Raw genomic sequence first — 72,089 nt, 5'->3', positions numbered from 1 at the left:
AAACAAGCTATGAAAACAAATATTAAAAGTATCATCAAATTTTTGGATTAACTCTTTTAACGGGCTGTGCCAGTCGGTCATATTTGGAAGTTTGACCTTGAGAGAAGCAAAAAACACTTGATTTTGGAGTGAAATTTAATTTTTTAAATTTTCGAATGGAACCTGTCATGCACGATTTTCTCGCGATAACTGAAAATCAGAAAAGAGAAGTCAGAACAATCGAGTGACGATCGCGGGAAAGTTGCTAGAAAAATCAGTGGGAAATTGCTATTCGCAATTTCAGTAGCGATAATAATCTAGAGTAGAGCTGTCCCATCTAGAACAGAGACGAGCGCAACCCCACGAACTGGATTGTTGTGATTGGAGTATTATTCTAAACTGGACTAGAGTGAACCTTCGGTGGATTGGTGGACAGCTAGAGTGTCCCAATGGTTCACGAGAACTGACATTCTAGAGTACAAACTTGTTCTTGTTATTAAAACTGACAAACATTAAACTCATTTTAGTTACTTTATTGATTCTTGAGTTGCACACCGACTTATTTACTTCCTGATTCTTGAGCGTGCTACAATGTGAGTACTAATTTAAATTTCTAGAGTGTGTTTTATAATTGTTATGTTGAGGTAAGGCGAGTTTTAGGTTGATCCATCTGAAATGGATCAAAGTTCCACTGTCTAATAAAAAGTAACTTAACGGATTGTTCCGACCCGGTTTTTAACGGCGTTCATGTATTTTGGGTATCTAGAGACCTGAGTATGGGGACGTTATTAATTCTAGAGTGGGGGGATATTTTAGTAGTAGCCTTTAAGCTGTAACGGGTCGTGGTCTCGTGTCACAAGCGAACCGAATTGGCTCCGACTGATTTGAGGTGGAAAAACACAAGAGATAGTGTCCCTGACTCTTGAGCCAATAGTTATAGGGCCTATTTTTCTTAAGCCTCATGTGTGACTGCAGTAGACGAATGTTACATAGTGTTTTTATGGCGCTCCTGGGTGTTTACGACATCAAGACTACGGAGTCGAACCCACTTGAGACAGCTTCGGGCTGAATGCCCATTCTAGAGTACCGGCGGTACGGTTCGGCAGGAACGTGCAAACCTTCCGGTTGTACCGTGATAGCTTTTTAAGAAAACTCGATAAAACTTCCTGGTACGCTTTCCGAACGAGGCTTAGCTAACCGAGTAAAGGGGGCAACTAGGGGGACAAAAACACGAGCAAAAAGACAAAAAGCAAAACAAAAACCAAAAAAGAATAGAAAAAGGATCAAAAAACCATAAAACGAAAAAAAAACAGTGACTTTGACACCAGATTAGTTGGATCAAACCTTTATATTAATTAAAAAGTATACCCATACTGTTTTACAAGTTCGATCGTTTCGATCAACCTAGTAATTTAACCCAGTAACCTTAATAAAGAGCCCGAGTGTGGGGCGTTGTCAAGGGTTTTCAGATAGCTTGGAACTTAGCTGGACAACAAGGAGACTTGACTGGAAGAGGTGACCAGCCGAGTGGGAAAGTGGTTCAGGAGCACTTGAGCTGAACCAATAGGAGACTCGACTGGAAGAGGTGACCGGCCGAGTGGGAAAGTGGTTCAGCAACACTTGAGCTGAACCATTAGGAGACTGGACTGGAACAGGTGACCAGTCGAGTGGGAAAGCAGCCAAGAAGGATTTGGCAAATCTCGAGTTCGCAAGTTGGGCAGAACGGGTATCGTTAAAATCCAAATTACATTATAGGAGATAAGTGTAAAATTGGATAAGCGAAATCCCCCGGTTTTGAGGAACGTTTTTACTTGAGCAGGCCTGGAGACAGGTCTACGGTTTTCTCTTGAGAGGTTTAGCACCCGGCGCTTAAGGTGATTTTAGGCTTAAGAAGGGGGGCTAAAAAGGGGGGAGGTTAGAAGGGGGGCTGGTTAAGTTAGAGGTTGGCGGTTGTAAATTGTAAAAAGGGGAGAAATTAGAGTAACTAATTGGTCGACATCGTTGATTTAGTTACATTAGTCATTTACACGCGTTGGTCATAGGAAACGGATATCCAAAATTGGAATTAGGTTAATATAGGTACCCTGGTCGGATCGGTAGGGGGGAACGGACATAGACAGTTTTTGTGATACCCCATAAGATCGCTAGCAGGGGGGAAGGAAACGCGTGGCAATTAGGTACCAGACATTTTTTTTTCGACGAAAGGTAGACATTGGTCACCTTTGAAATTTAGGTGGGCTCATTTTTCAGTTTTTATTACTTTTTCTGGCTTGGATTTTTTGTTGCATTTTGGGGAGGATTTGTGTTTAGTTTTTATACGAACAGGTGATCACAAGATACCTGCGCACAGGTTTTGGTCTCAAGTTGCTTGGAACATTGAAATAGAGGTAACTAAAAAGAAATAAGAAAAAAGGGGGGTCAGCATTTGGCTTTTAAGAGAGGGTTTTTGGGGAAATTTTACTAGAGCTTGAGTGGTGGTACAAGGTACAGTGAATCAAGAATTCCCCATAACGAAGAAGAGAGAGGTCCCACCGCTCAGACACTTGTCAACAGTCTTGGGACAGTGCCAAAGAAGTCCTGGGACAGTGTTGGACCAGAACAGTCTTGATACAGTCTTGGGACAGTGGTCTAGGGACAGGGTCTTGGGACAGTGGTCTTGGGACAGTGGTCTTGGGACAGGGTCTTGGAACAGTGGTCTTGGGACAGTGGTCTTGGGGCAAGGGTCTTGGGACAGTGGTCTTGAGACAGTGGTCTTGGGACAAGGGTCTTGGGACAGGGTCTTGGGACAGTTGTCTTGGGACAGTGGTCTTGGGACAAGGGTCTTGGGACAGTGGTCTTGGGACAAGGGTCTTGGGACAAGGGTCTTGGGACAGGGTCTTGGGACAAGGGTCTTGGGACAGTGGTCATGGGACAGTAGTCTTGGGACACTAGCCTTGGGATAGTAGTCTTGGGACAGTAGTCTTGGGACACTAGCCTTGGGACAGTGGTCTTGGGACACTAGCCTTGGGACACTAGCCTTGGGACAGTAGTCTTGGGACACTAGCCTTGGGACACTAGCCTTGGGACAGTAGTCTTGGGACACTAGCCTTGGGACAGTAGTCTTGGGACACTAGCCTTGGGACACTAGCCTTGGGACAGTAGCCTTGGGACACTAGCCTTGGGACAGTAGTCTTGGGACACTAGCCTTGGGACAGTAGTCTTGGGACACTAGCCTTGGGACACTAGCCTTGGGACAGTGGTCTTGGGACACTAGCCTTGGGACACTAGCCTTGGGACACTACTCTCAGGTCAGGGGTCTTGGGACACTGACGGAGTACTGGGACATTACCGAACAGTCTTGGGACAGTAAAAGGAAGCCTGGGACGGTACGAAGAAGAGTAGGGACGGTAACTGGAAGTCTTAGGACAGTATAAAAATTGAAGTAAAATTACAACAAGCTGTTTTAAGACAGGATTAAGACAGAACAAGACTAATTGGAACCCGGTACAGTTGGGACCACGAATAAAGAAAATTACTCGAAGATTTTAGAGAACTGGAACAAGGTTTTTATCACGTTGTATATTTTCTTTTAAGAATTTGTTTCCACAAAATTTTTTATTCTTAGAATAGAATTGTGTATAAAATAATATTGTAAATAAGAGCAATTGTAAATAGAAATAATGAGACGGAGTAGGGTACCGGTGCTTGAAAAAAGGTCAAGTGGATCAAACACGAAATATAACTCGTCGCTGCGTGGAACGACATCAAGGGGCCCAGGCAAAACAAAAAATAACTTTTCAGTTAGCATGGTCAGCACGAGAAGTGGCACCGAGAGCAAGACGCGAGAAGATGCGAGGGAAAAACAGGTGGAGCCCACAATCGAAATCGACCTAGAGACACCAGATCAGAGCGTAGATGAAGTGGAGAAAAAGACAACGGAATCCACACCGATGCCCCATATGGAAGATCAAAATCCAAAAACCGTGGAGTTTTCGCCGATAGACGCGTTGGAAGACACAACAGGCAATAACCGAGAAACGGTGAAAGATGACTCTCAAGTAAAGAAGACATCTTTTACAGAAAAGTTGGCGATGATGGTCGGAATGAAATCGAAAGACAACACGGCCGAGGAATCACAGACTGGAAGAGCACGAACATTTATGACAGTGAGCACGAAGGCGACAGAAGCCGACCCAAAGGAAGAACAAGCCAGAAAGGAAGCGACAGCTGGAAACAAGACAACGGCTGATCATGAAACAGCTACCCTTGAGCTTGGAGACCTGATGACAAAACTAAATCAGATCGACAAGAGACTGAAGTACAGTGAGGAAGATAGAGACTTAATAAGGAAAGAGTTGAAATACAACAAACACGAGTATCTGGATAGTTATTTTAACCTGGCTAAGGCGACAGACGAGAGATTCCAGCAGATGTCGGACAAGGTAGATGCCACCAATGAAGAACGAGAAAAGAACATCAAAAAAGATATGCAACAGTTGAAAAACCGATATGATGATGTCAACAGCCAATTAGGTAGCCTGGAAAAGAGAATGGACATAATGAACAGGAATCAGGCCGAAAGTTCGTGTGCAATACAGGCGAAGTTGGATGCAATCTTGAGAAATTCTACCTCACAAGAAAGACCGGCAGCGGATCGCACGCAAGGCACCAGAGTTGACTTTGTGGAACCACAAAGGGGCAAACGGCAATCGACACCGTTGCCCTTAACCCGGGACACGGTGAGCATAGCACCAACAGCTGCTAAAACAATCATGAAGAATGGAACGTCAAGTACAACGACTGGCCCGGGGGACTCAACAGCTAACAGCAACGCAGGTCCGGATGCTATGACATGGGCAAGCACTTGGGAGATGATGAACAGGACTCTAGAGGCCTTCGCCACGAGGAACACTGACTCGAGCGATAGGAGGGACGGAAAATCAAGAAAAACTTTCAAGAAGCCAAAGGAATTCAAAGACGACTCCGATGGATGCATCGACACTTGGGTGGAAGTGATGAGATTACACCTAGAGCAAGATAACTTAAATGATGAAAGGCAAGCATGCACGGCCATACTCAGCAACTTAGAAGGCACGGCATTAAAATGCGTGGTCGCAAAGAAGGAAGAAGAACGCGACACCGCGGACAAGATCTTCGAGATTTTACTGAATCGATTCGGGTCAGGCATGAAGGGTCACCAAGCGATGATGCGATTTGAAAAGAGAAGGCAGAGGGACGACGAGTCAATAGATCGGTTCCTAGATGATCTCGAGAGCTTGAGAAGAAGGAGTGACCCAGAGGAGTCGACAAACAGAAGAAACTTCAGCATTGCCTCGAAGTTCATTGATGGGGTAAAAAGTGATGACTTAAGGACAATGTTAGCTACATACTACACAACCCCAGAAGAAATGAGACAGAAATCAAGGGAATACATGCTGATGAAGCCCAAGAAATACTCATATTCGGAAAACAGGAACACACAGGGGGGAAGCCAACCCCAGAGGTCATCATGGTACAAACCTAGAGATGATATGGACAAGCGCAGATCATGCGCGAACTGCGGGTCAGCGGACCACCACGTGGCTGACTGCACAACATACAAACAAGGCATGAAGAGCCTAGGATACGCACCGGATGAGGAGGACATGAGCCAGATGGAGGAACACGAGTACTATAATGGCTTAATCATCAAGATAGGCGCTAGATGCTTCTTCTGTAACCAGGAGGGGCACTTCAGAATGGATTGTCCCTTGTTCTGGGAAGCGGTCAAGGACCAGAGTCACCCCAAACATAAGTTGGCATTAGCGGCGGTGCAGAATCAGCGGAACAGGCAAAACGAGTTTGAATCGAGGAACTTAGGAACACCAAGCACGGAATTGCCAACGAAGACAGTGAAAGCTGTAACACATGTTAATGGTGCGATAGAATCCGCGGCAGGGAATTCTCTAGAGATAAATTATGAGAAAGCGGCGACGGAAGCAATTGCCAAAGTGAAACAGGATCTGGCTGCGAAAGAAATAGAGCAACGACTAAAGCTGGAGATCGAAAAACTGAATTTTAACGAAGCATTAACCGGATCGAACCCAACACCAGAGGCTGTACCAGGCTCAACAAAGACCGGGAATTGTAACACTGTAAAAATGGTGACAGGTAAGCCTTTTGGCATATCGAAAATCGGGGCAAGAATAATGTCGATAATCACAGTGGGCGGCCACGAGGTAACCAGAAACTTGAGCGAGCCGAGCGACCAGACAATAATGCACATTGACGTGTATGCAGACTATTTGAGTGGTATAAGCCCACAAACGACTTCTAGAGCACTGAGAGCACTACTCATGAGAGGGGGCAGCAAGTCGGTACGTGTTGATAGCAGATATACTGAAGCTTATGGTCCACACGAGGTGATGCTAAATATAGATGGGATTAACATCTATACCAAGACGATGATAACATGTGACGAAGACCTAATTGGACAAATCTACGTAGGGAAAGAAGAATTGAAAGTGAGATCGATTGGACACTGCGCCATGCTTGAAGAAGATGCAATGCACATCGGGACGGAGGCAGATGTGACAGGGCACGTGCTGGATATAAGTGGCAAAAAGTCTCAGTTGCGTGGGTTGCTTGACACGGGAGCAGTCTTGAGCGTCATACCAATCGAAACCTGGGAGAGGATGGGCTTTGACAAAGGTGACTTGATAGACTCGAGAATACGGCTGTCAGCTGCAAACAAAGGGGCCCTTCGGCTGCTGGGCAGGACGCCGATAATAGCCCTCAATTTGGGGGAACGTAACCTGTGGATGAGCTTTATCGTGGTAGAAAACCTAGATGAATCTGACCAATTCATTTTGGGCAGAGACTTCATCAGGAATTTCGACGTAACGATTGATCTAAATAACGCAATGTTCAGGATATGGAACCCGGATAGGAGGTACGCAATCAAACCGGTAAATTTAATAATGGCAAATGAAAACAAAGCACCGGTATTCTTGAGTAGGAGGGTGAGGCTAAAAGCTAATGAAGCGGCAATCGTAAGCTTGAGGATGAAAAATTACAATGAACTAAGTGACAACAAGCAAGTGTGTATAGTTCCAAATCCTAATAGTCAAAGTGCTGCTGTTTTAGGAAGATCATTCTCGATAACGAAGAGCGGCCTCTGCGTCAGTGTCTTGTTGAATACCCTTGATATACCGATCACGATACAGAGAGGGAGGAAACTGGGTTATGCTTTACCGGTTAAAACTCGATATGAAACGATTGAGAACTCAAAACAAAATGAAGTTGTTGATTGTCCCAATCACAGGGACAAAATTTGTATCTTGAGACGATTGCAGAAAATAAAAGATTCTTCAGGTCTTATTAAATCACTTAAGTCAGAAACGGACGATGGGCTGTCGAGCTGTTCGAACTTTCCAGAGCGACCCACACTAGATGAAATGCAAACTGATAAACCGGTTCTGCCGGAGATTGAACATTTGAGGGGCAAACTGAAAGATGAACAGCTCGAAGCCATCAAGGACGTACTAGAGCGGAACGAGGAAGTTTTTTCGAGGCATAAGGCGGATATCGGGTGTTGTAATTTCGTTGAGCATGAGATAGAACTTGAGGAAAACGCGGTACCACACAGGGAGGGGGCGAGGCGAATGACCCCACACAAATCGGACGCGTGTAGAAAATAAATCGAGACGTTACTAGAGTATGACATGATAGAACCATCCAAGTCACCGTGGGCGTGTGGAGTAGTGATGGCCAAAAAGAAAGGCGACCAGTTGAGGTTTTGTTGTGACTTTCGATACCTGAGCTCCGTCACGGTGAAGGATGCCTATCCCATACCTAGGATTGATGAGAGCCTCTCGAAGTTAGGTGATGCAAAATTTTTTACGACTCTTGATTTAGGCTCGGCCTTTTGGCAGGTACCACTACGGAAGCAGGACAGGGACAAGACAGGGTTTGCCTGCGAGTTGGGTCTGTTTCAGTGGAAACGGATGCGGTTTGGACTTTGCAATGCCACATCCACGTTTCAGCGATTGATGGCACACGCGCTGATAGGCGTGACAAAGAAGTATGGCAATCTGGTAATGTGCTACGTGGATGACGTGGTAATAGCAACGCCAACACTAGAAGACCACATTGAGAGACTGGACGAGGTGTTCGCGTGCATGAAAAGATTGGGGCTAAAGTGTAAACCATCAAAGTGCGAGATACTCAAGGACTCAATAAAATACTTGGGCAGGATGGTAGACAAGCACGGCATCAGACCTGATCCAGACGCCGTGGAAGCAGTCCTAACCTGGAAGTCACCGAAGACGGAACACCAGTTGATGAGCTTCCTGGGCTTCGCTAACTACTACAGAGAGTTCATCAAAGGCTATGCGGACAAGGTGTACCCGATGCAACAATTGATGAGGCACAAGGGCAAGAAGTTCACATGGAACAACGCAGCAGAAGAGTCATTCCAGAGAATAAAGAAAGAGCTATGTGAGGCACCAGTACTGGGTATGCCGACTGAGAAAGGGATGTACGTGCTGGACACGGATGCGTCGGTAGTCGCGATTTCTGGGATTCTCCACCAAGAACAAGAATGGAATGGGAAGACAGTCTTGAGACCAATAGCGTACGGGAGCAAAGTCCTGAGTGACACGGAAATGAAGTACGGAGCAACAAAAGCAGAGATGTTTGCGGTGGTTACCTTTGTCGAGAAATACAGGGCATACCTGGGCAGTGAGCCATTCAAGTTGCGAGTCGACAATCGAGCACTGAGCTGGCTGAAAACGTACTCAAACGACCAAAGTTACATTGGGAGGTGGATAGTTCGCCTGGATGGATACAACATGATAATTGAGCATAGAACACGAGATAAACATCAGAATGCCGACAGCTTGAGTAAGAAGACGGAGTTCTATGAGAGACAAGAGCAAAGAGAGGCAGACAGACCTGAAATCAAAGATGGCTTCTCCTTCATGGACAAGGAAACATACGACAGTCTTCCACTCACGAGATGGCTGGACAAGTCAGGCAAACCGACAGAAGATCATCCTGAATTGCCTAAAAAGCTTCAAGAGAAGACCATCTTGAAGAGGAGCAAGAGAATTCCGACTGAGATTATACTCAAGTCGAAGATCGTGAAGGAGACGCTCAAGGCAAAAGGCTATGATCTTAATCAGGTGGAAGCAGGAACTGCACAGATAGATGATGACTTAATGAGGTTGCTCGAGAAACTATCAGATGATAAGCCCGTGATCCAAGAGAAGGGTAAAGAGGAACCGGAAGTCACTATACTTCGGAGAAAAGAGACAGTGAACGATACTAACTCATCAAGAGGAAGCGTCACTGACAGCAAAGATGTCGTGCGGTCACTAGTTGACAAAATCCCCGAAGACATTCTGGAGCAGACCAAGGTTAGGAAAAAGAAAGTGACGTTCAAAGAAGATACTGAACACCTGGGACTAGGTCAAGAGTCCGGGGAGTGTTCCAGGTTCACGGAAGAAGGAGCCGGAGAAGGAAAATGTAGGATGGGATGAAGACTCGGATGAGAGCAGCGAAAACCAAGACAGTCTGTGCATGATATTGGCGGAAGAGAAGACAAGGCACCACGACAGGGAGTTACAGACGGATCCATCTTCAGGAACATACAACATGGACATACAGGAGATGCGAGGTGGTGAGGAACTTGAGAAAATTGCGGTTGCAAGGAGACCATTCAGGGAACTATCATGCAACTCAAACATCAGAACGAATCTGGTGCCAGAAGATGATATGAAAATCGTGAAAAGGATGATATGCGTGAAACTGAGTGATGACATCCACAACCCTGGTGAGATGAATGGACAAATCATGGCGCTAAAGGAGCATGTCAAGGCGAGATATAGGCTGTCAGACCTATTAAGAGCCCAGAAGAATGACAAAATGACAAGTAACCTCTCCAAATGGATCCAGTCGGGGGTCAAGGAGAAGGGGGAACTTGAGGAAGGCAGCTACAAGATCTTGAGCCAGTTCTACAAAGAAAAGAAAGACTTACTTTATCACACAGCTGATGGGGTGGTAGCGTGCAAGAGGAGAGATGAGGAAAAGATATTACACAAACACAACCTCATCATACTACCACAATTGTACCAGACGGAGGTGCTTTTCAGATCACACGACCAGATGGGCCACCAGGGGATAGACAAAGTACAACAAAGGATACTTCACAGGTTTGATTGGCCAGGAATGAGAAAAGCTTGCGAGAGATGGGCGAATGCCTGCCTGGCATGTCTCCAGGTAAAAGACCCAAGGAAGATGAAATTTCCACTCAAGTCAGTTGAGAGCTCAGAGTTCAATGAAGTGGTGCAGATAGACCATCAAAAAATTTGCATGACAGAGTCGGGATATAATCAGATACTGGTTATAATAGATCACTTCACAAAGTTGGCGGAAGCGGTTCCGTGCCAGACAGCCTCGGCCGAAGAGACATGTGATCATCTGATAACGCATTGGATATCGCGGTATGGTTGTCCAATGACTTTCCAGTCGGACAACGGCAAAGCTTTCGTGGGGGACTTGACAAAAGAATTGATGAAGAGATCGCACATTGCTCAAGCACACTCGACGACCTATCATCCACAGACCAATGGGTTGGTAGAGAGACAAAACAGGACACTGGTCAACATGTTAAGGGTGTACTGCTCAAGATACATGACGGACTGGGACAAATACCTGCCACAGGTAGTAGGAGCCTACAACAGTACACAGCACTCAACTACGGGAATCAGTCCTTTCATGATGTTGATGGGCAGGGAGAGAGCAATGCCTCTGACATTCTTTTACCCGGAATACGAGGGGAAAAGGACGTCGCCTCAGGCATACGTGAAAGAAGCGATCAAAAGACAACAGGAGTTGAACGAGCTATGCAGGAGGAACACGGCGCAAGCGCAAATGAGGCAACGCAGGAAATATGACGAAAAAATATTACGAGCAAAGCCATATGAAGTGGGCCAATACGTCTGGGTCTTCCAAAATGTCATACCGCCCAAGGGAACAAAGAAACTACTCAAGAAGTGGAGGGGACCATTCATGATAACGGAGGTTCATCAACAAGGACGGTTCTATCACTTGAGTACTGGGCGAGCGGCACATTATGAAAATCTGAAGCCTCACGTCCCGTCCCCAGAGGATTGGTGCATACCGAAGGACATGGAGGGTATTGAGTACCTGGTGGTAGAGCCAGCGTGTGAAGTGAATGAAAAAGGCACCAGAGAGAAAAATGATGGTAATGAGAACCTGAGTTTGGACGACAACGAAAGGATAGGAGGGGAGTCAGATGCAGGATCATTTGTAGAAGAAGACTGGAACGACCCGGAGCAAGATGAGGTGCCGAAATGGATGGAGCCGGATCGACCGACACCACCGGAAACCAGGACTGGCAATCGTAAACGCACCGGCATGAGGTACAACAGGTATGGGGATGACTTCTTGATCGATAAGATACAGCCAGACAAATTGGGCGAGGAACTACTGAACGCAGGCGAACTGGAAGCCGGAGAGGAATGGCAGGTCATTGACGATGGTGGACACTATCCGCAGGAAGACCACTCGACGCCGGAATTAGAGACGGATCTTGAGCAGAGTGAGATAGAGAGGAGGGAGAACACGAACTTGAGGATACTAGAGTGGATGCGCGATGTCAAGGACGAGAGCCACGAAGGACAAAGCATTCGACAAGTCGATGTATCAGCGGCAAATTACATGAAGACAGAGGACCCTCTTTTCGGATGGACGGCAACAGACAGGCCACTGGACATTCCTCAGGACAATTCAGACCCGACAACATCGACGGGGACGTCGATAAATATTTTTGTCCGGGGAGTGGGGGTAGGACTTACCCACACCGAAAATTTGATGATAAAGAAGCTCAAGGAAGTGAGAGAAACAAGCGAATTGGAACTGGAAGAAGAAGAGCCGGAGCCAGGAAGAAGAAGAGCCGAAACGAAATTTGAAATACCCAATGAGTACTCGGAGAACATCATGATAACGGATAGTGACTTCATCCTGTCAAACAGGACTAGCGCGATCTGCATCACGGCGGACATGAGTTTCAAATCAAGATTGGAAGCTGACTTCAGAAGAGAGTACCAGAACGTGGAGTTTCTGTTCAGACAGAGACCAGGACTAGGAGGGATGGCAGCGCTTCCACCATCAGTAGCACAAGTCCCGGGCAAATATCTGTGCTTCCTAGTGACGAGGGTCAATGACAGGAACACAATTGATCCCGAACACGTGATGTTGGCACTAACAAGACTACGAGACTTCATGATTGAAAGAGGAATAACGGAGGTCTCAATGCCGGTGTATGACCCAAACAGGGGCAAACTGAGCTCGAGGGAATTGTACGCTATCCTACATGTAGTCTTTGCGGAAACTGAGATAATGGTGTATCTGCACAAAAAATACTACTTGAGCATCGCCTGAGTTGGGGACACAGGGTCTCGAGTTGGGTGTGAGGGAGGAGTCTTGAGTTAGGTACTGGGGTGCGACACAGGTAAAGGGATCTTAAGACGTGATTGGCATGACAATTAAATTTTAAAAAAAAAGAATTAACAAGATGAGCTGCCTTCTTGAGGAGCTGAGGATCCAGATGGACCCCATCCTGCTGACGGTATGTACGGTCCCCTACAACATGATGTTTGATCAGCACGCCTTGGAGATGAACGAGAAGGTGCGGAACCTAAACAAGGTGATCCGAGACATACACCGGAAGAGTGTGCTTCCTGTCAGACTGTTGGACGTAGCGGAGCGCATGGAGAAAAAGGGATTCCTGGAGACACCTCCAATGATGGAATCCATTTCGATAGGCCAAGGGGAGCGGAGTGGCTGAACGACGTCTTTCAGGAACACATAAACACGCTAGAGTCGGATCTGCTAGAGACAGCCCAATTCACATTAGGACCACCTCCGAACCCACCATTCCTTGCCTCAAGGGCCTTGTCAGGTCGCTTGGGAACGAGAGTTGACACTAGAGACGGTTCGAGGAGCAACCAGACCCGATTGCAGAGTGCCACGCCAATGGAGTCTGAGGAGGTGACGTCATCAACACCTCCAGGCTCGGCGATATCCTCAGTGGTAGTGGCAGAGAGCAAGCGGGAAAAGAGGTCTATAGAGACCGCTCGCTTGAGATATCCTGAGAAGGTGAAAGAACTGGACCTAGAGAGTTTGGAATGCAGGCGAGAATTGGCGGAAACCCTGGGGATTGAACGAGTGTCGCACGAGGATTTGAATAGACATCATTGCGTGGACTGGTTGAAAGCTCATGAGGCGCACTTCTCGAGAACGAAATTGATGGAGACCACAGACCTGACTGGAATTCCCACAAAATCGATCATGGGACCCATTAACTACCGACCTCTCAAGCTGCTGGGGAGTCCTGGACCTATAGCAGAACCTCCCAAGCACCGAACGAGCATCGCCAGGATCAGGTTGGCGACCCCGGCACAGTTGAAAGTGGTAGACAAACTACTCAATCCAGGGTCGATTGAATTGCCGGATGCCGCTTACGAAGGCTCGAAATTGGCGGAAGATCCCAGGTACGGGAATCCCTGTGGCAGCACCCAGCTGGCCAAAACCCTGGCAGTTTATGATAGAGCAGATCCAGCTGCTGCGAGAGTAGTCATTGTGGCGGGGTCGGACTTCGAAGGAACGTCTCCCAAGTTGTTCTGGCCGGAGACTCTGATATACTCTTTGCCAGGAGCTGAATTAAATCAGATGTTAACTCTGGTGGTGGCAATAAAGTCGGAGATGCCCTGTGAACCTGAGCTGCTATTGTTTGCAGGAATGAATGATCACCTGCACGCGATGGGACTTCTTGAGCAACTGAAGGGCGATGAAAATCCGACATCGAGGAAGATATGGGAAGCCATTCAGGCGTTGTTTGCGGCGATGAATGAAGTGCAAGAGAATGTTGTCTCGAGATTTGGGTCCAAGACGAAGGTGGTGTTTACCACATCCCCTGGATACGCGAATATGCGACCCGCCCTACAATTCGTGTACGCGGTCATGATCCTGATAGCAGAAGGGAATGAATGGCGGATTCTAATGGCAGCCCCCGATCGGGAGTTGGAGCCATCGAACCTGAGGCTTCGCAAGTCAGAATTGGCCGCGGCATGGGCGGACATATCTCATGCACTGAGGGGCTTTTATGGACTAGCCGACATCCTGATCGTATTAGATGAGGTGCTCTTGCTAGAGCTATCGAACTTTGCCAGGCAACTCAAGTTCAGCCCAGTCATCGGGGACGATCACCCGGCGATAAGCCAATTGACGGCCAGCTTATGGTTTCGGAGTATGGATGTGAAGATCACAAACTCCACCAGCAAGTCTAGAGGTCCCAGTAACGAGAGAAGAAATGTGGCCGAGACGGAAAAGCAATTAGAATCGATGAAATATCGATTGACTCAAGAGAATGGCTGGTGGCCATTTTTGACACCAAGGCTGGAGAACGCCACGAACAAAACGAGGGAGGAAGCACCATCCCTCGTGAAACAAGTCTGGAGTTTTCTGGAGAAACAACTGGAGCTGGCCGAAACAAGAGACATGACGGTGGCTAGATTTGTCTCGGCCGCCAATGAAGTGACGATTGGAGGGTTCTGGAGAGAGCACGCCAAGGGTGAATTGAGGACTAGGAGGGATTATGAGATTCTCAAGTTCTTGAGTCCTTGCTGGGAGAAGGAATTCATGGCAGGAATGTTCGGCACCACGGCGACTATCTTTGGAGCCTTCGTGCAGGAGATACTGGGCATGCCCATCAGCCTGCTCTTGGCTTTGTATTTGGTTTACCCCAGATACTTGTTCAACATGGGCCCAGCATACATGTTTAGTCGAGGAGTGGAGACACTTCGAGTTGATGGGTACCTGGCACTATTACTCTTAACCCATGGGGAATTGGTGTCGTTTCATCGATTAATGGAATATGGAGAGCCTCTGTCTATGGGGAGAGTCCACTCGAGCATTGAAACCAGCTCCTACAAGTGTGCCGCAGGGTTGAAGACGTTGTTAGTGCAATACCTCATGATGCAGAATCGGCACATGACGGGTGAAGATGAGAATCCAACCTCGAGAGAAGAATGGAAGAAGACGAATAGAGGGATGCCTCTGCTGACGGACCTATGCCTGGCAATGAGGTCGGACCCAATGGGGATAATCCGGGGCCTAGAGGAGGTGGTGACCTGCATTTATGGTCCAGCGGTGACGTACGCGTTCCCAGATCCCCTGGTGACAACGTATCGTCACTCTGTAACGCACTTGAGTCTTATCAGTATACTGGATGGGACGGCGTTAAATTGGTGTCAGCAGGAGGTGCTCAGAGCGCGAATGAGCAACACGGTACTCTTTGGAAAGGTGAAAGATGCCGAGCTAATAGTGTACAGCTTCAGGGGGCAAATGCAATGTAGAATGGGAGGCAAGCGAGAGGGTCCCATCGAAATGTATCCCAAGTTCTGGAACTTGAACCCATTGACGGCAGACGGACGAGGGATCTTGAGAATTCCTGCCTGGAAGGAGTGCTTTGCACTGGTGAAGAGGGAGCTGGAGACCATAATGGAGAAAGAAATCCTCCCAGCCACCATGCCTGAGTTCCCAATAGTCAGGAGGATGACCTTAGGAATGAACAGTCCCTTGGTAGTTCCCTCCATAATGGCGAGGATGACGACGGAAGAAATGCAGAAGTATTTCACTGATGGCTGGGACCCCCTGTTCATCGGCTACACGGCGGCGGTCTACTTCCATACTAGCGAGGCGAAGGTAAATTCGTGGACGACGCAAGCGAAAAAGAGGAGAGGTTCGCAACCCCCCGGATATGAGGTGCGAAAGGTCTTGAGAACTCTTGAGCAGGAGGGACTTGAGAACATGCTACCCGTATGGGATGATGGCAGCATGATCATGATGGAGGGGCACGTCGCATTGGTGGACGATATGAAATTTGCAACGAGAAAATATAAGGCACCCTATGGCTTAGAACAGGTAGAAATGAGATAGGAGGGAAAAGAACTAGATGCCGCAGGTCAACTGCATGTAGCTCTGACGGAATACAAGAAACTGGACCCTACGACACCATCACCACTGTCAGTGGACACGCCTGGAGACAAGAGGAGTGGACCCGTTGAGGACCGATTCAAAAGAATTCTCGAGAGAAGGAGAAATGAATCAGAAGAAGAGAGTATGGATGAAACTCTCAGTGAAGCCGGTGAAGACATGGAAGTGGGGAATACGCCTGAACCAGGGCCATCAGGGGAGGAGCACACCACTCAAGAGCTGTTGAAAGACTTGAGCGAGGAGAATTGGGCAGATACTGCCACCCCACCTCTGAATCCGTCCCCCCGGAAGAACCTGGAATTGCCATTGGCAGGTGAGACTTTCAATATGGGGATGTTACTCTTGAGCTCGGAGGAGAGGGAAAGGAACACGTTCGAAGGGAACAGGGACATGTTCCTGGGATCTCTGAAGGACGATGCTTGGCAGGAGTTCTTGGAAGAATTCAATCAAGAAGTGGGCAGCGAGACGACGCTGGACAAATTCAAGGAGGAACTGTGGGACACAGTCGTAAGATTTGGAGAACCGCTTCTGATAGGAACGGGCCTGGATGAGAAGGCGAGAAAAGAGCTGCTGAGCAAGCTGGTAGAGCTGAGGAATTCACGCTCGAAGACTAGAGAAGAAAAATGTGAGGACAGCTCTACTCTGAAACAAAAAACTGTAGATAAAATAGTTGATGATATAAAAGGGGATAAGGTTGGGACTAGTAATATGATTAAAAGTACTAATATCCTTAAGGCTCGAGCAGGGGGGAGGCAAGAGTTGGAAGGGTTGGAGGTAGACAGAGAGGTCGAATCAGTGATGATAGCCACAACACCCTCAAGCAGAGATGTGAAGACTCGCAAGAGGAAGAGAGAAGTAGAGGGATTGGGTAGTCCTTCAGTGGATGCTGTTTCGGAAGGAAACTTGAGAGAGACGGCGCCCATGGTTTTGGCTCGATGCAAGACGGCGGCATACAAGAACAGCTCAGAGCTCAGAAGACCACTTGAAGTAGAAAGGGAAATAGAGACTTCCACCAGTTCGACATCGGAGGAAGACTTCAAGCCTCAGAAGATAAACGTAAAGAGAGGTTCAACGAACGGACAGACATGGGAAGTGGATATCGGCAAAGAATGGATCTCGAAGGCACATCAGGACATGGGCAAGCAAGTGACGAGTGATCCATTGGAGAGGAACAAGACGAGGAACACTTCCCGGACGTGGTGGGTGGCCCTTGAAACATTGAAAGAAATGGAGGACTGCTGGAAGAAGTTGGACAGTGGAGTAGCTCGCAAGCGACGCAATTGGGCCACCCAGCAAAAGGCCGAGGTTAATAAAATAGAAATGGCAAATCATCTGAAGAGGTCCTGGCAGAGTTTGTTGAAGGATCATTTTGAAGAAGCAATGAGGACACCCTCATCAGCACCACCATTAATGGCGAATCCCTTCGTTAGAACTGCAGGACAATTAATGTTCACCTGGAGTCTGGTGGGAATAGAGTTGGAAACACTGACCTCGTATGACAGGCTGAAGTTGGGAAGCAAGAAGCTAGATGTGTATCAGGCACTGATGCAACACGTAGCCAGGGACAATTCAGGCTTGAGCCTGGCTAGAAGAAAGGATGCCACGTGTTTCTTGAGATGGATAATGTCGATGATGTCTGATAGCACCATCCTGGCATGCCAACAGAGAGCAAGCGGAAGTAAAACCATGGAAAAAAGAGTCTCAACGATCATCTTGAACGTGTATCAGAGTACAGGAATAGAAAAGGAAGATGGTTCCAGACAATCCCTAGAGAACCACAGAAAGCTAGACGAGGTGCGGAGGTTTTATAATAAGAAGTTCGAATAAGAACATGATGTTCACCGTAACCTGGCCTCGTCAGAGCAGTACTCGAGACTCAGCGAGAAGGGGGAATACCAATATGTGTCGGGAGTAATGGGAATAGCCTACAACCCCTTCTTAGACTCGGAAACTGGAGGCGCCCACAGAAACCATGAGGTAGCGGAGCTACTGAAGTTTTGGACAGAAAGAATAATGGAAATAGACGCGGTGGAAAAAGAGGGGCCGAGCTTGGGCCTGATTCTTGAGAAAACACCAGAGGTGGTAAGCATACCGCGCTCAAACAAGAGAGTTGAAGTGAACATGGGCGATGGAAATGGCTTGTTAACCACGAACTTGGGAGTGGTATGGAAGCTACTAAGACCCTCCTGGTGTCCACATCCCCACGCGAGTCTGATCGAGGAAACCACCGAGCGAGTGAGGTTAGCACCAACGGAAGATGAAGAACTGGCAAAGTTGAGTGTGCTGCATAAGCTAATCTCACCTCAGATGCAAGAGCCAAGCGAAAAGACAAACAATCCCGGGTCAGCGAAGAAATTGGAGCCGGGTAGCTGTCTGGATTCGACGTGTGGAAACGGAGAGCACACCTGCGATGGACGGTCATGTGTCAGAATACTGTCCTTTCAAAAAGAAGACCTGGTCACTTGGTTCGAAGACATCACAGAAAGGGAGAGAAGTGAAGTGCAAATAGTAGCGGAGTGTTACGCGAGAACCACGGTGAATATAGCGACAGCTCTCGGATTCTTCTCGAGAATGTGTAGTTTGCAGTCATTGGAAAGACTAGAGTCTGAACACCATTGGGTGACGGCGTTGAGCGTAGAATCATGGCCTGGGGTGTTGCAGGTGACTCAAAAACACATCTGGAGCTGGAAAGTTGGTCTTGAGGCAGAAATGGGGTTTCCCATGAGCGAAGCTTATGGCCTGCCATTGAACGCAAAATCCCTGATAGGGTCAATGATGGCCAACTTGTGCGGAAGTCACTACCCACTGCACATGGCGATGGTGGAAGCATCCAGCCAGAGAGTACTGGTGGACAAGGCCTTCTCGGTGCCCAAGTGCGTGAGGTTGGCTAGGATATCGCATCACTCGCACAAGTTGTTGAGAAAAATCAGAGGGACAGTACCAAAAGAATTGAGAGATGACTTGAGTGAAATCTGGGGAGAAGAACTTTTGAAGTTGGAGAGAGAGAACACAAGCGATCACGAGAGACAAAACGTGATCGGAAAACCTGTGGGAAGTGCTCCAAACCTGGAAGATAACGACACGATGCATGAGAAAATGATGGAGCTTGAGCCTCTCTTGGAAGCCTCGGGGGAGCGTAACCTCAGGAGCATTGAGATCACCCATGGAGAATGCCCATGCCACTGTTTGGCGCAAACGGTGTGGTATCCAGATCACAAGAACCTTTGCCTGGTGTGGGATATGCAAGAAATCCGGTCGATCGGACTACCGGATCACCGACAGAAGGTGACGCTCTTGGTAGGGAGTACGATGTTGGCTCTGAGATGGATAGAAGAGAATATAACGAAGTATCGGGAAGCGGGGACGCCAACGGCTGAGTCAATATACGCGATAGACTACAGTAGGAGACTCGAGTTGTTTGAGACTGCGTGCAAGGTATTCGCCATACCAACGGAAGTCAGACATGTCTGGAGCCGTTTGAGGTACTTCCCATGGTTTCGGGCGACGCTGACGTCTTGGTTGTACATGACAACGAAAGATCACATGAGAAAACATCAAAAGGAGTATCGACAGTTCCAGGCCGCGATTGGGCCGGAAGCTTTCAAGAGACCCCTTTTAACCCATCGTAATGCAATCACGACAGGATGGAAGAGAGTGGGTAAAATGTCTAGAGACAATACCAAGGCGAGGGAATCGATACTGGAGGAGGACCTGGCGAAGAACGTGAGCTTGAGCCTGCACAACTCCTTTTGTTTGAACCGGGAATCTAGGGTGAAGGCACTACCCAACCAGGCAAAGAGGTTGCAAGAGCAAAGAGAATGAATGCGATCCTACGAACAGCTGAAGGCTTGGGAGGAGATTGTGATTAGCTCCGATGATGAAGAGGAACTGTTGAGACAGTTTGCCGTATCTAGTACTTCAGGGTGCAGTACCTCCAAGGCGAAGAGTGCGAGATGAGTAGGTGGCTCGAATGGATCTTGAGTCTTGAGAGGGAAAGGGGGCTTGAGCGTGGATCCGGGTGAAACTTGGATTCACGAAAAAGAAATTTTAACAAAGCAAATATTGTTATTAATATACTATATTTACTATATAAATCAAAATGCTGCATGACAATTTCCTGATTGAATAGGACAAAAGAAATTTTAAATGATTGGCTTGGAAAGCGAGAATTCAAGGGTGCAGGTGTGTGCAGATTTTGATTGCTGTTTAGCGATAGTGTGAAAATTTTACATGGCTGTGAATTTTGGGGTGTAGATAAGCTTAAGTCTGCTGCAAACTTCTGTAAATGACCACTGGCACTGTATCTTGAGTAACACTCGGTTTTCTGGGACTCACTGGCAGAAGACAGCACGCGATGAGGACATCGATCTCGAGTCCGGGGAGTATGTGCCAGTCGGTCATATTTGGAAGTTTGACCTTGAGAGAAGCAAAAAACACTTGATTTTGGAGTGAAATTTTCGAATGGAACCTGTCATGCACGATTTTCTCGCGATAACTGAAAATCAGAAAAGAGAAGTCAGAACAATCGAGTGACGATCGCGGGAAAGTTGCTAGAAAAATCAGTGGGAAATTGCTATTCGCAATTTCAGTAGCGATAATAATCTAGAGTAGAGCTGTCCCATCTAGAACAGAGACGAGCGCATCCCCACGAACTGGATTGTTGTGATTGGAGTATTAATCTAAACTGGACTAGAGTGAACCTTCGGTGGAAAGGTGGACAGCTAGAGTGTCCCAATGGTTCACGAGAACTGACATTCTAGAGTACAAACTTGTTCTTGTTATTAAAACTGACAAACATTAAACTCATTTTAGTTACTTTATTGATTCTTGAGTTGCACACCGACTTATTTACTTCCTGATTCTTGAGCGTGCTACAATGTGAGTACTAATTTAAATTTCTAGAGTGTGTTTTATAATTGTTATGTTGAGGTAAGGCGAGTTTTAGGTTGATCCATCTGAAATGGATCAAAGTTCCACTGTCTAATAAAAAGTAACTTAACGGATTGTTCCGACCCGGTTTTTAACGGCGTTCATGTATTTTGGGTATCTAGAGACCTGAGTATAGGGACGTTATTATTTCTAGAGTGGGGGGGATATTTTAGTAGTAGCCTTTAAGATGTAACGGGTCGTGGTCTCGTGTCACAAGCGAACCGAATTGGCTCCGACTGATTTGAGGTGGAAAAACACAAGAGATAGTGTCCCTGACTCTTGAGCCAATAGTTATAGGGCCTATTTTTCTTAAGCCTCATGTGTGACTGCAGTAGACGAATGTTACAGGCACTTAACACTATGCCACGGTGAAAATTACTAAAATACGCAAAGAAGATACGGCTTTGTATTAAAATGTTATTTGCTAAGTAATGCGCTTTCGGTAAAATAGAGTTTGCTAAGTTAATGATAAGCTAAAATACGAAGCCTCGTTCGTAGGGGACTTGAAACACAAAAAACTCTCTGAAAACGCGATGTATTACTGCCATGCCCCACAGTTATCAAATTCTGGCTTGTTTCTCAAAAAATACATTTTCCTGATTTCAATCAATATTTGAACATTAAATTTTTGAGATGATTGATGTTGACGCCAATGTTTTTAACAAAAAGAACATGTGAGTGCTAAACCAAGGCTCAAATAAAAAAAATTTTGAGAAGGATATCGAAACCGGTCTCAGAATAGTCGGACTATGTGAAATGTTATAGAAGAACTTTGGAAAAGTTACTATTAGCATGAAAATTTCTAGGCGAGTTTCTCTGAAGAAATAGGTGTCAGCTGGGTCTAGGACTAAATCTCCCGGGATAAAATCCCCCAGGATAAAATCCCACCGGATATAATCCCCCAGGACTAAATCTCCCGTAGGACCAAATCCCCCAAAGACAAAGTCCCCCAGGTTTTAGTTTAAAATCCCTAACATTCGAAGTAAAAAAAACAGCGACACTAAAACTTAACTTGAATGATGATAGATAATTAACAGAAAAGAAGTAGATAGATTAAAGACTAAAAACTAAAAGGACAAGTTAACAGCTATGGCTTTAATATAATCCAACTCTTTGTAGTTAGCGGCAGAGCATACAATTCTCTTTATCCTCCCAAAATTATCCTTTTTCCTTTTATGAACTTTTTTGCCGAGCTGCATTTGAGCGAAACTAAAAGTTTGCATTGACTGCTGCCTCTGAATTGCCTCAATAAATTTCCATATATCAGGATTGGACATTTGGAGCATGGATTCGAATCCACGGTGGAAGGAAACCTTCAAGGGCATTGTTTGTCCTGGGGAGGTCGTCAATGTTCCTGAAGTAAACGTTCAACATATCCATGTCGAAACACGATTTCCGTCTTGTCGAGTTTAGCGTTGCTTTGCCTACAAAAGTGTCCTCAAAATAATTCTTGATTTCGTCAGGAATGTGACAATTTACTAGTATTTGTTTATACCAGGCTTCTACATGTAAGGGCGGGGCAAACGCAAGAGCAGCTAAAAGACGTATAGCTAGGTTGAGTTCTTTGTCCTCGCGATACTGCACAGCATAACCAAATTTGAGTATCTTTCTGTAAATGGCTTGCGAGAAGTGAAAGAAACAACCTTTGATTTCTGTCTCTAGGGGATTATATCCGATGGGATTTTATCCTGGGGGATGTAGTCTGCGAGCGTGTCAGCTTAAAAAGCTGTGGGAAAACAAAAACGAGAAAAAAAACCTAAAATGAACTACAACTTTTGGTCAGAAAAAAAATATCTCTCATTTTTTTGTGGAATTCTCTCTTTTTTTAACCAATTAACACAAGGCTATAGTAGTACAAACAAAAAAACTTTCCACTTGCTATCAACACTAACAGTTTTTAGCAAATTATCACACAAGTTTGGAAAAGTTTTCTATTTGGGTTTTCTGATGATTTCTTGAAATTTTGTGCAGCTAAAAAACGTCAAAGCTCGAGTTTTGATACTGTTTTAGAATCGAAAAATTTCAAGCGTGTAAAGGTATGTAAAATCATTTTTTGCGTTCTTTTTTTAAGCTTTAGTTATATTTCTGAATCGCAGCCAAAATATTTATTCTATCCAAAACTGCTAAAGACATTTTGTACTACAGTTGCAACAAGTCTACTCGTATCAGATTGGAACCCTAAAATTTTGACTGCCTGTTAAGGTCTACGGTGTAGTGTGTAGTGTTTCTTTCGAAAAACGGATGGAATTTACTAAAAAGAAAAAAATTCAAAAAAAAATTGAGTTTTTTCAAAAACTATCCCTCAACACGCTCTCTAAAAAACTAAGTGATATATTTGCAGATTCCCAGGACCAAAAATATCTGCTTACGCGTTAATAGCTAGAATTACATCGCTCTTTTTTGGTCCCAAATTAGCAATCCTTAAACCACCATATCTTTACAAAACATGATCACAGATAAAAGATATTTTTAAATTTGAGCCATACATAACAAAGAATTTTTAACAATATTTAAAAGTTCATTCAAAAATTGCTAGTTGAAATATTAAATTTTGTCTGGAGAAAAAAACAACGAGCAAAAGTAATCTATCTTTTTCTATAAAAGACGGAACAGTAACGACGGCTACAACTAGAACCGACTACTAATATTGATGATGACTAAAAACCATAACAAATTTATTCCTATGATAGTTTATCCAGGATTTATTGGCATTGGCATGAAGTGGTTAATTGAAATTTTCAATGACTGCTTTGTTTTCATTTTTTTAAACAAATTAATCATGTGCTGATACGCGCTGGAAATTTTAAATAAAATCTAGGCAAGAAAATTAGCCCACAAAAGGCGCTATTAGAATCAGATTTTACGACAAATTTCTTGAAAATGCACTTTTTTCTCATCAAGGGCAGTCGAAACGTACAGCTTTGCGCCCTAATGCATGCAATCTTGTTTTTAATCGTTTTTTAGTATTTAGTATCGCTTAATGTCGGCCAAAAACTTGAGCGATAACGTAAGATTCCCGCGATCCAGTAGCTGTGCAGGTAAGCAAAGTTTTCCGACCACAAGGATTCAGGAAACAGAACTCAAACAGATAATCAAGTTTTTCGTTCAATTTTTTTTTTCGTTCATTTTAGTGAAGAGCAACTGAAGTAAGTGAGACACTGCAAAAATAAGAGGAAATAAACTATGGTAAAATTAACAAAACTGGATGAATTATGTGAGGAAGTCAGCCTTTCATCAACAGCTAAATGTCTAGAACAGCAATTTGGTCTAATCTAACACTGAAAACCGAAAATAATCTGACTAAATTTTGACAAAATTTTTTTTCCGAATCCTTTTTTGACTAACGGGGTTTTAATTTGATACCTCATTTCACCGCACCGGCGAACTTTACTTGAGGTAGTCAAAAGACTCCACAGTTCAGATTTTATTTTTCAAGAAACATGAAAAGAGCGAGTAATTACCTCATGGATCCTGCAATAGCTGAAATTTTTGAATGTCGAGCCGTTTTCTTCCGGCGCTTTATTTTTATCGTAATTTCAGGATTGCGAAAAAAAAACATGTGTTCAATTTGTTTCCGTGTTTTTTAGTATTTATCTGTCCTAGTATTTATCTTTCTCTGAATATAACTAGTAATTGTTTCAGAAGTAAGGATAGCTTTCTCAGATTTGAATTTAAGTCTCATCATATATACTTTTTGCTTGTTATGGAATGAAAAAAAAAAACAGTTTGAACAATTTATTTTCATCAATATAAACACAACTTCATTTTGTGAATTCAAATTAGGCACCCGAATAGCTTAGCGGTAAAGTAACAGAAAACTGATCTTTTTAACTACCCCCCCCCCCCCCCATAGATAATGATGGAATTTGTTTCTAGGAACAGCATTTGCGTTGTTTAACCGCGGAGATAGTCTTATATTGGGCTGTAATATATACCCTAGTTATTTCAGGAGGAAGTAGTTAGAGATCTCTGAAAAATTTGGTTTATAATGACATTTATGATAGAGTTGGGTTGCTTTCATTTGAGAAAAATCATCACTGGCTGTAGCCAAGTAAGAGAAACATCTGCCCTTCTCCTTCGGAAATTTGACACCTAGCCACCCAAATAATACCCATTTAAAATTATCAAACGATATTTTTAATCAACACATGCCCAAGTTTTTCCTAAAAACCCATCCGCTCGTATATGTTCTAAATTGTGTAAACTCAACAATGAAAGCAGTAATTTTGTCAAAAAAAAATTTTTTTAGGAGAATTTAAAAATCAATTTGTAGGGCTAAAGGCAGCAAAATTGTTTTTAAATGACTTAGTGTAAGCTTAAAAGCATTAGCAAACATAGGCGAAAACAGTTATAGAGAGGCGGCTTTGAAATTATGGACTAATTATTAATCTTAAGAGAAATTTGGCTGGCTAGGTACAGAGTAACTTTTCAGGTAGCACTTTTTCCTATAAAATAATAAATCATGAGCGCACTTTCTGATAGAATAACATAGCTATCAATTGTTTATGCATTGTTTTAACATTTTGTCTCACCACTAAACAATTAACTCAAGATATGCGTTCATCTAGAAGGCCACACCAATTGTAGCAGGATGCTTGGCAGAAATTTCCACGAAAGCCGTCTTGAGCTCCATGCCATTTACAGCTTCCAGATACTGTCCTTTGCCCAGTCTCGCCAATTCCCTCATTTTTTCGAAGCTGACTCGACCGAAGCCAACTGTGTACACCTCAAGACCATTTGCAACTCTGTACTTCATCGCAAGCGCCTCCATCTCAACTTCACCGTTGTGCCAGACCCCGTCTGACATGAACACCAGTACGGGTTTGATGTTCTTGTCCAGATGGCGCCCAATGATTCCATCCGAGATTCTCAGAGCCTGGCTGAAGTCATTACCGCCACTATTAAATGTCAACCAATTTGAAGCAAAGCTTGTTATCGGCTGATATTCGGCTGTAATTCTGGTAGTGTGATTATGAATCGCAATCGTTATCATGTCTGAAGAGGATGACGCCTTTCTTTGAGCAACGAATGCGTTCACCGCTGTAACAAGTTCTTTCCATGGAGTACCGGACATGGATCCAGAATCGTCGAGGCATAACACAAAATGATAAATTCCTGATGGATGGCTACATGGGAACACATGACCATCCTTCGTGAGGAATCCCGACGTCCGGCAAACTTCTGCCAAAGACTTCACAGGATTATGCCAAATGGACATTTCGCAAAAGGAGTGCTCATCTTCTTTTTCGTGGACTTCGGCAGCGCAGTAGGCAGGGCACTTCTCGAAAGTTTCTGAATCAATCTCCTGACATGGATCCTGGAACCCTATAGACGCCCAATATGCCTCGTGAGTGATCTCATCTTTGGGGATTTCTGGGTTCGGTTGGTATCTCGTAGACTCGTGTCTTCTTCGGTCGTCTTTTGCACTGTACACGCAGGCAGTCGGGTCCTCGCTATCGCACTCCACAATGTGAATATGTCCTCTTCCTAGTGAGTTGCAGAAAATGTGACACATCTCGGCCACCGCTGGCTCCCCGACTTTATACTTGTGGGTTCCCACTTGAATGTCGTCTTCATTGGCGACAAAGAAACACTTGCGCATATTTCCATGCCTAGCATGATGCAATACGTCACCGTCACTTTCGTGATTGACAGCTTTGTTACAAATATTTTCACACGTTGGACAAGTGGTCATGCAAAAATGCACTTCAGTCGAGCAGGAGTGACCTCCCTCATGCATTTTGGTAAATGGTTTCAGTTTCTGGCGGCACAACAGCTTTTCTCCCATCTCTGCAAATTTGACACTGTATGTGAAAGTGTCTCTTTTACCCTCGAATGTCTCATCTTTGAGCTGTTTTTCAGTCCAAACATGGCAAAAGCCATCATGCTCGCAATCCTTATCACATTGATGCTCTTTCCCGCAGAAATGATCTTCACAGTCAAATCTTGTCTGTTTATCCTCAAGAAGAAAAGCAAATTCGTCGGCTATGCATTGCTCTTCCTTAAATTTCCCAGTTAAACTTGTTCCATGGAAATGATCCAGGGCTGCACACTTATTTGTACAAGTGGTCACGCAACACTTGCTGATGCACTGCTCTTTAGTGCACTTGTGAACTGAGTGCTCTATATCACAGTCAATGATGCAACGTCCTTCACACCCGTCTAAGGTGCATGTCTCCTTACAAGGATGTCTTTTTTCCGAGCACTCGTGGTCGTCCTTGTGTCCAGTCATTTTTTGACACTCGCCCTCACAGCTGTTTACTTCATTGAACTTGCACGGCTCGCTACACACATGATTGATCTCTCTGCAGACATGTTTACCTTCGTGTCCGAATGGAACTTTGCATTTGTTCCCGTCATTTTCACAATACTCACATTGTGCCGTGCAGCGGTGACTAGTTGAACACTTGTGATCACCTTTGTGATTGACTATTTGAGTGCATTTCAAGAAACATTCAGAGCACTTTTCATCGCAAAACTTGTACGTCTGTTCAAAACAGGCTTTTTGATTTTCCAGATTCTCCATTACTACGTTTATGATGTCATCGTATTCTGCATTTTCACTCAACTTCCATTTTTGAAGATTGGCTTCCAGCCATTGCTTGACCCGCTCAAACCGGAATTGAATAGCCTCAGAGACAAAACTTTGCAGACCTTCTCGCCAATCATGAAAGTTCTCTGCATTGGGTTCTAATATCGCTAAGAACTGCATCACAGAGTCGTCAAGTTGGTTTTCTTTGAATATGGTCTCAAAATCATTCAATGTTACTGTTCCCATTGAATTCAGCACGATTTCTTTCTGAAGAGAAATTCTGAAGGTCGAGTCGTCGAAACTTCTCAAATCCAGTTCTTTTTTCTTAGGGTTGTCGCCGGAAATCTGTCCAAAATGAATTGCGAAGGGAAGAATTGACCGGATGAATCGAACTCTTTCGTCTATTTGCTGTCTATCCAAGGGGGAAAAGTCATTAATTGCCAGCTTAGCCATTAGAAGTTTAACAGTTCCAAGAAACTCAGGGCCCGATGTGAACACCGGTTCAATTTCTTCTTGGACTATAGAGAGGAGGTTGGCGGTACTCTCATAATAATCGCGGCTTTCAAAAGCAGGGAAGGCCATTATCTCGAAATCACTGTTGTACAGCTTCTTGATGAAGTTGTTTTCGCTTCTGCTGACAATGTTGCTGATTTTTTCCTCAAACTCTTTCGGAGTGTCCTTGACGTCTTGCTCGGCGACATCGTTGATCACAATGATGAACTTTCCTTTGAACACTTTGTCGTTTCCTTTTAGTTGATCACTCCCCATGTTGATCTTGTTGAACATTTTGTCCACGTCTCTATCGAGTCTTTTTTCGGTTTTGAAAATAGTAGTAGTCGAAATGGCACTGTTGAACAGTGATAACAACATGTCGTCTTGTTCTGTCCTTTCAAAGCTACCGAGTCCTTCGAAGTCTAGGATGACATAGAGGCAGTCTTCATGCTCCTTCACTGTCATCCAGCACCCGTCGGTACACCTGGTTCCTGCGATGTTGAACGAAGATCCAGTCAAATGATTCAGCGTGTAGCTCTTTCCAGTTGTTTGTTTGCCCATAGACGATATGACTTTGATGTTTCCATTCCAAGCGTTGAAGATGCTCTCATAGAACCCGAGATTGATTTTTTCCATCAGATCAAAGGCAACATTCACAGAATCCAATGAAACTGTCTGTCCATTTTCTAGGATGGAGAACTCATTTGACTGACATCGAGCAATTTGAATAGGAACAAAAGTGATCAGACGCTTCAAGAAAGACCCCATGGGCGTCCCAGTGAGTTCCATGGTTTTGATTTTCGATACTGAATCCTCAATGTGATCATCTTGAACCGACAAATAGTTTGTTGGTTTTCTTGTTTTCTGAATTTTTCCCAAAATACTGTTTACCTCGTGTAAAATTTTACTTCTGGTGTCAAGGCCAGAGTTAGGTATAGTTATCCAGAAATTAGTCACGGCTTGTTTTGTTGCCAAAAGATCGTCAGATGGAAATTTGGTGTACAGCCAGTAGATGTAGTTGATCCAATGTTCTTCGTTTATCACCAAGTCACCCGCAGAGTTTTCAGTTTTGGGGCGTTCAGACATCGATTTGCTCAGCTTGGTTTCATGCTGAGCTCCAGTGACAACAATTTGCTGGATACAAATAGAGGATGACATATGCTTGACAGCAAGAACCTGGTTGCATAACGAGAAAACAGCGGTATCTTTGGACACTCCTTCGACTTTATCTAGTTTGTTTCCTGTTTCCGTCATTACAGGCCAGATTTCATCATCGTTGCAAATTGCAAGAATGCAGGAGCCATCCGCACTGCTCCTTAGAGTAATTTCATCTCCTGTATCTTCCAACTTGGCCGCTTTGATCATTGCTCCGTTTTTGTAATCCATCTTGCGAAGCCTTCCGTCACTCACAAACCAGAAAAACTTGCTGTTTGGTTGTAGACACATTTCCACCGTTTTTTCAATGCCGAACATTCTGTTCAGATCAACAGGTTTCAGACTTTGCCGAGATCTGAAGTCTTCTCCGAACTTAAACAGCTGAACAATCCCCGGATCTGAATCAGATTGAACTGCCAAGACCCTCGCTTTGCAGTCAAAGGACGCTGATGACACGTTTTTGCCGAAAGCCATATCCAGAATTGGTTTGCCGACGTTCGACAGGTTGTAAACTACAGTTTTGGATACCTTTTCAAAATTGCAAACCAACAACAAATGGTTGTGTTCAAGTGGGAAAGCTTTAAGGAGTTCCTCAGAATCGGGAATTTCAACATCGGCCGCTTTCAGGAATTCCAACTCGCGGACGTTCAAAGTGCCCTCGGTGATTGAAAGACGTTGATGCTCGTCGCGACTGGCAGCAAGTCGGTGTATTTCAATCTTGGTTTTTGCTGGATCCAGCGTTGTCTTCTCATACAAACAATCATACTTGGTGACAATCGAATAACTCTTTGAAATTCGTATTTCTTGAATCAAAGCGGGCGTCTGAACATCATTCAGCAGTTTTTCCTTCTTCTTCAAATAAACCTCGTCGAACAGCTGTTGAACGCGGCTGTCCAGCTTTTGTTTTTTGATTTTATCAAATTCATCTGACACATGCTTCCGACAGTACAGGACGAACTTAGATTTGTCACTGTATGGTTTGACAAGACTGCAGATGTGATCCAGAAAAGTATCTATGCACGTTTTAAGAAGTTCGGATGCTTCAGAGTAGTTCAGCTTTTTTTCCGCGTTTTCCATTTCACTCTCGATTTTTGATTGCGTCCTGTACGGCACGTAGCTCCCAAATCGTTCCTTGGCACACTCTTTTAGGTCTTTCCACGTTGCGTCTGTAAATCCTTTGGCCAGTAAACCCTCTGGTAAACCCTCGGCGCTGTCGCCCAAGGCTTTCCAAAGAAGAAACTTATCTAGAGCCATTTTGCCTTTATGTTTTGATTCCTCTATTTGTTTCTTCAATGTAATTTCATCGCCTATGGAAATTGGTCCATTTATTGAAGATAAATTGAAAACAATTCGGTTCTTCCACAAATCTCCGCTTTCAATTGGATTTGATTTGAAGTACTTTTCAACCACTTTGAATGACACCTTGAGCCCACAATCATTGACGAAGTAAATAGCAGCCGATATCAGTACGTTTTCTTTGGCTTTCGACTCTGATTCTAAACGAATAGTTTCAACTTCGGAACTTACTTCGGATTCCACCTCTTTGAATTCCTTGGAAGAGAATTTTTTAAGGTACTCATTTTTGAACTCATCGCATACCTTTGAAGCATCTTTAAGCAACATGGAATCCAAAAATTTCGCAACCTCGTTTACATCTCCGGTCTTTTTGGTTGGTTTTACTTTTTCTTTAGCCGCAACTTTTTCAAACTTTGCAGCTATCAACCCATTTTCAGAAGAGAAAAAACGGGAAAGACTAAATGCGCTGTTAGATAGAAAACCCAAGTTTTTAAGAGTGAAACTTTCCTGTTGCAGTTCGTGCTTTTTCAGATTATACTTGGATCGACGATCACTTTTCACTACAATTTTTTCGCCTTTGTTTGCCAATCTGTCCTGGTAATTTTCGTCCAAACACATGACAACATTATTCGTGAGTTGACTCATATAACGCAGAAAATGGACTGCGCGAGAGTCCTTCTTCACAGAAGCGAAATCGGCATCCTTCTCAGAATAGAAAAGAAGAAATTTTTTCCTGTTATTTGAGATTTCCAGCAAATAGAGACCTGATTTCTGAAGCTGAAAACTGTTTTCTAAATCTTGCAATTTCGACCCAGGAATATAATCTAACAGATTTCGGAGGACGGCTTTGAAGGGACCGAAAAGACCCACACATTCGAAATTTAAATGATCCAAGGTTGCAAAATTAATGACAGGGGTTCCTGAAATTGACGTATATAAAACTGGAGTCTCATCCGTCTCGCTTTCTGGGACCAAGTGGCAAATGTATTTCACTCCTTCTTCGCAGAGAGAAAACTTCTCAATTGAAAAATTTTCTTGCATTTCCGTATGAAACAAAATCAATGGCGTGAGAGACAATTCAGGGTCAGAGCCATCAATTTCCATGATTTCAACGTCCGGTTCATCAGAACTTCCGGCAACTTCACGGCTCATCTTAGTTTCTCGGGAATCCACTATTTCACAAGCTTTCTTCTCTGTTTCTTCCAAAAAATTGGCACAAGAAGTTTCAGTTTGTTTGGTACTGCGCTTGTACGTCTCGAAAGGTTCCTGCAGAACAGTGATCAACGTTCGAACCTGTTTTTTGGTCAAATCTTCGCACTCATTCAAAGAGTCGAGACTCTCAAAATTCGGCGCCATTTCCAGCAACCACTTTTGAACAGAGCCGTTGATGTCATTAGCGATCAAAATCTTGGACAGTTCCTCGATGAATTTTTGTCGCGGGTCAATGAGTTCTTGTTTTTTGTCTATATTTTGACCTTCTTCAAAAAACTGACTGAGTCGTTTCTTCAGAATTGCCGACTGACGCTTAGTCAAGTCTTCGCAGTTTTCTATGTCGCTCACGTTCGGGCGCACTATTTCAACTCCGGAAAGCCATTTGAGGATCCAAGCGGTTGCTTCTAAAGAAAGCTGCAGACCTTGAGTTACGGACTCTACCACAACTTCAGGATCAATTTTCAAATCACCAGAGGAGTTTTTCAGCTCACTGAAAACAACTTCAAGTTTATCAGTCAAGATGTTTTGTTGCTTTTTTGTTATTTCATCACAATTTTCAAGACAAGTTTTCAGGTTATCGAACAAGGCGAGTTTGTCAAGAATTTCATTACGCGCAACTTCGGTTAACTCTAAGCTTTTTAGAATTTGTTCAACTTTTTGCATCGGTTCCAGATTTTGGGCTCCTAATTGGTGCTCGGACGTGTTCGAAGTTATTGATGTCGCGAGCAATTTTCGTATCTTTTGGGCGTTCACCGCTCCAGCAACTGTCATTAAGCGTTCAGAACACAAAAAGTCTTGAAAGACTTCGTTTCCATTGACGAAAGGTTTTAAAATTGTTGATAGCAAAGTCTGATTCAGAAGCAACTTATCGGATTGCAGAAGAGTCAAAAGCGACTTCTTGTCAGCCGAGTACAATGCAAACGGTTCCTCAAGTAATGTCGTCAAGATTCGAATTTGCTTCGGAGTCAGATCCTCACACGATTGTAGCTGATTCAAATGATCCCAAGTGTAGAAGTTAGTCAGAATCCACTCTATGGCATCCGGCGCAGTTTTGTTGTCTTCCAAAACCTTCTTCATCTCTAGCAACCAATTCTGTGTCGGAAGAATTGGCGGAATGTTTTCCATTTCGGGTACCATAACGAAATTAGAATGGAAATCACCGCATCCGAGTACCATTGTTTTCGGACTACTGTCGTCTGAATCCATGGAGTCACTCGAGTCCCCCATTGATCGTTCCTAGACAGGGTTAAATCAAAGTTATTTCTTACCAGACTCAACTATCCTTGTCAAGACCCGACCACTTTTCACACAAAGGCTTTTGTTGTTCAGTGTGAAGTATCTATAAATCACGATGGCATTAACTTACCATTTTACAGTACTTCTATACAACCATTAAATGATACAGCTGCTATGACGTAGTAATTAAGTACCCGCCAAAAGCAATGCAGCTTTTGGACGACCATTGCTCATTTTGTTAGCATTGTTTAGACCTTGTTAATTTAACTTATCTCTTAACTCCGTTTTAGTATAATTTTTACAATTATAATAGCGTAGTTAGTATCTTTTTAACACACACCTCTACTGTATCCATCGTTCCCTAATTGTCTAACTAGGACCTGTCAAGGGATTTTTTTTACATTGCGCAGTCAACCGATTCGAGTCTACGAAGATTGGACTTAGTCTGGAACCATTCAACAAACGAAATACCCCACAATTGAGAAAAATGGGCAGAAAAGCTTTCAATTATAGCAAAAGATGCCGTAGACATGGACGATATCATTAGCCCACCAAAACGCGAACCAATACACGCCCTATTCCTGAACAGCCTGTTGAGAATAAAGATGCTAGACAGCGTCAAAATAGAGAGGTGAGAAATACAGCTGTTAAATAACTATACGGAAGAAGTAAAATAACACAGACAAGAACTAATTATTAAATTGAATAGACTACAAATCGGAGACATCGACAAAAACTCAAATCCCAGTTTTACCTAGCATTGGGCAAAGAGGGTCAAAAATGATTTGCTCACAAAAACCCAGGAAAAAAATCCTTAATATAAACTTTGCGGAATCTTGGCAGCTGCTTCAAAAAACTTTCGCAACGGGAACAAATCTTACATACGAGCGTTTCAAACTTTCTAGTAGACGTCAAAAAAGATAACGAAAGTTTATAAAAGTTCCTTAAAATCCCGACGGAACTGGCAAATAATTGTAGATTGGGAGAATTAGATGCCGAAATGGCGAGGGATTTCTTATTAAACTCATGAGAAACATATTACACACATTTTTTGTATCGAATAGTTAACATCTGAAAATGTGCCAGCTTACGTACTCGTCCATGAAAAATGAAACCAAATTCACCAGCAGTATGTAAAAAACCCAGCTCCATATTTCTCGAACAGAAACACGAATGTCAAAAATGATACCACCCTTAACAAATCGGAATAAGCTACAGGTAGTTCAGAACACTGCTCTCCGCACAGCTACAGACTCCCTCCGTCTTTCCATTGTCCAACATCTGCACAAGGAATGCAAGCTCCTCACAGTCAACAACCACCATCATCTGCTCAACAGTCATTACTATGCTCTCTGCTACGACCCTTAACATCCGTATCACCGGATCTGGCAACATCGACCGAGCAATAGCGACAGACAGATGAAGCAGACGCTTCAGGCCAGCGTCGAAGAAACTTTAGAAAGAAACCTGAAAGAACACTTCAAATACACACTGAAAGCCTTGCATACCGACATCGTACGTAACGCAACCGCTAGAACCGCTCACAACAGAGTTCTCGGCAGACCTCTTACAAAATCAGTCCAAAAGAAAAGAAGAACTCACTCGAAGCCAACGCCGAGTCCTCAGCCAGCTCAGATCTGGCTTCAGCTGGAAGCTCTCAGAAACCAGATATAGACTTCATCCAAACGAACATCAAAATCTCTGCCATAAATGCAACATACACATCGAAAACACTTTCCATTTATTCAACTGCCCCAAGAACGTCATAAACTGTACCGTAGAAGACCTCTGGACTAACCCCGACAAAGTGGTCGAAAGACTTCCCGAAATCTTCGACTAACATAGAGCAAATAACAACAACAACAACATGATAAAAGAAAAGTATTCTCTCAGGCAGGCCAAGAAATAAAGAAAACACCAAAGATATCCTTTGGAGACAATAACCCATTTGAGACTGAAATTCAGTTTGGCTCAGGTAGCCTAATATCATTTATAAAAAAGTACCTTTTACACAAACCTAAAATCAGAGATCGCTTCCTGACGATAGAGTCAGCGGACCAATCTACTAAGGGAGCATACCAAGGGTTCGGTAGCATCATAAATGTGATAGGAAGTTATCGAAAAAAATCAGACCAATGGATGGAAGGCAAACGACCAGAAGCTATTCAATGCCAAGAGAGCTGAAAAAATTTATTGAAAAAGGATATCCTTCCAAATGGAAAGCTGAAAAAGGAAATCCTTCCAAATGGAAACTCATCGGACGAGTTTTCAAATGCAACTGAATATGTACCTACGAGTGCGGCATTGCCAATTAGAGTCTTGGTAAAATCTCAAAAACGAGCAGCGGAAGGACTTACAAAAACTCCAAAAACAATACCGGGAACGACCTTAATATTCCATAAAGTTCACGACCGAAATAAAAACGAACCATTCTACAAAACTTACGGACGAGATTGTTAGAAAATCTAACTATACGCTAACTCTTACAAAAGGAAAAATCTTATGTAAATATGATTTAGCTTTAAAGACAGACAAAATCTCCACGCCTAGAAGACCAGTGAGCCTGAGAAGTAAAGGACAGATAGTAAAGTTTCATGCAATCAAGGGCCGGAAAACTAAATCAAGAACAACCGCATACAAGACCTCTAGATATCACTCGCCGAAATGCTGCAGAGGCCCGGTATAGTAGACCTTACATCTCCTTCAGAATCAGATTCACTGAGCGACCCTGCTACTCGTCAAGGCTCTCCTAGGAGAACAACATTTAGCGCATACGTAGCTACGGTTTCTTGAAGCCCTAACGACGCTCCATCCCAACATTCTGAAGTGAATTTGTCCCCTATGGAACAGTGGATTCACCTCAATTCAATTGCCGATACTATAGATGTTTTGGGCCGACCAACGGTCAGAAACGAGTTGAGGGTATGGTCAAACCAAAACGCTAAGATAATTCAACTCGCGAAGTATCCCGTGAATCAGAAAATTTCTCAACCGAAAACCTTTAAAACCAAAACTTTCTGCTAAATTTTGTTCTATTAAAACAACCCAGATATCTTGAAGTTATAAGTGCTTTTACCTGCATGTAGTTATAACAACTTGTTTTTTAATGAATCTTGGTGTACCATTACGCACAATCGATGCTGATTAATTTTGACATTCAGTCGAAAACCCGTCCTACTTACTGGTCCTTTTATCATTAACAATGTTGCTTGTTACAGGTTTTGCGTGTTACAATTCAACAATGTTTCTTGTAGGCGCTAGTTATGAAGTTAATTTAGTTCCTTCTATCACCATCTTTGGTCCTGAACCTATTTCTTTTGACTTATAACATTCACGAAACTTTTTTTTGTTCTTACCCACCAATGAAAATGAATTATTTAGGTAATCAGTATTGAGGTAATTTTTAAAGGAATGTAAATATCTAAAAATCATGATCGTTTTAACTTACCCTTTTACAGTACTGCTATAAAACCATCAAGTGATACAGCTGTTATGACATAGTAATTAAGTAACCGCCAAAAGCGATGTAGCGTTTGACAGACCATCGTTTTCTTCGTTAGCGTTTTTTCGAACGATCAGACCTTGTTATTTCAATTTATCTTTTAACTCCGTTTTAGATTAACGTTAACTATTCGGATAGCATGGCGGAATTCGAAGAATAAGATATCGCTCGCCGAAGTGCTGCAATGTATAGCTCGAGGGAGACGCTTCAGAGTGAAGAAGAGGGGGGACAGAAGAGGTCAAACTGTTTTTCAATATCAAGAAAACGGATGGAAAACTTTGCGAAAATTAAACCAGCTTAGAGGAAGTTTGTCTCTTGACTTAAAGGATGTGTTTGTAACTTTTCCAGCTTTAAGAGACAAAAACTTTTATGAGACTAACGCCAATCACACTGTTATTGAAGCTTCTGAAAGCGCCTCCGGAGCACAAAAAAATCAATGAATCAAAACAAAGGAAAAAAATTTAAAAATTTTATTTTTAAAATAATTTTTTTTGTGGAACAAGTTGTCGGAACTTTTTGTGCTAATTAAGAAGCCACTAGCTGTTCTTGTCATTTAGCCTATCAGATTGAGATTCTAAATAAAAATGCATTTCTTATTCGCAAAAAGTTTTCGTTTATGCTCTAAGCAGTTTAATGTTTCTCAGCACAAACTATAAAAGTTAAGCACCAAAATCAGCACTTTTGATGGAATTTAATCATTTTTGCAACAAAAAAAAAGAAATTACCATTTTTCACTTCGTTTCCACTAAAGTTTTTGATTTTGTATTTGCTTTTTTGAGGCAAACTTTAAAAACTTTTTGAATGACAAAGTAACAGCAATTTGCAAAAAACGATGGCAATTGTTCATTTCTTACAACCTGTCTCATTATAAACGTTCTATATCAGAAAGTTTTGCTCAACGATGTTTTTGAAAAATACAAAGGAAAGCTCGCGCAACAATTCAAAACTTTTTATTACAAACTATGGATGAAATTCGAAATAGAGTTTTTTTGCTCCAGATTTTATCAGCATATATATTATTGTATATCCAACAAAAGCTCCATATTTTTTTTGCTTGTAATTAGCGTATACAACAAAATGGAGTTAGATAAAACCTATATCTGATAGATCTTGTAAATTAAATTGCAAATTAAAATTCAAACATTGAGTCCAGATATAAATGAAACAAAGAGAGCCGGTAGCTGTGCAAGTAGCACAGAATGACCTGACCAAAATAATTGATTAAAAGAAAATCAAAAAGAACAAAAATATATATAAGATTATTTTTCGATTTTCCGGAAAAAAAAACATTTTGTTCTTTTTGATTTTCTTTTAATCAATTATAGATACAAACACACGCGCACACACATATATGCAAATACAAAAAATATGCCTCAAAAAAGCAAATACAAAATCGAAAACTTTAGTGGAAACGAAGTGAAAAATGGTAATTTCTTTTTTTTGTTGCAAAAATGATTAAATTCCATCAAAAGTGCTGATTTTGGTGCTTAACTTGTATAGTTTGTGCTGAGAAACATTAAACTGCTTAGAGCATAAACGAAAACTTTTTGCGAATAAGAAATGCATTTTTATCTAGAATCTCAATCTGATAGGCTATATGAAAAGAACAGCTAGTTGCTTCTTAATTAGCACAAAAAGTTCCGACAACTTGTTCCACAAAAAAAAATATTTTAAAAATGAAATTTTTAAATTTTTTTCCTTTGTTTTCATTCATTGATTTTTTTGTGCTCCGGAGGCGCTTACAGAAGCTTCAATAACAGCGTGATTGGCGTTAGTCTCATAAAAGTTTTGGTCTCTTAAAGCTGGAAAAGTTACAAACACATCCTTTAAGTGAAGAGACAAACTTCCTCTAAGCTGGTTTAATTTTCGCAAAGTTTTCCATCCGTTTTCTTGATATGGAAAAACAGTTTGACCTCTTCTGTGCCCCCTCTTCTTCTCCCTGAAGCGTCTCCCTCGAGCTATGCATTGCAGCACTTCGGCGAGCGATATCTTATTCTTCGAATTCCGCCATGCTATCCGAATAGTTAATGTTAATCAAAAACGGAGTTAAAAGATAAATTGAGTTAACAAGGTCTGATCGTTCGAAAAAACGCTAACGAAGAAAACGATGGTCGGTCAAACGCTACACCGCTTTTGGCGGGTACTTAATTACTATGTCATAACAGCTGTATCACTTGATGGTTGTATAGCAGTACTCTAAAAGGGTAAGTTAAAACGATCATGATTTTTAGATATTTACATACCTCCTTGAAAAAAATTACCTCAAAACTGATTACAAAAATATTCCGATCAATTTTTCTTAACATGTCGACGTTTTGAAAAATTTTATTAGGAAACCAAATCACGACTTATAGGACTTTACTATGATACCAGACGGAAAATTTGACCCCACTTGACTCCATTCCAGCTTTCCTTGTAGTAGTCAAAATTAAAAAGCAACCTGTAATCCCTAGCTCCTTTACAACCTACGAGAGTAGTCGAAGCAAAAAGCAAACAAGACTGTCCCAAAAACTCTTTGGTTGAAGAATAAAAAGAATTAAAGTTTTTTTTTTAAATGATTCATAGTTGTTCTAAAGTAAAGTTGTTTTTTGAAAATGTTTAAAAGTTTTCAAAGAAGAAATCAGTTAATAAGTTGATCATAACAATCAACTTATTATTTGATTTCTCATTTAAATACTCTAAATCTTTTCAAAAATCAACTTTACTCAAGAACAACTCTAAAACTTGATTTATATATATGAAGTTTTGTGTAAAAATTGCATGCTTTTTGGCTTTACAAAATGAGTTGACAAGCTTAAAATTCAAAAATACAAGTTGTTTACAAAGTGGAAGAAATGACATTTTAGAACGAAGAGAGAATAATCTACCCAAACAAAAACTACTAAAACCTAAAAACATGTAATGAGTAAATTTTTCCACTTTCTGGGCAATTATTTAAATTATTTTTTATAAGTTCATCTCATTAACTAAAAGATGATTTTTCGGAAACTATATACTGTTGAAATATTTCTTTTACGAAAAACCTTCATCTGATGCTGTTTACCTTTTTCTCGAAATATACATTACCAGTTGCAGTTATACAGCTCTACTCGACTTCCCGAAATATTGATTTGAAGACCTAAAGTTTTAATTGAAAGGAGGCCTAATTTTTCTGAAATGTTCCCAAACGTCATTATTTAGAACAAAACAAAAAAAAACAAGAAAAGATTTTCCCGTTGTAAGAAAGCTGAAAACGCAGCATTATTCAAAAAACTCAGTCAAACTTATTTTCAGACAGTTTATATTTTACGTACAAAATAATAACCATGTACTCTTTTTTTCCGACTATTGAAAATGGGGAGGAATTTTGTATTCATGTGAGTTTTATTTTTTTTCTTTTTGTTTTCCACATAAAATCAAGTACCGCAAATAATCATCGGACTGGGTTTGGATGACATATCATAATAAAGCCCCTAAAATCGCAAATTGAACCACATTGAAAACAATTCAAAAAAATTTACCAGTGTTGAGAAAAACCGGTTTGAAGATTTTGATTTCTCGTCTGATTTCGAGCGAATAAAGCAAGCGAGCAGTATTATTTTAACTGCTTAGAATAACTTAAGTTAAAATGTAAAAACTTAGTTAAACTTTAGTAATGTTAGTTTACTTTGAATGAATAAAATAGCGCCTTTTTGGAAAAAATTAGGGAAAAAATTATTATTTTTTTAATTTTTCAAGTAACTTTTCTGAAAAACTTGTTTTTCAATTTGTTTATTCTACTATGACTGTCGAATATACCTAATCTCCAGTTTTTTGTTCAGCTCCTTTCCTCGCACCACGCCGCAAAAAAAAACGACAATATTTTGGTAAATTTTTCAAGACTATGGTCGGAACATTCTGTGCCACTTGCACAGTAGCCGGCTATTCTAGTTTGAATTTATGCTTTGAACGTGGAGCAGACAGACTTTAAATTGCACAGGCTGTATACATTTTTCAAAGTTGCTCTCAGTTGTCTGGGCTGCAATAACAACCTTCACTGATATTTCGCTCCTGTTAACTAAATTAAAATGATTGTTATGAAAAATAAACACAAATTGGAACAAGGATAGCCGTCTTTTGAGCAACTAGCACAGAAAATTTTGGCAAAATTCATTGAAGAAACACAAGAAAAAGGGACAAGTTTGTGCGTGATGCGATGAGCAAACTACCTGATGTAGTAGAACGCTAGTAACCTAAGCATAATCGCCCGGGTTGACCAAAAATGCTTATCAACAATTCTCATAAATGGGAAATTTCTTTTCATACAATTCCATACGTACAGAAAATTGTATGAAAACTCAATGATAAGCATTTTCCTATAAATGGAAATTGTATGATAGGTATTTTCTCCATAAACCAAAAAGTTGTTTTTCGTTCATAAAATTATTTTCTGAAAAATTTTGGGTTGTGTTTGCAACCGAACACAAGTGACAAAGACCTTGGTTACTCAAAGCACCAAAGGTTGGACGGTCTTACAGTTACTATGCATAAAAAACGACCTGAATTGTCTTCCTGATGTCTTTCACAAATGATATAACAGAAGTAACAAACTTTTAATTTTTGGCAAAATTTTTCAGTGACGATTATTTTAAATTTTTGAATTTTCAAAATATCAGACATTGATCAAGGCATACATAAACACGCCATACAAAAGAAATAGGAATTTTCAGCGTTTTTGAAAAAAAATTTTAAATGAAAAGAAAAAAGAGCCAGTATTATCGTATCCAGGACTACGTATTAAATTTTGCATGCAAAAAAAAATCGGAAAATGTTTGCTTGCGTACAAAATTCGATTTGAGGTTGAAAAAAAAATTTGGGGCAATTTTTCATATGTGGAAATTGTATGGAAAGCATTTTTTTTAAAAAAAATATTTTAAATCAGTTTTTTTTTGTCACCAGTCTGTTTAACTGTTCTCAAAAAGCCGCAGAAATGGTTTAATTTTATTTCTATTGTTTTTCGAAAATGTATGAAAATTGTATGACAAGCATTTTCTCCATTTACTTGATGTATGGATTTGTATGATAATGATTTTTGTTGTATGGAATTGTATGATCAGCATTTTCGGTGTATGGAGGTCAACCCGGCCGTTTACGAAAAAAGAACATCAAACTATTTTTTAGAGTTTAATGATTTTTGCAAAACAAACTTTTTGATTAAAAGAAAATTGAATGACAAGGAAGCGCCGAATGAAGCTTTCGATACTTTTTCGCTATTTTTGGTTAGAACATTAATCTTTTTTAAAAAATTATAGTAGCACAAGTGGTGTTCTTATTGGAACAAATCTACGAATGGACATAGTTTTGCAGTCAGTTTGGTTTTAACGAGTGAATGCATTGTACTAAAAACTCATCAATGATTATGACATACTTTTTGTAATTTAATTCGAAGTTTAAGCAGTTTTTGAGTTTAAGTTGAACAGGCTTACAATATTTGACCAACATTCTACTCTTTTGACTGATGTACAACAACAACATTCACTGAAACGTCGACCCTTTTAACTGATTTAAAAGAAAATATTTGAGAAAAAAAATCCAAATTGCAACATTGATAGCCGGTTGCTGAGCAAATAGCACATAATGTTCCATGCACAATCATTAAAAAACCTACGAAACTTCGAACACCGGAAAAACGTTCCAAAATTTTTTTTAGAAATTGCTAGAAATACGACTGAAAGAGTTTTAAAATGATATCTCACGCTATCTAATCCGATGAATATATGCAGCACCTGATTTGGATGAAAAAACTTTAAAAGAAAACGATACAAAACGAAAATACACCGTGAGACAAAAAATTCCTCCACATTTGCAATAGTCGGAACATCAATTTTTGAACCATGATTCTGTTAGGATAAGTACAAACGGTGTTTCTGATATAATAATTGTACGAATGGATCCAGTTTCGCATACTTTGCTCTGAATGTGCAAATGTTTTTCTGCAAAATTCATCAGTGATTATGCTTACTTCACTGGCGAGAGCAACTGACTTGTAAATGGGGAACTAGACTAATCAAAACTTTTCGTTTTCAATTCTGCTGACACTTGAAAATCCAAAAACAAAACAATTTCTTAGTTCATCGTGTAGTACTTTTTTTTTCATTACGTGGAATAAAAAAATGTTATTTTTTCCAATTTGAGATTTTCGTAAATTCGGTCGGCAGATTTTCCGTTGTAATTTTCAAATTCTATTTTTTTCACCTTGACGCTTTTCAAGCAGTGTCTTTCCAAAAATTGGGTTTTTTGATTCGAACAGACGCAAAAGTATTATTGAAAATCATGGTGTTTGGTTTTTAGCTTGCAATAAGCAAAGGTTTGCAATCGCGTACTGAATTTTTTTCTCGTAAATGATTAGAAAGTCAAATTGGAAATGGTATCTTTAGGTTAACTCCATAATAATTTCACATTTTTTTGCGTCTCGTTGTTGTTATTAGCCCGTCGGCCGAAACCAAAAGTCTAATGGTGTCAGAATTGCTCTGTTTTATGGGCAGTTAAATAAGTGTAATGCAGTGTGGGGAGCAAGACGGAAGAGACAGTTAGGAGGGACAATTCTAATTGGGTCAATTTTTTTCTTATAAATGTTTCGGTAGGAGCTGTATCCTGCTCTTATTTAGACCAGGGTGCGCCTACTCAAATGTGAGAGGGTCCGTTCAGTTTTTGAAACTTCTGGGGGTCTTAAGTGGAGAAATTTGGGCGCGGGACTTTGTCTAAGGCTTTCTGCACTCGATTTATCTGTATACTCTTTAAATGTGTTTTAAAATTGCTGTTTTCGATTTTTTTAGATGGTTAAAATTAGAAAAGTGTCAAACTCATTTGCTTCTAATAAAACTTGCTCAAATTCCTCTTTTTAAGAGTTTAAGAAGTTCACGCGTTACTGGCGGCACGGTCGAGTGTGAGTATAGTAAAAATGGAGGGGAATTACTGGCAAGTAAGTCCTGAGGACGAATTGTGAGGCGTGGAGCTTGTGGTGAATTTTGACCTTACGTAGTTCGCACTCTGTATGCAAGGTGATCAAGGGCGCTCATCTTTCTAAGCCCAGTCACTATTCACAGAGCTTCATTTAGCATTAGTTGCTTTTTTATATACTTATCACTCACAGCGTGAGACCAAGCTGACAAGCGTCGTCCAAGATTCTTCTGATTAAAATTTTGTAACTTAAATAATTAAAAACTTCTTTGACTGACTCCAGTTTAAACCAAACAGTGCCTTCAGGAAAATTATCCTGCGCATGGCTTTGCTTGTTGTGCGTTTGCAGTGTTCGGCAAAGCTTAGTGAAGGTTAAAAAAACACCAAAAGTTTGGGGTGCTCAGAGACTGGCATTAGTGTTTGTCACATTATATCCTTAGGAGTTAATTTCTTTATTATGCAATATAAAATGACTTACAGAGCCTTTTATAGAGGAAAATTTGAGCAATCTACTTGTAAAAATCCATGTACTATGTTCAGACAATTATTTTCAATTTTTTAAATAAAAATTTGCGAGCCATTTAGTTAAACTATCTGGCTGGCCAGTGGTGCCTAGAATGAGATTCAGTATTCTGCCATGGCAGACCACGTTGAATGCTTTGAATAGATCTATGGTAGTCAGCAGTTTTTTCAGGTTGTTGTTTTTGAATTTTAATTGTTGCTGATAAAAAAATTCGAGAGTTGTAGCGGTGGAGTGTAGTGGACAAAAACCGTGCTGAGGGTCAGCTTTAGGGAGATTCTTTGTAAAAGTAGAATGAAATCAATATCTTAATTATTCACTGTTGGCCTTAAAATAGAGGATGAGAGGTAAAAATCCCACTTTGTACAGCCTGCGAACTGCAAAAAAAAGTGCGGGAGAACATTTCGACCCCGTTTTCTGTAAAATTCTTTTCCTAGGAAACTGCCAACTAAACTTTCAGGTTTAAGATTTAACCAAAAGCACGGGCAGCGGCAATATCCTCGGCACGAAGGGCTATGCTCATTTTTTTTTTCCAGAATAATCGACCCCAGAAAAGCCAATTTGTTAATTTTTGGATCGCTTTTGAAAAAATTTTTAACGTTTTAAATTCTCAAGAATTATTCTCTCTCAAATCTGAGTTCCTAGGTTCAATTGATAAACTTTGTTGTGAGAAGCTCCAGTGAGAAAGCGGCTAAATTAAAATTTTTCTTACACCAAATTTTCAGTGTCCTCTGAAAAATAAACATTTCGATTTTTGACCGTGTTTTGAAACTTTTTCTTCTCCCGAAAACTAGTCTCTCAAATAAAAAATTTGATTTCAATCAGAGAAATTGGATTATTTAAAGCTCCCCAGCAGCAGCGGTTAAGGCCAAATTTTTTTACAAAAAAAACTCGGAGTTTACATATGTCGAGAAGGTAAAACGATCGTCGAGCAATTGTTAATTCCGAGATAAAATACAGTCAACTTAATCTAACAAAGTTAGCATAGAGAGTGGTTAGAAACAGTATCCAAGGGTGACAGACTGTTCCAAGGACAAACACCTGCTAATCAATTAGTCTAGCACCAAGAGTGAACATTTGATTGACAGCTTCGGAAATGAACTAAATTACTCAATACAACACTTCTCCTTCGATAATGAAAACTTTAGTTAAGTAGAAATGATTTCGCTGGTTGACTTTAATGACTGATATAGATGGTTGAAAATAGATCGTTGATTGATCATAGATGGTTGAAAAGAATTACTAGCTTCATGTTACAATTCAGGATACAATTCAGAATTTAATAATGACGACTTTTTTTAACAACTAAAGGATCACTGGTCAGTGATAGCGATTGAGTTTTAAGCCACTAATGACTCACCCTCTCCCTGGGTTAGAACAGTTTAACGAAGTTTCTAAGTTTTAACGATCAATTGTTTCCTTCCTTGTTTTGATTGATGAAGTCAATCATTACGCCCCCCATTTTGGTGACCGCCGTTCTTTTTCGCCCGCTTTTTCTAGACGTCGTGGATGATGTCTCGTCCTGGCTCTCTTCCTGGCTGCTGTATGAGACCAGCCTTGCTTTCTTGGACGAGGCTCCCTTTTTCTTGCTGATGGTGATCGGTTTTGTCGGGTCCCCTGGATTTGTCGTTCCTTGCTCCCCTGGATTTTGATGATCCAACTCGCCGCCTTGTGCCGGAATGGTGTCCTGGTCAGTTTCAACTTCGGCCTCTGGTAGTGCTGTTGCTGAACGTTCTATACGTGCCTCAGGGGTGGTAGTTACTTGCTGTTTGGTACGTTTTACCGAGATAATCGGTAGGTCCTCGCTATCCTCTGATTCAGAGTCGGTTTCTTCGAATCGGCGCCCGGTCCTCTCCCGTTTCTTTTCCGCAATTCGCTTGGTCAATCGTTCCTTTACTTCGCGCGGAGTCGGCGGTGGTAATGTTGTTTGAGTTGCTCGTTTTTTCACTTCTCTCAATGGTACCGGTACCACGGATTTGGCTGCAGTTTTGGATTTCTTTGGTATGGGCTTCGTGGCCACTCCCGATTTCCTAAGCAGAACCCCATTATCTAACGTTAGTGTATGTGTACTCTCAGATCTAATTTTAGAATGAATTTGTCTATACCTTTTTAGGTTTTTGTTTCCAGTGCGCTGAAACAACGATCCGGATGGTCCCGGTTGTCCTGTGGGATTCGCACTTCTACGTATCGACGGTTCGTCGTCTTGATTTTCGGATTGGTCTACAGTAAGGCGTCGTGCATGGGTCCTGTTTTTAATATCGTAGGCGAGATCTGATCTTACACTCCAGTTTGTGTCGGCTGTATGGGGCATGTCTTGCACATTAGGATCAGTGGTATCTAAACAAGCATTTTTTGTTTTTATAACCCGTGACCAATCCAGATTTTGCAGCGATGGTTTTTTAGTAAGATTCCGTAAAACTGTGTTTGCTTCTCTACCATGATGAACTTCAAGAGGCGAAATTTTAAGTGTTGAGTTTTTTGAGAATCTGAGAGCACCAAGGGCCCGTTCGACCATTTTCTCCAAGGGTTCAGGATTTTTTTCGTGAGCGAAGGTAAGGATAGAATTCTTAAGACTTCCAATGGTACGCTCGACGCACCCGGTTGCCCGATGGTCGTTTACTGGTGATTTAATGATTTCAATGCCTTCCCCATTACAAAAAGCTTTGACCGCGTTCGACATGAAACTAGTTCCCTGATCAATGTGGATTTTCCGTGGCACCCCGTGGTTTGATATATAACTCTTCAAGAATTTCAATATTTTGTCTGATCGATTATTTCCACAGACCATTGCCGATGGCCAACGAGAGAACCGGTCGACCGCCACTAGTACATATTTTGAGGATTCATTTAAGTAATTGATGGGGCCCCAAAAATCTAATTGGACAGATTCATTTGGTTCTTTTGGTTCCGGTACAGATCCCAGTTGATTTTTATTTATTAACGTCTTTAAGTTCTTATCAGCTGCAGTACATTCAGGGCACCCTTCGGCAATGGAAGCTATTGAACGGTAGATGTAGGGATACCAGACATCCTTTGCGGCATCGAACATATTTGAATTCCCGTGATGGTACGCGTGGATTCGGTTATTAATTGCTGACTGGAGGTTAATTGGAATTGCTAATTTATCATCCATCCAAACTACATTTTCCTTCACTGAGAAATCATTGACGAATTGAGCATGATAACGGCTCATTTGAGTAACTTTTTCATGAATTTCAGGATCTTGTGTAACAATAAGATCGCGAATAGCGCTCAGTTGGGGGTCCGATACATAATTTGATTCTATGAATTTTAAGTTAAACAGGTCAGGTAATGAAGTAGTTTTGTTAACGATCTTACAATTTCGCGGGATAATTGACATACATACAAGGTTTGGGTCCACTGGTGGTACTGTTTCTCTTTTGAATTCCGAGGGTAACGAGAGAGTTGTATTTGTGCGTATTGATCTTGTCTCTTTGGTAATGGCTTCTAGTGATACATTTGGGGGCAATTCTTCGATTTCGTCGCTACTACTATTTAGGCTTGGATGTTGTTTAAGAAATTTCTGCCATTTGCGCATGCTGCGGTCCATATTAATATGTGATTTAAAAATTTGAGGGCTGGATGTAAAGAAAAATTGATTTTGAAAATTGGATTCAGATAATTTTGAACAACTGTGTTCTGATTGAATAATAGCCCCAACTAATCCAGTGCGTATTTCGCGTAGCCGTCGACTTAAACCACGTGTTTGAATCTGATTGGTTGATTTCCGCTTACATGTTTTTCCGCCCTCTACCGAATCGTTTTGTGACGAAACTTCCAGTCTATTTATAGAATGCTTCTTATTCGCTGTACAAATTGGTCCCTTGGATGTATTAGGTCCCTTGGATGTATTAGGTCCCTTGAATGTATTAAAGCCAAGCGCAGTGCGAATTAGGTTGATCTTTGCCACCGTAAACATATTATCATGCGTACTAATTGGCGTTGCTTCTCTACTTGGATGACGTGATAGATAGTCCGCCAAACCAATTTTAGCCCCCGGTTTATGCTCAATTTGAAAATCAAAGGGAATCTAACCAGCGCGTTAAACGACTAAACATCGTTTTATTTTTCTTGTTATTACCGTTCAAAGCGGATATCAGGGCTTTATGATCGGTAACGATCAAAAAACTTCGGCCCAGTATGTAATTTCTAAAGTATTCAGCCCCCCACACAACTGCCAACATTTCCAATTCGTTTGTTGAGTATTTCTTTTCCGCTTCGTTAAGATATCGCGACGCGAACGAAATTGGGCGCCATCCTTCTGGTCCTAACTGTTCCAACACTGCGCCGAGCCCGTTATGGCTTGCATCGCACACTATGCGAATGTCCTTGTGGATATCAAAGTGCCGTAATTCAACAATGTTTGAAACTTGTTTCTTCAGGTTTTCGAACGCGTTCTGGCATTCAGGTGTCCAAATGTATTCATTATTTTTGCTTAATAGGGGCCGCAGCGGTGCCGATGATTCGGCCAATGCCGGCAGATACTTGTGCAAACTATGGATCGACCCCATAAACGATTTTAATTGTGACAAGGTCCGTGGCGGCGTTAGCGCCTCTATCGGTTCTGTTTTTCTAACCAATGGAGTAATTCCAGTCGGAGTTATTTTATGTCCTAGCCATTCGCATTCTCGTTGGGCGAATTTACATTTTGTCAATTTTAGGGACATATTTTCACGATCCAGTTTCTTTAAAATTTTCTCTACCGTTGCTATGTGGTCTATTGCCGTTCCCTTGGTTACGACCAAAATATCATCGATGAACGCATGCGCTTGCGGGTATTCGGCGAGTATACAATCCATTGCGCGTTGGAATTCCGCGGGCATTGTAGTGAGGCCATAGAATCATGTTTTGAACCGGTATGTACCCGTCGAGCGGCCTCCAATGAGAGAAAAATTGCACTGTATGCTCGTCTCAGCATTTAGTGGCAGTTGGCCATAAGCGTATGTTAAATCCATTGTTGTGAAATATATGTCTCCCTGTTTTTTTTCGCTAATCGTTTGCCCAACCGTGTCCATTAGTTCCTCGATATTCGGCATTTGGTATTTATTCTTATGCACTTGTTTATTTAGTTCTCTCGACTCTAGTGCCAGTTTTACGGATCCATCCTTTTTTACTGTTATTACTATTGGGGACACAAAATATTTGTCCGAGCATTCAGATAATTTTTCGATATGACCCTGTTTCAATAATTTGTCAATTTCGGCATCCACTTTTTCTTGCAACGAAATCGGGACTCGACGCCCCTTCTGTTGTACTGGGGTGAGGTTTTCAAAAAATTCGGCTTGTACTTTGTAGTTTCTTATTTTCCCTACCCTGCTAAAAAGATTTGAAAACTGCTTACTGAAGTATGTTTGCCATGAATCCAACTCCCCCTCCGGTTCCAGTGCGTCGTGACTGCCTTCTTCAATGGACATGATTTGGTCCCCTGGTGTTTGTTGCACCAATTGGAGTCCTAGTTGGGGCATCAGATCCCTTCCAATTATTGATGGTCGGTTCCCCCCGATCACTTTTATCCTTGCATGGATCTTCCAACCGTTTGATTGTATTGTTAATGCCATTGTTCCAATCATCTGTAGGGGATTGTTTCCATAATCCCGAAAAGCATTGTCCTCCTCCGTAAGATTGTCCAGTTTTACTCCTGATGTTCCCAAAGTTTTCCGTAATTCCCCGATGGTAAAAATTGAAATTGGGGATCCGCTATCGATCCACACTCGAGTGGGTTTTCCATTGACTTTGATCGGCAATTGTGCCCCAGCAACTTTCAATTCTGTTACTCCTTTCCGCTTTATGGCCATGACCATATAATCCCCGTCGGAACTGCTTGAGTCCCACGAGTGCACCACTCGATTCTTATTGACCCATCCAATGGAACTTGCACGTTGTGATGCTTCTTTGTCCGCAGAATTTTCTAGGTGATGATCGTCGACATTCTCCCGTATCGTTCCTACGGCTCCCTGTCCTCGCTGGTTTCCACGTTTTCCCCTGCAGGTTCGTTCGAAATGGCCAATTTTGTGGCAAAAACTGCATGTAACCCCTTTTGCTGGGCATCTGTCCAAGTGTTCCCTAGTGAAATTTTGTTGATCGCAGTTATAACATTTGTTGTTATTGGGGAGATTTCTTCCTCGATACGATCCTCGCCCTTTGTAAGAGCCCCGGCCCCTTGAACGATTGTTCCGGTAACCTCCCCGGATTATTCCAACTGGTTCCGATTTTATTTGGATTCCTCCGCCTCCTGATGATGATCCAGGGGCCCCCACTGGTCCCGTGGCAACATATGAGGATGCATACTTGCTACCCCTCTCGTACGAGAGAGCTATCCGGTACACTTCCTCAGGTGTTTTCGTCGACCTGCATAGTTCCTTTTGTGCATCCCGATTATTCATATTAACAATGAATACGTCTCTTAGTATTCGGTCCTCTAATGTTCCAAAATCGCACCGCGCTGCCAATCCGCTGAGTACGGAGTGGAATTGCTCAAGACTTTCATTAATAAATTGCTTACGAGAAAGGAGTTGGTATGTTTCATATGTTTCATTCCTTTCTTTCTTGAATTCCGTTTCCAGCGCGTCTATCATCCGTGGGTAACAAATCGTCTGGAGGTCCAGGTGTGGTCGTCTTTTGTGCAGTTCATCCTGCCCCTTTTCCCCCAAACACAAATACAGGTTCGAAATCAACACCATTTCTGATTCCGCCGATTTTTTCCGTCTACTTCCGCGGGCAAGTCAGTAATTTGTGCGGCTGTGAGTGTCGCGGCGAAGTAAAAGTTCATTGGGTTTAGTGAGTGCTTGGCGACCATTCCCCATTGGAATCTGTTAATCCAGAATTCCCACATCATTGGCGGTTCCGTGCATTTTGCTGGCCAAAATCCCGTGATGCCCAGTGGTTTCTTTCCCCCACCTAATCCTGTTGGCTGCGCCATGTCGAGAAGGTAAAACGATCGTCGAGCAATTGTTAATTCCGAGATAAAATACAGTCAACTTAATCTTACAAAGTTAGCATAGAGAGTGGTTAGAAACAGTATCCAAGGGTGACAGACTGTTCCAAGGACAAACACCTGCTAATCAATTAGTCTAGCACCAAGAGTGAACATTTGATTGACAGCTTCGGAAATGAACTAAATTACTCAATACAACACATAAAAAATTTTCTACACAAAAGTTATGGCCCTCAGATAAGTCTTTTTTTGGTTGTTGACGGTTTTTTGAAACGGTTGGATTTCAAAAAATTACCCAGCTCATTATAAGATTTGGATTTCAGTGGATGAAAAAGGCTGTCAGAAGCTTTCCTGCTTAAGCAAGACCGCGTTTTGAAGAAAAGAAAACCTATCTACCGTGTAGAAGATTTTCGATATTTTGAAACTTCGTTGATCGATAGTGTGTTTGGAATTTCGACTTGTTTCCAAAACTACTCTCGTTTAGCAACGTTTAACAGTTGAAAAAAAAAAATGATTTGAGGTTCTTGTAAAATTTAATTTTCGGCCTGAAGTCCCTTCGGCTTGAAGTCTCGTCGGCTTGTTGTCCTAGACCCGGAGGATGTTAACTTGGTTCTTAGTTGGGAATTCATCCAATGAGAATCGAGCATTTTACATGCAGTGCTTAGCAAATTTATTTATATTAAGCGCTGGGGTGGAGGATCTTAACTTGGTCTATTTGGGAGGGGGGGGGGGGGGGTAGGGGGGATGTTAACTTGATCCGGATCGACTTATGGACAGACACACAGCGTGCCAAAAATTAAATCATTCACTCTATTTTTTGGGCTTTTTGTGTGAAGGCTTTTTCTCTCACATCTTTCCATGTCTAGTACCAAAGGGCTCAAAAGTTAAAGGAAATTGACAATTGGACCATAACTTTGGCCGACCCCGTCCCTCCACCCGTACTCCTTTTTCAGTCGGTTGCAAAGCGAGACGATATTCTCATCTCATCAAATAAACCATTAAACATACCTGCTCTTTATCAAAAGTGTTGTCCGCTAGGAGATTTTTGTTGGTAGTTAATAAACTGTGTTAAATTAACTATACAGTGCTGATTTAAAATAACCGGACAAAACGCGTTAAACTTGAAATTTTAAACGCGTTTTTCTCAAATTGGGTTGATTTTAGGTGAAAACTTATGAAGACAAAACTTGCTTAAAATTTTAGCAGAATTAATATGGTGTAATTTGTTTTGCAAAATTCGGGCCCAAAATTTTACCCCAAAAATGAGTCATTTTGGTTTTTCTTAGTTAATCAAAAATTACGCCAAAAATACCCAGTCGATCACAGACATAATTATATCAAAGTGAGCCACTTACGTAGCCCAACAAACTTTAAGAAGGGTAAATTCTTCAAAAAAATTTGCAAACCGTATAAAAATTGTTTGTAAGAAAAAGTTGGTATTTTATATAGTAAAAAACGACCTTTTTTGTCTATCAAACAAAAATAAGTTAGTTTTTACAATGTTTTGGAGAATATACCCTTCTTAAAGTTTGTTGGGCGACGTAAGTGGCTCACTTTGATATAATTATGTCTGTGATCGACTGGATATTTTTCACGTAATTTTTGATCTACTAAGAAACGCCAAAATGATCCATTTCTGGGGTAAAATTTTGGGCCCGAATTTAGCAAAACAAATTACACCATTTTAATTCTGCTAAAATTTTAAGCAAGTTTTGTCTTCATAAGTTTTAACCTAAACTCAACCCAATTTAAGAAAAACGGGTTTTAAATGTCAAGTTTAACGCGTTTTGTCCGGTTATCAGCACTGTACGTCTAGTCTAGCAAACAATAAAACTGAATTTGATTGATTCTCCCCGCAAACAATAATGTATTCGCCGCAAACAATAATGTATTATTCTCCCCGCAAACAATAATGTATTATTCCGATGTACATCCGTTGTCCACTGTTAGGGCAATTAAGACTGTAAGTTTTGCTCAACTTGTTAGTTTGGCTTTCGCATCAGTGCGACAGCAGAACTCGAAAACTAACTGATGTAAAGAAAACGTAAAAATATATGAAGTAAAATTCACCGACAGTACTCAGTTAAGAATAGAAACGACAATTTTAAGATTTCTGAGAAATCAAAAATTAGTCACACGCAAACATTTGCTTTTTACGGCTCTTGTTAACTATATTCCCCCCTCCCCTATTTCCATTTTGAGTAAACCAGCATTGGCGGCCACATTTTCAATAGCTTAAAACAATTTTCAGAAAATATATATATATTTAAAATTTTTTTACGTGGGTGTTATACAAAATAGTGAGTCATACAAATACGAACGCGCGAAAATGAAAACCCACTTGATTGTTGACATTTTTGAAATGCATATTTTATACAGAAATGGTTGTCAAAAATATTACATGCATAGGGGGCAAATAGTAAGGTCCAAAGGGGGGGGGGATACTTAACAAGATCCCTTTTTAGTTGCAAGGGAGTTAGTGCACAGAGCATAATTGTCTACAATCAGAAAGGGGTGACCGGCAAATAAGGCGACAGCCGTTTTAGACGGGACTTTTAGGCGAGAAACTGTATTTTGTGTTGAAACAATCATTTCGCGTTGTCAGTTTCTCAGAAATGATTTTTAGTTCATTTCTGAGAAATTGACAACGCGAAATGATTGTTTTAACACGCAAAATGCATTTCTGAGAAAGGCAAAACGGAAATTTTAACAACAAAACACGCATCAACCATTACTTCCAGTTTTCTGGTCAGAATGGGGTTCAAATTTATTCCTAAAAACAAAGGTTGACAAAACTGATTTGTAATCGGTTTTTCTGTACCACTGTCAAAAAGTTTTCGAAAACGAACAGGATTCGCGATTGAATAATCGACGAGTTTCCCCCGAGGAGGAAAACCGGCTACCCGAAAAAAAATATCGGCAGCTAAAAAAGAAAATAACTCGGCTAAAAATTCTCGTAATTAGGTGGTTAGTAATCTGTAATAATTTTTTTGAGATGGCGGATCAACCTTAAATTTAGGGGGGATAAAACAATGCTTTTTCATAGATTAACTTAGAGGGCAAAATAAATTGATCTAATTAATAAAAAAAAACTATAAAATAATTATGATGAAAATTTTGGTTAATTAACAATTTAATTGGTATTCCTTTTGAAAAATTTTCTCGAGCAGTCTATTCTGCCTTTTGTTTGAAAAAAATATTTTATACGAAATCAATTTTCAAAACTAATACAAGGCTAGGGGGGAGATTCTACGGTACGTCACTTAGGGGGGTGGGAGGGGGGGGGGGAGAGTGAACGGTTGATCCGAGATGGCATGGCTAGTATTTGTAGTAATTTTGAATGCTGAACATCGGCGGATTTAGGCCCGGGGGGGGGGGATACTAACGCACCCCCCCCCCCCCCTCAGGCCTTCCACCCAGGGGTTTGCAATAAATAATTGACGGAACAATTATTGTCAATATTAATGATGGAATAATTGATTGCTGCCAAACTTTATATTGCAATTATTGATTGTTCAAAAACAATACATTGTCGACAATACAATTATTGTAAACGAGTCGATGTAATCACTCTCTCTTCTGATTGGATGACGTTGAAATTGAATTACGATGCATTTTAACGTGTTATATTTCAGGGGTCTAGGACAACAAGCTGACGGGACTTCAAGCCGAAGGGACTTCAAGCCGAAATTAAAACTATACAAGCACCTCAAAACACTATTTTATCATCTGTAAAACGTTATTTTTCGGAAATTTTGGTAAGTTTAGTCCATTAAAAGCGTTATTCATGACAATGCACCACTTGTGATTGGCATCCGTTAATAACATCAGCCGGTTTTTGAAATGCATAAATTATAAACATGAAAAATGCCTAAACCATGTTTTACTTTTCAACTTTCCGAAATATCATTTGGAGGCTTAAATTTTATGAAAACGCCAATAACTTGTGAAGAAAGATCATGAAATTCAGAAATTCTTCAAAAAAAGTTTTCAAATTAATCATATTTCACGAGTTTATAAGGAACTATTCGGCTTGAAGTCTCTAATTTTACAATTCGGCTTGAAGTCCCGTCGGTTTGATGTCCGGCACCCATATTTCAGATGCCATAGCTACTCGTCACTGGCGTGAAACTCATTTGGCCATTTCTACATTACAGAATGCCGCGAAAGTTTACAAACGTGTTTTCACAATACAGAAAAAGACTTTTGCCGAGACACCTCGAAATGCAGCTTTTCTTGATGATAAACGAGAGTTTTTGGAGTGTTGAGACTGTTTCGAAGATTTGTTAAAGAAAAATACAATAATTTTTAGATTTATAGCAATAGTTAGCAATAATTTCAATAATTGCAATAATTGATTGTTAATTTACGTCTTACAGCAATTATTTTTTGTCTCTGAGCAATAGTATTGCAATACAATATTACAAACCCCTGATTCCACTCCCTGCCAACACAAAGGGGTCCCCCTTTCTTCTATTTTGAGATATCCATTTCTTGCTGACTGACGCTAAAATTTTTCTAAAGGCGCTCTCGGCGCCAGTATATGTTATTTTGAGGGGGGGGGGGAGGGGGGCGGGGGGGAGCGCGCGCTAAAAAAAACGCTATTTATTGGTCAAAATTTTCCAAAAAAAATGCGCTTTTTGACCTGTTTTTTCAAAAATTTGCCTGTGGCGCAAAAAATTAGGTCAAAATGAGGTCTTTATAGTGATTTAAGAGAGCTCAGAAAACCAATTTGATCGACCTAAAAAGGTCAATAAAAATTTAAAGTTTTTTTTGAAAATCCGCCCCCCTCGAGAAAATCATAGGACCGCCGCTGATGCTGATGCATTTTTGTCGTCTAAATGTCTTGCCGTTTTTATGCCTGTATTTTCCTGGCACCTGTCATACCTATGTATCTAAGTATGAGCTTGTTGATTACTGAATCCAAGCGGATTGATAAACAAGATTTCTAGCGTAAGCTTGCAAAACAACTGTTTCTTAAAATTTTTTTTTGTTGTCTGAGCTACTGCTCATATCGATCACTGGCTTAGCGCCTTACAAGGTCAAATGACAAAATACATAACATTGACTCAGATGGTGAGTTGAACATAAATGTATATATCAAATATATCAGAGTTTATCGATCCGTGCCGGATGACATTCCCCCTAGGAGAAAGATATGAACAATAAATGTTTTTAAATTGAGTTTATAGTCACTGGGGGACTTCTCTATTTATTGTTGTTATCGTCCTCCGCTTGTTTCTCTTGTTCCTCGTTTGTTTCGTCATCTTTTTATTTGTCCATCGTGTTATTATTCCCGCCTGTTTTCTCGATGACTAATACTTCCGTCGTTTCTATTTCCGGGTGTTCTCTGGAGAGATAAGGTCAATAATTTCAGTCTTCTGCATTCTTGATTCGGTTTTTTTGCTGATTGCCTCGAGGAGCTTTATGCATGCCTGGTCCGATAAACCCATTTCCTGTGTTTTGAGACTCGTTTTCGTCGGTGACTCTGTCGATTCCGTTTGTGAATCAATATTAAAGTTAATCTTTTTTTTGTGTAGCCGATTTTTTGTTTTCGATCGCGTTTATTAGTATGGGCTTTTCAAGTGCGTTAGCTAATGATGACTGGCGCTTTCTTGTCGATTTTTGGTTGGATTATTCGATATGATGTTTGGCGATGTGTTCTTTTCATTTTGCCGTTTGGGCGACGGTGCTGAAATCTCTGACGCCGTTGACGACCTTTCTTCTTCTTTCTTACGGTCGGAGATCTTGTGGGTGGCTTTGGATGTTTCCGTTGCTTCCTTTTCCGGTTGGAGGCTCATTCCTCTTGTTGCGCGAGTAGGCGGGCTGCCTGTCGTCTTCCCTTTTGTTTAGCTCGTCGCTTTGCTAGACTGCTTGATTGACCTGCAGCCTGTTTTTTGCTGGTTAGTTTCTTTCGTAGACCTGTCACTGTGTCTTCTTTAATCGGGTGTTGAGGTGCGTTGGGTTTCTCAATGTCCAAAAAACGTAGACAAGGTCCAGATCTCCTCGCGGATTTGTATGCAACGTAGTCACTTAAACGTGAAGGTCTGCAGGGTCCGTATTTTTGAAAATTATTGATTTGTCGTTTTCTTGTAATCGCCGAGCCGTTTTTTCGTTTATAAATAGCATTGGGCTTCCGGAGTCGGCAATAGAATTAGCTCATCTGTTTTTGTTTTCAGTTTTACAATATGTCCGTTGATGTCATCTTCCGCCAAACTAACTGAATTTTTTACCTCTAAAACTTCTGAAATTGCTATAACCGAAAAATTATTGACTTGATATTCTTCCCAACTGTCTTTGGATGTAAATTCTGCAAACGCAACTGAATCGTTGTCTGTATCTTGTCTCTCAGTTTCTATTTCCTCTTGTTATTTGTGATTTCGGTCCTCCATGTAATTGACATTTGGAGATCGACATACTTTCGCAAAATGGTCCCGCTTGGTGGATTTTGAGCAAATTTTGTACTTTACTGGACACGACTCTAAGTAATTTAGATCAAACTGGTTGCCGCACTTGTAACACTGCTTTTGTGTATTATAATTAGTAGATCGTGATTTCTGAACTCTTTTTATTATGTGTCCCACGAGTATATGGTCTGCTTCGAGATCCGCCCTGACCTCTCTACGAATTTTGACTGTTTGTGTAGTTTTTGCGACCACTTGGAATGATGTAGTGTATTGGTTCCTGCTATTTGGCCTCAGAATGGGGTTGTCTTCATGGTTCGACTATATTCGACACCTTTTTTTGGCGGATTGCTTATTCGTATGCGTGTTGAGGACTAGCTGTTGCAGTTAATAGTTCTTCCGCAACTTTTTTGTTGTGCAGGTGGGCAGTGAACATGTCTCTCACCCACTCGTCCTCTCGATCTCCGCAATCGGCTCTTGAAGCCAGTTCAATTAAGTCCGCGTGGAATTGTTCAAGGCTTTCTGTTTTCTTTTGTTTTCGACAGATAAAGTTGTACCGCCCGAATGCTAAGATTCTGGTGGTCACAAAATTATCTTCTAAAATCGTCATAAAGTTTTTTGTGGTGACGGTGTGCAGGTCGAGGTTTGGTTTCTTTTGTTGGATCTGTCGTTGCCCCTCTGCGCAAAGACATAGTCAAAGATAACTGCGGACTTTCGCATCCGCCTCGTCCCAATCGAACGAATTACACAACACTATTTTTTCGCGGGCTTTTTACACGCGATTTTCCCAACCGACTCGTTTTACTTGTTTTCTAACGTCACGGTTTTTCTTCTGCGCCTCCGTCTCACTAGTTATTTTGACTTCATAAAAAGGTTCTGCTGGTTCGATTGGTGCTGGTCTAGCTCTTAGCATGATTCGTACCTCAATTCCATATTTTCAAACACCGCCATCTCAAGTATTGCTACCCATTTAGACCACTCTAAAGGTGGTTCAGCTGAAGCCTTCTCCTAAAACGAATTAATACTCAACGGATTTTTTGAATACCCTGCTGGATGCACCATGTCATACCTGTAAGTATGAGCGTGTTGATTACTGAATCTAAACGGGTTGATAAACGAGGTCTCTAGCGTAACCGTGACAAAACAACTGTTTCTTAAAACCATTTATTATTGTCTGAGCTACTGCTCATATCGATCAGTGGCTTAGCGTCTTACAAGGTCAAATGACCAAACATAACTTTGACTCACATGGTGAGCTAAGCATAAATGTAACTATCAAATATATCAGGGTTTATCGATCCGTGCCGGATGACAGCACCACAGAAAGGGTCTAAGACCAAGTGAACAATATCTCCCTCCCCCAAATCAATTTAATGGGGAGATTGTTGTTTGGTTCAAAGTATTTTTTTTCAGCGAACCGCACATGAGCATAGTACATGCAAGCTTATTTACTTGAACATCTCATTAAGTTTTAGTGGGGGAGGGGAGACTGTTCACTGGGTTCATTTTGTTTGGGGGGGGGGGGTTACCGGCAGTTAAGATGACACTCGTTAAGACGACAACCATTTTTGATGGGACTTTAAGACGACGCTAACCGCAATCTCCACATTGGATTTTTGAGAAACCTAAACCACTTTAATTCGAACTGCTCATTTTACATGTGTTAACTTTTATTTATCGTCTTAATGTCTTGTCGTAATAACGGCCTGTCGTCTTATTAGCTAGCTCTTTTTTAGGGGTATTGATCATTTGGGCCACGGTCTAAAAGCAGAGAAACTCAAAATAAGTGAACTGAGCCAGCTACAAATCGATGAGTTAAGTATTTATAAAGGTCAAATTTTTGAACGTAATTGAACAAATTATGCATAAATAACCTTAATCATTACGGGTCGAGGTCCACGATTAATTTTTCGACTTCGTCGGTCGCGATGGTCGCTAAATTAGTCAGGGTATGTTCGAAAAATTAATAGTTGACTGAGTCTGTAAATAGCGTTTCTCGGTCGCAATGATTAAAAACTAGTCGCGGCATGGTCAAAAAATTATTTGCGGCCTGGTCAAAAGATAAGCCGCCGAGCTTTAAGGAATAGTCATCAAATAAATTGAAACATTTGAATGATAAACAGCCAGCGTTTACTTCAAAGCTAAAAAATTCTTAAGGTAATTAGTCGCGGCATGGTCTAGAAATAAGTCGTGGCATGGTTCTAAATTCAGTCGCGGCATGGTCGAAAAATTAGTCGCGGAGTGGTCAAAAAATTAGTCGCGGCGTGGTCAAACAATTAGTCGTGGCATAGTAAAAATATTAGTCGCGGCATGGTCTAGAAAATAGTCGTGGCATGGTCCTAAATTTAGTCGCGGCATGGTCGAAAGAAAAGAATCGCGGTGTGGTCAAAAAAATAGTCGCAGCATGGTTGAAAACTTTGTCGCGGCCTAACCAAAAAAATGGTCGCACTATACTCAAAAAATAAGTCGCAGCATGGTCGAAAAAAGAGTCGCGGCGTGGTCAAACAATTAGTCGTGGCATAGTAAAAAACTTAGTCGCGGCATGGTCTAGAAAATAGTCGTAGCATGGTCCTAAATTTAGTCGCGGCATGGTCGAAAGAAAAGAGTCGCGGCGTGGTCAAAAAAATAGTCGCAGCATGGTTGAAAATTTTGTCGCGGCCTAACCAAAAAAATGGTCGCACTATACTCAAAAAATAAGTCGCAGCATGGTCGAAAAAAGAGTCGCGGCGTGGTCAAACAATTAGTTGTGGCATAGTAAAAACATTAGTCGCGGCATGGTCTAGAAAATAGTCATGGCATGGTCCTAAATTTAGTCGCGGCATGGTCGAAAGAAAAGAGTCGCGGCGTGGTCAAAAAAATAGTCGCAGCATGGTCAAAAACTATACTCAACAAATAAGTCGCAGCATGGTCGACAAAAGAATCGCGGTGTAGTAAAAAAAATTAGTCGCGACATTGACAAAAAATTAGTGGCGTCATGGTCAAAAATAAGTCGAAGGGTGGTAAAAAAAAATTGGCCAAGGCGTGGTCAAATAATTAGTCGCGGCATAGTCAAACAACTATTCGTAGCGTGGTCAAAAAGTTAGTCGCGGCTTGTTGGAAAGTTTAGTCAAGGGCATGGTTGAAAGATTAGTCGCGGCATGGTCGAAAAATTAGTTGCAGCATGATCGAAAATTTAGTCGCGGCATAGTAAAAAATTAGTAGTGGCATGGTCGAAAAATTAGTCTCGGCCTGATCAAAAGATAAGCCGCCAAACGTTAAGGAATAGTCATCAAATAAACAGAATTATTTAATGGATAAACAGCCAGCGTTTACTTCAAAGCTAAAAATATTCTTATAGTAATTAAAATTTATCTGATTTTTGCGGATAAAACCTATTTAACAGTCAAACGCAATCAAAGTGTTTTTTCTTGGTCGAAAAAAATTATGGACTGAACTCAGTCAAAATTTTTGCCCCGGTCGACCACAGTCAAAATGTTTTTTTTTCTTAGTCGAAACGCTTCTCGGTCGATAAAACGATGGGTCAAACTCAGTCGAAACGTTTTTCCCGGTCCAACGTAGTCGAAATCTTTTTCTCAGTCAAATACCTTCCTCAGTCGAACTCGTTTGAAATGTTACTCCTCAGTCGAGCTTGGTCGAATTTTTTTTACTCGGTCGAATTTGGTTGAAACATATACAGTTCAGCGATTTTGGTCGAAAAATAGAAGCTCTTGGTCGTGCCGTTCGAAACATAGTTGTTTTCAGTCGTGCCGGTTGAAATATATTCGTTTTTCTTGGTCGCGCAGGTCGAAATATAGTTGCTTTTGGTCACCCTGGTCAAAGCAGAAAGTTAATAACTCGGTACGGGTATCGATCGTTTTTTTTTCTGTTCAGTTTTTGGTTGTAAAAAAACTCCTCGGTCGATTGTTCTAACTGTGTCTAACTCTTTGGGGCGTTTTTCTTCAGTCGCGGTAGCTTTTCGTTCGGTCGCGCTGGCCGGGGACATTTTGGCTCAGTCCCAATTTTTGGTTGCGTCGGTCTGAAATCAGCTACTTTGGTCGCGACCATCTGACGATAAAACAACAACCTCGGTCGGGGAAGTTTTTTTTTCAAATATTTCTTTTAAGAAAATTGATGAACGTACACACGTGTTCTCATCTCGGACAACTAGCCGACGTGATTTCAAATGGAAGGGCTTTCAGGCCGAAAGTTAAACTGTATTAGCACCTCAAATCATTATTTTTCATCTGTAAAACGTTGCTTCTCAAAAATTTAGACAAGTTTAACCCATATTCATAACAATTAGGATTGGCATCCGTTGATATCATCAGCCAAAATTTGAAATGCATAAATTACTAACATGAAAAAGATTTCAGCCGTGTTTTTTTTTCAACTTTCCTAATCATCATTTGGAGGCTTAAATCATATGAAAGCGCCAAAAAATAAAAAAAAAGTCATGAAATTGAGAATTGATTCGAAAAAAGTTTTAAAATTAATCATATTTCATGATTTTATGAGGAATAAATCGGCTTGAAGTCCCTAATTTTAGAATTTGGCTTGAAGTCTACGAAATTATACTAAGCTAAAAGTACTTCATGTATTACTTTTTTATTTCAATTGTCATATTGATGATTCTAATGCTTGTTTTTTCCAGTGTCCGGCAAAAAAAAAAACGACAACCGTTTTTGGCGGGACTTTAAGACGACACTTTCTCAGAAATATAACCGCTTAATTTCTAGCTTATTTAGTTGTTTTAACGCTCATTTGTTGTCTCAATGTCTTGTCGTCTTAGTGGTCTGTCGTCCTATTTACGTAGCCGTCCCTTATTATTCTATAAATCTGTAATACGATGTGCCGACTCTATGTCGAACTAATTCAACATTAACCATGTGTTAATTGTGATTGGCAACAATTCTGCCACATTTGCAAAAATGGAGAAATAGTTGAAGAGATTCTTCTACTGTTAGGCCATTTCTGCTCTTTGAACATTCTCCTCATTGACCTGCCACCGCAGACAATGATACAGAAAGCAGACACGTTTAATATGCTTTAACCGATTCTAATGCAATAATCCGACTTACCAATTAACCGGGATCAAAATTGTACCAAATAACATTTTTCTTAAGTTTTTTTTAGATCTTATTAACTAGTTTTTACAGCTTTATCTTTTCTTTTATCCTTGAAAATTCTTGTTTTGAAAATAACTATGTTTCCATATTTCACTTTTTTCCGGCATTCTTGTACTGAACCGAAATTTCCACGTAGTACATATTGCAAAAATTGGGAATTTTGGGGGCGTATCGACAAGCTTGTGTGCCAAGCGAACGAGTCAACTGCAACTGTTCAAATGTTCTTAATTATATGCACACATACTAATAGGTCGGTGCCCGAGAAATTCGTTACGGAAATATGTGCCCTCCTAACTATTTACTAGTTTTGTTTAAAAACCTTTCCGGATGAATTGAAAAAGTTAGGGGCTTCAATGGGGCCTATGAAAGAACGCCTGAAGATGAAAAGTGTTTCAAATTGCTTTGGTTTTCTAGAGATTTAGAACAAAAAATGAGAGACAATTTCACTAGTTGCTTGAGTAATATCGGTTTTCTTAAGACCTACTACAAAAAATGAGAGATAGTTTCACTAATTGCTGGAGTTACTGTTAGCTTGCAAAAACCTAAAAAACCGTTTTAATAAAACATTTTGACTTGTTTTGATTGATGCCAGAATCAATCCGGTATCCAAGTAGAATGGAGGGGCTATTCTCATACTGGAGGAACCAATTGATGGAAAATTTTCAACCAATCAGAATTGTTAGTCGTTCTTATTCGCTAAACGGTTTTTGCACACAATCAAAATCAAAATCAGCTGAAACTGATATAAAGGCATGTTCTGCTCTATAATTGGAGCAGATATCGATTAATTTTTTGTTTTGTTTTTCGAAGTTTCAAAATTGTATCCTTTTAGAAATAGGTTTTTTTTCATTGCGTTTTAGATCTGGCACTAAATGAAAATTCATTTTTCTGCTGATTTTGCTGTCGCTCAATTTTAGTTATGATGGCCTGTATTGATGGCCTGTTTTGATGGCCTGTTTTTATGGCCTGTTTGAATGAAATACTAGCCAAATTTGAAACTTTTGCAATTTTTTGAGATTTTGCATACTCAATTCTGATTGGCTGAAAACGCTAGATTCCAAAGGCTGAAAACGCTGATTACAAAACGCTAGATTCGAAAGAAAAAAGTCGGAATTGGAGTTATTTCTCGGTTTAAGGTCGCCGGTGGGCGCGCTACGCGCGCTTCGCAGCTTCGCAGCGATAACCGGCTCTAAATTTCGTAAAAAGTCCTACCCTCTGTTGGCAAGCTCTCAACACGCTGGCGCGACTGCGGCTGTCACTATTATTGGCTGAATTGTCTGAATTTCAAATTCGCTGAATTGTTTTTGGCCGAATTGTCTGGACGCGCCATCCATCATGAGTAGTGCCGCCTAAAAAGGTTAATAGTTGAGCATAACAAATTCGCGAGACAAACATAATCTGTGACTACTAAGGTAAATTACAGACCAAGAAACGAAATAAATTGTCAATATGATCAATTAGTTTCGAGAAGCGAGAATCCGAAATAGATTATTTTAATCGAAATTATTTTGTTTTTTGGCAAGAAAATTTATGATTTGGGACAAAATATCCGTTAATAAAATATTAAATAGATTTGGAGAAATCCTTTTTAATCCGTTTCAGCCGATTATAACCTTTTGTTTACTGTTTTAAAACTGACAATTTTTGCGAACATTGCAGACAGTTTTTCAAACAGTTTTGCGAAAAAATCATTGACATGTCTACTTTTTTCACATGAAGTTTAGTGTTTCGATCAATTTGGCACAAAGTCAAACTTGCCGCACTGAAGAAAAACAAACAGTTCCATGATACTTCAAAAAAGCTGTTCTTGCCTAGAAAATTGTTTCAAGCAATTGATAACAATTACTGTTTGATTTGAAAATTGACTTTTTCATATTTCAGATTCAAGATTAATTAATTAAAAATACCCAATTCATCGTAGCGTGCAAATTTTTTGTGATTGCAAAATTTACAAAAAAAGTTTCACCTCCTAAAAATAATGCAAATTAAAGCACTTGAAATTTCATTTAAAAATTACATTTTCAAAGGTTTCATAGAAATTCGATTTTTTAGAACTCGGCGCTTACAATAGAAAAAAAAAGAGTTTCATTTTGGTCATATGTTTTGATCTGGTTTTCAACTATTCGGTCACCGCAATTGACACCTTTGCATGGTTTTATATTAAAAGTGGTAAACATTAAATTAAAATCTTTCTTGCTATATCAATCTATTTATGTAAAGTAGGATTGACTAATCAAACAAACCTTTATTATCCAATTTTTTCTAATTGCCGCAACAATTATGTTGTGAAAAAAACTTCCTTTGGCAGACAATCTATTTCACTGTAATTTTTCGCAACAACTTTATTTCACAACAATTTTTGCGCCAAATAAAAATTGTGTTGCTTCACTGGTCATTCACTCAATGATACTTAAAGCTGTGAAAGCAAAACACTCAAAATCAGCATCCAAGTCACTGGCTCTACTTGTTGTTGAATGTACATGTTGCAATCAAATGTAAGTGAGAGTATAAATGCATTTGATTGGACCAAAATTTAGCAACCATAAGCATAGTTGTTCGAGCGGCCTAAGCTAACGTCCCGACTATACAAACTTGCCAGTTGACGTAGGTTCGAGTCGCCCACCTGCCTATATATTAATATACTAAGAACGGGGTTACATCTTATTTTAACTGTTTTTGGTTCTAATTCGTTTCAGCCTTGATTAAGGTTGACCGCCACAAAAAGCAATTTGTCTCAAGGACATTACCGACCGGTTCTTGTGGCTAGCTTGCGCCGTTTGTTTATTGGAGCTGAATATTGTTGGAAAATATGAACATCAATTATGTGAGTTTTTGGCTTATTTATAAATTAATGAAGATGAATGTCTGTATTGCCGAGAATACGAGTTAAACATTATTTTCCGAGCCGTTTTATCTAGTCTATGGAGATTGAGCGCACATTTTGGCGCCCCACAAGGAAAACGATTCTGTAGCAGAGGGACAGTATTCTCTAACTGAGGGAGCAGTATTCTACAGTGTAGCATAGTATCGAAAGCAGTTCATTCAGAAAGCAGTTCAGTCAGATGTGGTGATAGCTTGTTCTCCTTGGTCGAGAGCTACTCGGAGAGAAGACGTGGCCCCACTGCTCATTACTCTGACAAACCTTAGTTGATATAGCTTGTTCTCCACGGTCGAGAGCCATAGTGGTCCCGTTGCTCATTAATCTCTCAGACGAGGCGTGGTCGAGAAGGCTGTGAGACGAGACGTGGTCCCGAAACTCCCAGACGAGATTTGGTCCCAAAAATCCAAGACGATACGTGGTCCCGAAACGAAGGCAACGCAGACGTTGGTGATACAGAGCTATTGCCCGAGGAATATCTTACACCGAAATCAGATGAGGTCTTGGAGACACTTCTCCAAACAACCGGTGACGCCAATTTCCTAATTCTCCAAAACTGTAAGAAGGTTCCAAAAAACATTTAAAACTCTAATTTTGCTATAAGTTTTTATACGATATACTATATGCTAGATTTTTTTCCGCAAGCTAGCACCAGGTAACTTTTCTCAATACCCAAAATTTTTGGACAGTTCGGTTGAACTGAAATATCTTAAATTCGGTATATAAACAATATACTTGACATTTTTTTCGATACCAAAGTTTTTTTGGATATATGTGAACGGAATATTAATCCGTGAAATTAGCATAGACAAGAGGTACTGGACTAGTTTTTGGATTGGTTTATGACTCGAACTCGTTGATCAAATTTTTCCGAAAAGTTTTGTGAAAAAGTAAAAAATTGTCAGAAAATCCTCAAAAAATCCCCAGATTTCTGCGAAACTGTGCTGTAATATGACACCAACCTTATGTTAAGTGGTCTGGTAGCGAAATATCAGGCAAATTAGATTGAGTTTTGTCATCCTCAGGTTTCTTCCGCGTCTGTTGTTGGAACTTAACCAATTTGCCTGATCACCCACCCACCTTTGGTGAAATTGAAAGCCAGTTCGGTTCAAGTCACTCAAAGCCGTTTCAGCCCGTCCGATTATTGACTTCGTTGCGTGACAGTAATGTTAAGTGGTCAGGTACGGTTATATTAAGTAAGTTAAAATGAAATCTTTCATCTACGTTTACTCCGTGTGTGTTGTTGGTGTTCAACCGATTTACTTTTTTTCCAACCGCATTGGTACTTAAGCGTAAGGTAGCCGTCACATAGTTCCGTTAAGTGTATTGTATTCATTCTAGGAGCTAGTTCCTTGGATCACGCGCTTCGAAAACTTCTCGCTCCGTCCCAGAAGCGCATCAAAAAATACTTGCTTTACAAAGCCAGGTTTAAGCTTGAACTTTAACGCTAGCGACTATCAGAACATAACACAGTACTACCTTCATCGCTACTTGTCTCACCGTAAAGACCTTGTAATTTGGCACGATGCCATTAATAACTCGATGAGTAGGCACTGCATGTACAATAACCGCAAGCTAAGTAGTGAGCAACTTGTTAATTTGTTTTTAAATTATAGGACAAATATTAGTGCGATCGTATACTGAAGACGGAACGGAACCGAGGATATACGGGAAAGTTTAGTTTTAACAGGTATTCTCGTTCTGAGCGTCGTCAATGACTTTATCTCTAAGCGTAAGGCTAAAGACCAGGTACTAATTGAGAAGCACAAAGAGCTTCACCAGCCTCCTTCCCTTGAGTTAAAGACTCTCCTCCTTCTAAGGCATTATAGCGCTAATCTTAATATCTTTAAGACGCGTAAGAAGCGGAACCGCTTACCACTCAAAGCTCGAAAAGCTATAAAAAATAGGCTTTAGTCAGAATCTTTGAGACGTCAAGTTCACCCATCTTGTAAACTAATGTTGATATATTAATGTAAAGTCAGTTAGGTATCAAAACAGTATCTCATTTTAAAAATTGTGTTCTATTTAGTGAGCATCCGTAAAATTTTGTCAATTTGTGAAAATTATGGACGAAAAATTCCAAAATAAGATACGCAAGTTATGTGAAACCCGTCTAAATCCAGAAAATGAGCTGCTGAAAGGTCACTCATTATTACTTGAGTACACTGAGAACAATAGCCGCACCGCAAAAAATGATAATGCTGTTTACAAATGTAGAATTGCATTGGAAACAGCTGTTGACGTGAGTGAGCAATTTATTAGGTTATCGGGAAAAACGGAAAACCCTGAAAAATTTTTTTACTCAGCAAGGTCTTTGGCTTAAGAAAATAACCGAAATGAACGATAAAGTAATGCATGAAGCTCAGAATTACAAGATGAGCCTTGAATTTTCATATTTCCAGCAGCCGGCATTACAGAGAGCAAGGGATCTTTACAACAAACTAGGTCTGAGACATAATCACGCTCGCATAAAACAAGAGATTAAGAGAGTATCTGAAAACAGGTCTAAGGTCTCTAATAAATCTAAGGATATTAGAAAGCTTGACTCACATAAGTCTGATAAATCTGCTTTCACTCCTCATACGTCGACTGTTCGCACTATGTCATCAAGTGAGAAACGGCATGAGCCAGCTTTAGTAAAACGATGCCATGAGGAGCTGGAAAGGCAGTATCAAGTATCTATAAGACTTGAAGAGCAAGAGAATTGTCTTAAGTTTGAACAAAGTCAGCTGGAACTAGAGCAATTGGCTGAAAGTCATAAAAAGCAACTAATTGAAATAGAAATGAAAGCGTCTGAAGTTGAAGACAGTTCATCTGAGGTTAGCGAGAAGGTAGCGGAAAGTAATTCGACAGGAGTGAGACATACTATTTCAAAAGTAGCAACCGATAAACTAATGATTGGGTGGACTCTGTTAGTTCACAAGCACCTCCTGACGTTGCTGGCCTTCACTCTTATACCAAATTCGTCAGAACCGACGACTTCCGCCAACCTCGCTCATGCAATTCACACCAGTAATAGTCATAACCATGAGCACAAAGCATTGAGTGACCCCGGAATCTAAAGTTATGGACATCGGGCTATGCCTCAATTTGGCAGTGCAAGCCTTTTGCCATTGCAAGCTTCTGTTCCATCTGTTTCATTCCCAGTTAACAATATGCACGTGTAGCCACTACCGTATATTGTTTCTTTACAGACCATGAGTTCAAACATAATTAATTTAGTTTTGCCATCGGGCAACCGGATTCCTTACCTGTCCCGATGCTACCAGCACAACCAGGTTCTGGTTTTGTTTTTTGTCACCTGCATTTGCTGGTGGTGGCTACTCATTTTCTCGAGTAAACCCAAAGCCGGTTTTCTTTTCGGATCCTAATTGCCATTCAGCGCCAGTTCAGACGCAACATAATATTCCCTTTGTACCTCATACTGTGTCACCTAATATCAACGATTACTACACAAGTGATGCAAACTAATGACAAACGGCAGCTATAACTCCAATTATCACGCCTGCTCAGTGTTGTAATGCTGGAAACATTTTTCTAATGTGACAACTGTTGGCCCACCGTGTAACACCGCCGCCCTGTTTACTAGTGGTGGGACAATGTATTTTAATTCTCTGCCGGTTCATTCCCAACATGTTCCGCATTTTGTCAGTTATGCTAATGCTGGTTAACAGCCAGTCAACGAAGACTAGGCACCGTCTTCCGCTTATCCGAACCAAGGTTGTTCATCGGATTGACCTCTCTCCGCTCGTGAACTGACAGAATTATTAATGCATAGCCGCAAAAATCATCTTCCTGAATGGAAGTTAGCTCAGTTTCACGGCAACTTGTTAAATTGGCACGAATGGTTTGGTCAGTTGAGGTCAACAGTTGATTCCGCTGTTCTCACCGATGATACGAAACTGACTTACTTAAAAACACTCGTCACAGGCAGAGCAAAAACTGCAATTTCGGAACTTAGTGTGGAACTTACCAATGGCGTTATGTACAAGGATGCACTGGCCACCTTGCAACGGAAGTTTGGGCAACCACATGCTATTGCTGGTGCGCATCTTGATAAGCTGAATACTTTTCCTCCACTTAAGATGCACAATTCGGAAAATGTCTTTAGTTTCTCCTCTGCCATATTTGGCCTCGTAGCAGTTTTCAAATTATTGTCATTCAACGATGATCTAAAAAGTGTTAACCTGTCAAACCAAGCTGTTAGTAAGTTTCCGCCTAACCTCAAGGGAGCTTGGTCAATGCATATTGTTAGGCATAATTGGCAGCGACCAACACTCTTAGACTTTAATAACTGGTTGAAAGAAAAGGCCGAGGGGCATGAAAAATTACGTTTACTTAACTCTAAGACAAAAAATGAGGAACCAGTTACACCAAAAACAAACAAAGTTTTTTGCAGCCAATAGCCAGGTAACTAGTAAGGCTCATGATAAGTTTCAGTTTCCGTCGTGCGTTTTGTGTAAGGGTAGTCATGCATTGTGGAAGTGTGCTGTTCTTAAAGAAAAGAATGCAACTCAGCAAGCAAAATACGTAGCTGAACAAAAATTTTGCTTTGCTTGCCTCAATGGCAATCATAGTTTCCGGCAATCTTCTAGAGAAAAAAAATAGAGCCGAAATAATATTTCCTCGGAAGGAAAATTCAAATGTCTCAAACAAGGCTGGAACAAACAAGTCCAAAGAGAATACAAAGACTTCAATCCACGCCGCTGTTAGTGATGTTCATGACATTGAATCGTCTAAATGGTTGTTGCCAATTGCAACACTTGGTGTGTCCTCGGATGTAACCAGTCTGCCGACGTTCGTTTTTTGTGATAGTGCATCGAAACACTCTTGGGTGTCTTCGTCACTCGTTAACCGTCTCGGCTTTGTAGGGGAGCCCGTTAACTTGTCAATTAGTGGTTTCAATTCAACCACCGTCGTTGAGACTCAGAGGGTCAAGCTTACAGTCTCCTCCGAGCCGAATAAAAGTGATTTCGTATTTTCTCTGTGCGTATATGTTAAAGACAATATTCGGATAAGTTCCGATCTAATCAATTTGGCTGATTTGCAGAAAAAATATTCACAATTAGCACCTATTAGTTTATCAATATACTTATGAGAATGTTGAAGTTATTATAGGACAAGACTACTACCACGCCGTTAGACCGATTGATTTCATCTTGGGAGATAATAAAAACTCACCGTGTTCCGCTCCCCTACCGATAGGTTGGGTCATAAGTGGTCCATTGCCACCGTCCGTTGTTTCTACTTCTTCGTGTCTCAAGTGTGTTGTAGAAGATTCCTCTCTGACCGACCAGATAAAATCCTGGTACAAGTTGGAATCTTATGGTGCTTTGAAACAAGTCGCTGCCCGTTCCACCGCGGATAAACATGCTTTATCCATCCTAAATTCTGAAACCGTTCACAATGGCGAAAGATACATTTTGCTTATGCTTTGGATTGATAGTAATGTCAGTCTACCAAACAACTATTACTCGTCACTCGCCCAATTTAAAACATTGGAGAGAAGTTTAAGTAAAGACCCTGAACTGCGCGAAAGATACGCAGACACAATTAGAGAGTACATTAGGAAAGGCTATGTCGTTACCTTCGAACCGCATGATCCACGTAAGCGTTCCGATCGCGAATGGTATCTTCCGCACCATCCCGTCGTAAATCCGAATAAGCCGTGTATGGGGCTTCTAAGTTTCACGGCATATCCTTAAATAAGTCCTTGTTGTTGGGTCCGGACCTACTCCAAAATTTGATTTTTGTACTTTTGCGGTTCCGTCAACACAAGCACGCCGTCTCCGCGGATGTAGATGGTATGTTCCTCCAGGTAGGAGTCCTCGCCCGCAATCAAATTTGGCTCCGTTTTTTGTAGCGGGAGGATACCACTTCCGATGTGGTAGTTCACCAGTACACTCGCCATATATTCGGCGCACTGGATTCGCCTACGTGTGCCAATTTCGCGTTGCGAAAAACAGCAACTGATAATATGTCCACATACCCTGAGGCCGCATCAGTCGTAAACGAATTAATTTACATGGACCATTATTTGGATTCATTCGAGAGCGTTACGCATGCAATTAAAATTAGCCGAAATTTGGTTTCGTTACTAAGATGGGAGGATTTAATTTGACTAATTTGTCAGTAATGCTGATGAAATTACTTCAGCAATGAACCCCGAGGATTGCGAAACTTCGTCTTCAGCCATGTAGGAAATATGTAACGGTGCCGAACAATCAACACACGTCTTAGGTCTTAAGTGGAACCATGTGACAGACACATTGGTTGTTAGCAGAGTAATTTTGGTACTTTCGTTGTTAGGATCGTCCTCTCGATAAGGCAATAACTCAACGAACCGTCTTGATTTTCGTCTCTTCTGTGTTTGACCCTGTTCGGTTAGTAGCTCCATACACAGTTTGGGCCCGTCTTTTGCTTAAAGATATTTGGAAAATCAGTGGCCAAAGTTGAGACGACGAATTGCCGGAAGACATAACAGATAATTTTCTCGAGTGGCACTTCGGTCTACCTCTCTTAGGGCAATTGACTATTCCCCGTTGTTACTTCACAGAGCCTGTGGATCAAATTGAGCTACACATGTTCGGTGATAGCTCGCAGGACGTTTCCTGTGAGGTTGGATTTTTGCGAGCGCGACTCTCGAGTTCGCACAAAAGTCAAATATCCTTCATCTTTAGTAAAGCTCGCGTTGCGCCCATGAAAGCGCTATCTATACCAAAGCTAGATCTTCCAGATATACTGACCGCCCTTACTGTCTGCATTAATCATGTCTACTTGTGGACAGATAGTACTACAGTTTTGCAGTGGCTAAACTCCACTGAAAAATTACCTGTATTCGTCGCTAATGGTGTCGGCGAAGTCCTTGAATCAACCACTATTGATGAAGGGCACCATGTTCTGAGCGGCGATAATCCAGCTGATAGCGGTACGCG

General features: G+C 41.1%; 1 protein-coding gene across 3 annotated transcripts; it reads right to left on the bottom strand.

The window, feature by feature from the left end:
- Positions 1–25,332: 25,332 nt before the first annotated feature.
- LOC134843784 (uncharacterized) lies at positions 25,333–52,941 on the bottom strand. Of its 3 annotated transcripts, none has more exons than XM_063860064.1 (3): positions 52,573–52,941; positions 51,776–51,844; positions 25,333–32,872 (listed from the first exon to the last, which is right to left on the bottom strand). In XM_063860064.1, exon 3 carries the CDS (start codon positions 32,861–32,863, stop codon positions 25,514–25,516), a length of 7,350 nt encoding a protein of 2,449 aa, XP_063716134.1. In that variant the 5' UTR covers positions 32,864–32,872; positions 51,776–51,844; positions 52,573–52,941; the 3' UTR covers positions 25,333–25,513. The 3 variants fall into 3 exon arrangements, with proteins under 3 accessions (XP_063716134.1, XP_063716131.1, XP_063716133.1); XM_063860061.1 differs by having other exon boundaries at positions 51,776–51,854; positions 52,578–52,941; XM_063860063.1 differs by having other exon boundaries at positions 52,578–52,941.
- Positions 52,942–72,089: the final 19,148 nt, after the last annotated feature.

Source organism: Symsagittifera roscoffensis, chromosome 4 (genome assembly GCF_963678635.1).
Source record: "Symsagittifera roscoffensis chromosome 4, txSymRosc1.1, whole genome shotgun sequence".
Classification (NCBI taxonomy): Eukaryota; Metazoa; Xenacoelomorpha; order Acoela; family Convolutidae; genus Symsagittifera; species Symsagittifera roscoffensis.
This window is presented reverse-complemented; position numbering and strand designations above follow the sequence as displayed.

Excerpts from the sequence above, each read along its gene's own strand:
- LOC134843784 (XM_063860064.1), bottom strand. The coding sequence starts at position 32,863 with ATGGGGGACTCGAGTGACTCCATGGATTCAGACGACAGTAGTCCGAAA.